The sequence below is a fragment of the Bidens hawaiensis genome, unplaced genomic scaffold, assembly GCF_021521415.1.
Source record: "Bidens hawaiensis isolate Kalapana, Puna unplaced genomic scaffold, B.hawaiensis_p1.1 tig00036355_1, whole genome shotgun sequence".
In the NCBI taxonomy this organism is placed as follows: Eukaryota; Viridiplantae; Streptophyta; class Magnoliopsida; order Asterales; family Asteraceae; genus Bidens; species Bidens hawaiensis.
Window position 1 is genome coordinate 85,021 of NW_027496341.1, and position 52,092 is coordinate 137,112.

The window sequence follows — 52,092 nt, forward strand, 5'->3', positions numbered from 1 at the left end:
TAGCTTAACTGTGAAAGTCACCGTTCGAAAAAAAAATTTAGAAATACCCTAGGTAAAATAGGTACGTAACGTATATATCAGACAAGTTTGTGATAATGAGCTAATTCCACTTTTTTAAGTAACGTGAAACTCATGGGAGTAACTTTATATAAACATTAAGTTGAGAATTCTATCCATTATAATATTCCAAACTGATTGGTGGTAACCTATAATGCGTTGTATATATCATGATTCTTAACTTCAGATAAGGTTAAAGTAGTAAAGTTTCAAGAATCTCTAGGAGCTGGTATTAGACACACACATGAACACATGTATATATAACATTCTTGCACCAATACAAAAACTTAGCACCTACTAATTATGATCCATTACTAACCACCAATCCTAAACCCTGAAATCCAAAAATTAATGTTGGCGCAACAAGACCAAACCCAAGGCCGCATCGAGGTCACTAATGACTCGATTATTGACTCGATAGTTGACTCTGGTATCAATGCCACTGCCACTTCTTCACCATCATTAGACGTGAAAATCCCCAGAGTTCCAATAATGGTGAGAGAGAAAGACGACTACGAGAAATACTATGTTCCAAAGGTTGTTTCCATTGGTCCATACCATTTTGGGAAACCGAAACTCCAGTCGGTAGAGAAACTCAAGCCTGTTTTCGCAATGAAGCTCCTTGAAAACAACAAGGAGACCCTAAGAAGGTTGTACAATAAGCTTGGTGAGCCACAAATGGTGCAAGATTTAAGAAGCTATTATGAAAAAGACTCGACAACAATGTTTTGCAATAAGGAGTCCACTAAGATGATGTTGGATGGATGTTTTATTTTGAAGAAAATTACCTAAATAACCCTTTTAAAGAGAGAGAAAATGCAATTTAGCCGGTGAGATTTCTATTTCCAAAAATAGCCCACCAAATCCAATGTTCATGTTACTTTTTGATATTCCCCGTGAGTTTTCGTGGACGAATCAAAGTCCGCTATGTGTTTTCCATTCCCACCTACCACGCTAGTTTGCATCCCAAATCTGTATGAAACGTTAATTTTGACATCAGATATATCCTGACGAAAACCAACTTTAACGTGATGTTTCAAGCTGTTTTCATCGGCAACGTGAGTTTTCAAATAATATGATTTTTGAGTTTTTTTGAAATTCATCTCCAAAAATAAATTTCAAATGAATTTCGTCTTTTGAAAAAGACAATCATCTTCTTCATCTTCTTCTTCATATTCATCTTCATCATCATCATCATCATCATCTTCTTCTTCTTCTTCTTCTTCTTCTTCTTCTTCTTCTTCTTCTTCTTCTTCTTCTTCTTCTTCTTCTTCTTCTTCTTCACCTTTATAATAATCTCACAACCACCTCCTCCAACCATATAACACCACCTTCTACACCCACCACCCACCAACACAACACCAACATCCTTATTATCATCATCCATCCAAGACCCCCGCTGGACCCAAACCATCCCAACCACCTTCACCCGCCAAAACCCTACTACTAAAACTAGTGAATCCGATCATCAGATTTGAAAAACCATCATATTCTTAGTTCTTTTTATAATAATTATTATTTCAGTTTTTGAATATGTCGCAAGGCAAGTGGGTCTTTGAGGGTGCGGGACCCTCAGGTGGCCTAGGAGAAAATGTTGCAAGGAGATATTTGCGTGATATAGTTTCTGGATTGATATATCTCCATTCTCATGTACAAAACTTTATTCTAAAGTTATTTTGAAATTCATTTGAAATATATCTTAAGAGATGAATTTCAAAATACCTTTAAAAATCATAAATTTAAAAACTCACGTTGTCGATAAAAACAGCTTGAAACATCACGTTAAAGTTGGTTTTCATCATTATAGATTTGATGTCAAGGGTAACGTTTCAGATAGATTTGAGATGAATAATAGCGTGATTGGTGGGAATGAAAAACACATGGCAGACTTTGATTCGTCCACGAAAACTCACGGGGAATATCAAAAAGTAACGTGGATATTGGATTTGGTGGGCTATTTTTGGAAATTCAAATCTCACGGGCTAGATTGCATTTTCTCTCTCTTTAAAAGGGCTATTTAGGTAATTTTCTCTTTATTTTGTGTTACATCAAATTCAATTATTGGGGTGAGAGTATGTGGGCGAATGATTGCCTAAAGTTAAAAGGTTGTCAGACTAACTTAGTTATTCAAGATTTGTTCTTGTTGGAAAACCAAATTCCTCTCAAAGTTCTAAGGGAGGTGGCATGGAAGGCGTGAATTGATCTTAATCAACATATTATAGTGCTCATCTGTCGTCACAATATTATTGCACGGATCAAAAATCAAGCAAGATATTATCATTATGTTCTTCTAGGAGCACCAGAATTCGTACCATGTTATTATCTTCTCCAAATTCTTCATAGACTTATTACCAAAAAAGATGAAAAACTCACCGGTAATTCACACATTTTAATCCCTGAGCTGAATCTTAGCAATGTCAGCGAGCTTGTGGATGTAGGGATTCATTTCAAGCCAAGTGACAACATCTTGTTGTCTAGCGTTGAGTTCTCTCGAGGCTGGGTGAGGTGTTTAGCGAATGTAAAACTCCCTAGAATAATCGTGAATGGTTCCACCAGGCATATGCTGTTAAACATGATAGCCTATGAAACATGCTTGTGCTCAGTTGAAGATGCATGGGTTACATCATACGTATGTCTTCTTGATTCTCTGATTGATCATGCTGAGGACATTAAGATTCTTAGAAAATCTTGGGTGCTTGACACCTCTTTAGGCAGCGATGAAGAAGTTGCAAAAATGTTCAATGAAATGGCCACTGATATAGCTCCAAATAATTGGGCATATTGGGAAACCAAGTTCAAGATACAAGAGCATTATGAAAGTTGGAGTAACACACTTTTCCCCCAACTGAAGAATGAATATTTCAAGAGCCCATGGGCAATTTTTGTACTTCTTGGAGCTTTGTTAGGTCTTCTTCTTACTGCTGTTCAAACTTACTCAAGTCTCACAGGCGAATGCGATGATCTCTGCAAGTTTTTGAAGAAAAACCATCACTTATAAGAGTCTGCAAGTATATCGTTTTTTATTGTATGATCTTTTGGTGTGTTCGTGTTTGTTTGATTTGAGTGTTGCAAGACCTAGTTATGTTTGTTTTTTTTCAAATAAGTGACCATATAATCAACTGTATATGCTGCTAGTACCCGTACCTAAAATCAGTAAATCTTGGTAACCATATCCGCACCCAAATTTTATGGTATGGGTATGGGTACATGTACTTTGGGTACGGTACTCGCTTTGGTACCCCTTTGTTCTTTTTTTTAAAAAAATCTCCACTAAACTTGATATCGGTAACGGTACGGTACCGACAATCAATTATCTACAATACCAAAATCGTAATACCGCAACCAAAACTAAAAATGAAAGAAATCAACCATAATATAAAATCCATTCAAAACCGAGTAATGAATACCAAATGCAAAGTATAAAAAAAATTATCAAATTGTTTAAAACAAAATTAACTTATACAAAGAAAGTCAACATTTATTCAATCTTCGCTAGACATCTTTTTATTTTCCTTTTTATAGAACAACAAGAGAGAAAGCTAATACATGTTATTTAATAATATACACAATTATACATACATGAAATAAAAATATATGAATACACAATCTATATCTATATCTATATCTATATCTATCTAACTATACTATTAAACCAATAGACTTTAACTCAATTCCCCTCTTTTTGTTGGTTGTTGCTTAGACTTTCCATCTATATCTATCACTTGTCTAATTTTCATGCTAATAAAATAAATCAAAAAGAAATTAAATAAGATATAATCAATTCTCTTTAATGATTATGTTTCATCTTTCATTTAATCTTTAATCTTTAATGTTTAATAATTATAATCTTTAATAATTATAATTAATTACGATTTCTATTATAACATACTAAAACTAATTTATTTTTTTTAATTATTATTGATTTCATTCACGAATTTAGGTTTCCCACCGGGTTTGATGTATTTTATATAATAGATAATTAATTGATATTTCATCGATAGGATTCGATATACATATATTACGGATTTCACTTTAGTGTAATCGGTTCAAATCTTATATTTATGAAAATTTATGAAATTGACCGATTTAGTATAATTGGTTCTAATATTATAATTTTGAATATTTATGAATTTCACCGTTTGATTCATTTAAATTTGAACCATTAGAGTATAAATTCAAATCCTAATCAATTTCTGTTAATTAGGAATGAATCCTCCATTTCATTAAGGAATTCTTTAATTACGGAATTTCTATAATTCACTTAATTATCATGTATCATTTGACTAAGGATTGATTAAGCATTGCAATTGATAATATTGTAATTCATTGTAATTTCTATAATTCACTTAATTATTGTAATTTCTATAAATACGGATTTTACCATTGACTGCTTCCAAATTGAGCGACTAATGATTTAAATATATGAGGTTGATTCTAATTTTAAATACATTAAATATATTGTAAGTATTGTAATTGATAATAGTGTAATTCATAATTACTGCTCAACTATATTAAAATTGTCTTAATGTTAATAAATAAATAAATAAGAATTAGTAACTTATTTTTCCACAACTAATATCAATTACTTAATTATTTAAATGTTTATTAGTTATATTATGTTGAGTTTTTTTTTAAATTTCAATCATATGATTTAGTATTTAAATATATCCTAATTTATTATAATTTTATATATTGTATATACAGTATTTTTATACATACGGTAATATAATTGATGATTTATTATATTAATGTAAATACATAAATTACTAACTTATATTTCTATATTAATAAGTTACATTCTTTATGATTAAATATAGTCTAGATTTAAAGATTTAAAGATATGAATTTAATTTATTTGTATATATAATAATATAAATCTAATTTGACCACATTACATTTGAGTAATTCAAATTTTTGAAAAACCAATTAATCCTCATTCCCTAAATTTCGTCCATACTTTAAGTTTAATGAAATTCCCTAATTTTTTGTTTTAAATTAAATCCCTATATACATTCCTTCTATATTCCATTCTCTCAAAATTCAATCTGTATAAATACTTCACTTTCACACCACAATTCTTACATTATCACACCATCTTAGAAAAAACGACTGTCTTTGTTTCTAAGGTTTCTACTTTGTCTTGTGTTTATATCGTCCATTTTGTTATTTAGTATTTGGCTTAAAACTGTTATTTTTAATACATTAATTTTTTTGTTTATTTTTAATTTTTACCACTAGGAACATAGAGCCAACAAACATCACCATGTTGAACCAATTAGATGTTCTTAACAATGAGTGTATCCTGAGGGTGCGTATTTTGAAACTTTGGCGTCTGAAGGACAATTCAAAGCCCGAGGAGGATTGGTCGATCAAAATGATTGTGTAAGACGAAATGGTATTCTTACACACTCATTAATTTTTCTATGTTATTTGTACAATTTTTTACTAATGTTAATACAAATGTTTCAGGGTAATAGAATTCAAACCTGTGTTCGGAAGTCTTGCATTCCCAAGCATGATGTTTTATATCAATTACAATTATATTTGTTTTATGTTTTTGTTTGTATTTATATTAATAACTATACGATTTTTTCTTATGATCTCTTTAGGTTATATATCAAAATCGAAGATTCAATGGAGATCTTCACTATTTCGTTTTTCCGGTAACGCGATTCAAATTTTCCCGTTGTAAATTCTAACATCAATTTTACATTTTTTCACATAATTCAAATCTTCCATAATTTGTAATTTATTAATTATGTGATATTAATATTTAATTTTATCATTTCGGGTTATTGTCCCCAACTTGATATAGCTAATTAATTTCACGAATTGCGGATTGTTTGATAAGATGCATTTTATTTTTGTTTAATATTAATGTATATTTCTGTTAGTATTCATGTATTTATTTATTTTTCACAATTTATATAATTCAATTTATTATTATATAATCCGTAAATGAAATTTAGTTGATTATTCTATAAGACATTAAATTATCTATAGTAAGATAATCAATCTTATATTGTTGTTGGTCAAAGTCCAATTAATTTACCAATGTCAATGCAATTTAAAACGTTATTATGCTTTCAAATATTATCTTACGTTACATTTTTAGATTTACACACATTTAATATGGCATTTTAGAAACCGATTCCCCCCCTTCAAATGTCATATATATATCAAAATTCAATTCTTATCATTTATATGAAATTTACAAAAATATGTTATAGAGTTTGAATTTCACCATTTGTTAACAAATATCTTTGTCAAATCCAATTTAATATATTTTCATGATTTTCATTACTGGTCAAATTTTATTTAATATATTTTCATGATTTTAATTACGTAAATACAATAATAAAGTTTCCATGATTTTCATTTATTTTCACATTTCCATGATTTTTATTTTTGTCAAATTCTACTTAAAAGTTTCCTGTATTAAGTGAAGTTCCTATGGTGTTTTAAAATTTTATATTATCTACATACTATTTCCTATTAATATTCAATGTATTTTATTAATATAACCGTCTATTAAGCATAACAAATTTATACCATATTAAATACGCAATTTGAAAAATTTAAAAGATGTTTATTGTTTTCAATCTCATCAAACGTTACCTTTACCTTATATTTATTTTAACTATATATTATTTAGTTAGTCAACTTAAAAAAATGGAAAGGTTTTTGAATTTTGAATTCTATAAATATATTTAATGCAGTTGATTATGGAAATTAATTCAGATTCCTTAATAAGTTACGAAATTTGACCATCAATTTAGTCTTAAGTATAACAAATTTAGATCCTATTAAATATGGAAATTGACAAATTTAAAATACTTTTTATAGTTTCTAATCCCAACTATCAATATTAATGTCTTCAATCTCAACAAACTTTTAATCTTATATATTTGACAAATTGTTAATTAGACATAAATGTCAAAATTAATGTCTAAAATTAAAAAAATAAATATATAATGAAATTGATTGTTAAAGAAGGTATTAATTATCATAATTTATTTTTAATATTAGCAAACATTATTTCACCAATCTCAACAAAAGTTAAAAGATATTATACTTTATAAATCAGTTGTTGTCATTTTCCATACTATTTGTTCGATATATTTTCAAAAACCGTTTATTATTAACACAATTAACATTATATTATGATCATATTACCAAAAATCAAATTATTTAAATATTAATGATTTCCAAAATAGTTATAAATCTAATGGTTTTGACTATTAACGCTTTCCAAAACATCCGGGTAATTATGGAAGTCTAATTAAATTATTTAAACTCTAATTTATTTTAATTCACACTATTAATATTATTACAAAGATTTTTGTATTTTAATAATGATTTCAAATATAATAACAACTAACTACCATTTGACCAAAATGATATAATCACAATTAATGATACTATATATTGCCAACTTCAAAACCATTTATACTTTCTATATATGTAAATCGTTTGATTTTAAGCTTTTACAGTATATGTTGAACAATAATTAATTTATTAGTTATTAGTTATGACGTTTCTTTAAAATCAATTTTGGAGGGCATTTATGACACAATTAGACGTTTTACTTTTTCAATAATTCTTAAAATGGCTTTTCAGATTTTTCAAAGGTTTACGTACTACATATAATAATTTTTTAACTTTTATTATATTTTTCATTCGTATAGAAAGTTTATGTCTCAAATTTCTATGGATCAGCTGTCAGTCGTGTGCTTATCTATGATTATTTGTTTGAAATTGAATATTACAAAAACTGGTATCATAAAAAACTATGATACTCATTAAATACACACACACACACATATTGTTTATATTTGTTGTCAAATTATTTATGCAAAATGTGTATAAGACAATACATTTTTATGTTGATTTCATTAGAGTATTGTGTTTTAATTAACATGTGTTATTTGTACTCATGGTATAATTTATAAACATGTTTTAATTTTCATTTATCTCTGATTGTCTTTGTATGTTTTTATATTTGAATTAAAATAACAATGCTACGTCTTGTAATTAATGTAAAATGATCTATTTTTTAATTTGACATCTACATTTCTTTAAAATTATAATAGATACATATATATGATTTTATAGTTTCCAATATCATCAATCGTTACATTTTATTTACGTGTAAATGTAAATAATGTCTAAATTTCAAGATTTATGCCTTAAATAAAACCCGGATATTTCCGATAACCAATTCTAAATATATATATTTGAATTCACATTGCAAATTATTATCATTATTATTTTTGGTTTGAATTAGCAAGTAACTAATGTAACCACAAAACTTCTTTGTTTCTATTCGTTTGCATTCTATGGTAATAATGAAGTTATTTTCCGTCCGGTAACTATTTTCCGTTAAATATTGCAGTATGACCGGGTAATATTATCATTTGTTTATAAATGCAACATTTTCATGGTAACTATTTGTTAGTCTTTGTATTTTTTTGTATTTGATTCAAATAAGTTATGATGTCTTATAATTCATGTAAAATTATCATTTATTTATAGATACATTGCATTTCATTAAATTTATATGATATTATGTATATATATGTTCCACCCGTGTGTAACACATGTATTATCCTATTATTAAATATGTTATGATTTTAACTATATGTGTATATTTAATTAGGATGCTATTGCTTTTTTATTTTTTTTATTTTCAGGTGGTGAAACAAAATTAGTTTCTTTTGATAGAATGTCGAAGAACTTAATGGTGGGTTAATATGAAAGAACAAGGTTAGTCTTTGTGAATGTTTTTTTTGGTTCGGTGTACATTAAGTTATTTTAACTTTAAACTTTTAATATCTAGACAATCTAAATATTTAACTTTTTGGTCAAAAACTTCTGTATCATATTTGTGTTGCTTGAATATGTTATGTATATTTATTAGGTTTGTTGATATGTTTTTCCACCCGTGTATATTAAACATCGAAGAAGTTGATGGTGAGCTACTATGATGATAACATGTTCATGTCTTCGTTTGGTTTTTTAATTTAGGTGTATAGTAAGTTTGTGTAAGTATTAAGTGTATATGTAAACAATCTAAATGTTTAATATTTTGGTTACAAACTTATGTTAAATATATGTGTTGGTTTAATATGTTAGTTATGAAATTTTATGGTTGTCTATATTTATATGGTTGTTTCTATGTTTTCAACCCATGTGTAACATGAGTTACTATTATAGAAATATATTGGTGGGTTAGATACTTTTACATAAATGAATTTCTGATCATCTATGTCGATTCAAGTTAGCCGATATTCTTCATATCCAGTTGAGTAAGTTTGTTATTGTTGTTTCCTGTGTAATATTTCTAATTTTCATGTCTTTAATATATCTGTAAACACCAAATATAAAGAACCTACAATAACAACTTATGTTGTCCTTTCAAATGACATGTATTTGTTCGAAAATTTAAATATTTCCACCCGTGTCATACACGGGTTAATAACCAAGTACTCTTTAATAAAAGACTACAAGTTTTGCCACTTGTCACTCCTACATTAAACTTCACCCTTTTAACAAATTTATATTAATAAAATAATAGTTACCATTTTTAGAAATTTTGCTTCAAAATTTTTAATTTAATATTTACTTCATATTTTTTTTCAAGTATTTGATATTTATAATTGTCTATTACTTTAAAATTGTTTTAAAGACTATTGTACAACAATTGTGTTAATAGTGTTTGACGGGTTTATTGTTTCTTGTATACTGATTATTTATTAAATATTGTATTTTTAAGAACTACCCGTGTAGTACACGGGCCTCAAACTAGTATATATATGAATATACAAACATATATTGAGAATGAACTTATTCAACTAATATATATTATGTTTTGAGAATCCTGCTTGAAAGTTAAGTCATGAGTGTTGGAAACCTAATAAAAGCCCCTACATATTCTAAACGGGTACCAGTACCCGTAATATCCGTACTTGTACCCGTACCTGAAAGTACTTGTACCTATAATTAGTAAATTTGAGTACCCATACCCGTACCCGTACCCAATAGACAAGTACGGATATAGGTACTGAACAGGTGCAGGTACGAGTATTCGGGAAAAAAATCTAATCCCTAATGGCAAAGTATCAGATATCATTTTTAGAGGCATACTCAAAATCAAGTTACTTTTATTAATCTTTCTTTGATCTGTTCTTTATTAGTTTATTGTCAATGTATTTTTCCCAAACACTATATATACTCCCTCCGTCCCATTATAAGTGTCATGGTTTGATTTTTCAAGTCTTTCTTGTTTAACTTTGACCGACAATATTTTTGTTTGTGTTATAATACTTGATGTAAAATATATGAATGGATTGGGTTTTAAATGTATTTTACATTAATATAATTTTCATCAAGTATTATATGACACGAACAAAAATATTTACGGTCAAGTTTGTAAAAGAAAGACTTGAAAAGTCACACTAGGACATTTATAATGGGACGGAGGGAGTATTTAAATTGTGTAATGATGATTTTAAACTTAAAAAAGATATAGAAACACCCCCCCCCCCCCAAAAAAAAAACAAAAACAAAAAAAAACAAAAAACAACACCTAACTTTTTTAAGACATGTGAAACTCAATGGCTCATGGCAGTAACTTTATATATACAAGTTTGGAATATTGTTCACTGTGATATTCCAAATTGATTGGCAGTAATTAAGCCATGTATCATGATTCTTAACTTCATTTGTAGACAAGAGTAAAGTAGTAAAGTTTCAAGGTTAGTACTTAATATCTATTTATCATCCTTGTACACAATAGCATAACCATAAGTCCATAACCAACACCTGATTATAATCCAATAACCACCAATCCTAAAATCCTAAAATGTCTGCACAACAAGACCAAACCCAAGGCAACATCGAGGTCACTAAAGACTCGATTATTGACTCGATTTGTAACTCGGTTATCGATGCCATTGCCACTTCCCTACCATTAATATCAGCCAAAGGCTCGATTTCTAACTCGGGTATCAATGCCACTTCCACTTCTCCACCATCATCAGGCGCGCAAATGATCCAAATCCGAATTCCTAGAGTGTCAACAATGGCGAGAAAGCATACAAGCGACTACGAGAGTACTATGTTCCGAGGGTCGTCTCCATTGGTCCATACCATTTTGGGACCAAGAAACTCAAGTTGGTTGAGAAACTCAAGCCGGTCTATGCAATGAAGCTCCTTTAGAACAAGGAGACCGTAACAACTTTGTACAATACGCTTTGTGAACCAGAAACAATAAAAGAATTAAGAAGCTGCTATGAATAAGACTCGACAACCAAGTTTAGCGATATGGACTTCGCTAAGATGATGTTGCTAGATGGATGTTTTATTTTGTATTACATTTATTTTATTTTCGGCGGAAAACATAAATATTGTCCAGAGTTAAAATACGGCTCGATTATTAAGTTTGCTCATCAAGATTTGTTCTTGTTGGAAAACCAGATTCCTTTCAAAGTTCTAAAAGAGGTGGTGCAATTGACGAACGTTTCTCCTAAAATTAAAAGCTCTGTTGAATCGTTCATCCATGGTAGCAGTATTGTGAAGTCATTTTGGTGGCCGGAGATAAAGGGGCATACATTTGAGTTCGATAACTGTGATCACCTTCTCCATGCTCTTCATCTTTGTCTTACTAGCAAAGTCAAAGCTCCTAGGGATATTGAATCATTTTAAAAGCTGACCGGTTCCCTTCATGTCCCCATGCAAGTGAGCTTGCGGACGTAGGGATTCATTTCAAACCAAATAATAGCATGTCGTTGACTAGCGTCGAGTTCTCTAAAGGCTGGATGAGGTTTACAGCGAATGTAAAACTACCTCGAACAATAGTGAATGGTTCCACCAAACATATATTGTTGAATTTGATAGCCTATGAAACGTGCTTGTGCACAATTGATGATGCAAGGGTTACATCGTACGTATGTCTTCTTGATTCTCTGATTGATCAACCAGAGGACGTTAAGATTCTTAGAAAATCTTGGGTGCTAGAAACCTCTTTAGGCAGCGATAAATAAGTTGCGAAGTTGTTCAATGAAATAGCCAGTGATTTAATTCCAAATAATTATGCATATTTGGAAACTATGTACGAGATGCTAACGCATTATGGAAGTAGTAGTAACATTGTAAGGCCCCGAACCCGGTGGCCCTACTTTCGTGTCGGATTTACTCATAAACACAGTTCTTCAAATCAGAGTTTATTAAAACTTTATATTTATATAAAACGTCAATCATTTGTTACAAAACATTAAATCTTTTCTTTGATACCATAACACAAAACTTTATATTTAAAACATCTTTACTTCTTTCTTCAGATGCCAGCCGTTCAATCCATGCCGTGTGTCATCCTCATGCTAACTCTATAATCAGCTCACCTGCGTGCATACTAAAAGTCAGCTACGCTGAGTGAGTTCTAGTTAATCGAACGCCATACAATACATACACATACATACATATCCGTAGATACATATCCATACTTCACTAGTTACCCTTCTATTCTACATACATACTTGCTACCATACATACATATCTACAATCACTAACCTCAGTCTACCGAGAGTACGTTCATAGTTCACCGTCTATACCTGTACTCAAGGTCGTGAACACGTACAAGGTTCGCAGTCCTTACCTATGTTCACCATTTATGGTACGTACAAGGTTCGCAGTCCTTCCCTATACCGTAATACATCCACAACACGTACAAGGTTCGCAGTCCTTCCCTATGTTGCAACCTAACTCATAGCGCGTACGAGGTTCGCAGTCCTCCCCTATGCTACAAAACCAGCACGTATAAGGTTCACAGCCCTTTCCTATGCTGACATACATCCACAACACGTACAAGGTTCGCAGTCCTTCCCTATGTTGCAACCTAATTCATAGCACGTACGAGGTTCGCAGTCCTCCCCTATGCTACAAATACAGCACGTATAAGGTTCACAGTCCTTTCCTATGCTGACGCCTATCTACATTACGTATAAGGTTCGCAGTCCTTATCTACGTTTACATATATCATCTACTTCACGTATAAGGCTCGCAGTCCTTAACTACGCCATTACCAGCCGAGTCTATGTCCGACAGAAGCTAGAGGGATTTGCCATCCTAACTTACTATGTCGAACGTAGAACTCACATGCCATTCGTGTACCTATATACACATACTTACATTATAACATAAGAACACTCTAGGCGTTCTTTACCTCATTCATTTAACAACCATACCCCTTGTCGTTACGTGCAATATCCGAAGATCGTTCACGCCCCGACAAGTATTCATTTGAAATATTCATACATCTTCGATATATAATATTCGTACCTTTATTTTTAACCTGACAGTACGCGCAATATCCGAAGATCGTTCGCGTACCGACAAACAATCATTCATACCTATCACATATATCACATATGACATACACTTATCACTTAGGATAAATGTATTAACAACACATCGAGTATGCACACAGCCCCGAAAACATAACAAGGAATGGGGCTAGAAACTCACCTGGATCCTGTTACGCTCGCCGTTGATCGTAATTCCTTTCTTTAACTGGGCTCGGCTAACTGTATAATATTTACACATATCAATTAACTACTACTACTCGTTTTGTATTTCTATCTATATATGACCCACAATGAACGGGGGTCCGGGGGCAGCGCCCCTGGCAGCGGGGTTCTAGGGGCGGCAGCCCCTAGCGGGGTCCAAGGGGCAGAGCCCCTGGCTGGGGTTAAGCTGCCAGGTCAGCTTGGAAAAATTTTATTTTCGATAACTGCCTTAGCACATTTTCCATTAGGTTTTTAATTTATTTTCTAAGCGAACTTCACTTTAGGCGAAGTTAAACCTTAGGCGAACTTGGCTTCAGGCGAAGTTATCCTTAGGCGAACTTGGCTTCAGGCAAAGTTAAACCTTAGGCGAACTTGGCTTCAGGCGAAGTTATCCTTAGGCGAACTTGGCTTCAGGCGAAGTTATCCTTAGGCGAACTTGGCTTCAGGCGAAGTTAAACCTTAGGCGAACTTGGCTTCAGGCGAAGTTATCCTTAGGCGAACTTACGCTTGAAGGCGAAGTTACGCTTGAAGGCGAAGTTCATCAGGCGAACTTAATCTTGCAGGCGAAGTTGTCGCGCTGCAGATCTGTTTGCCCATAGATCCTTCGTTTCTTAGCCAAATAACTCGATTTTGGTACCCACGGAATCGTATGATCAGCGCCTACAAACCCCAACCATCAAATCGGCCTAAAATCGACGCTTTAGGGGTCCGATTTGGGCAGTAAGGTTTCGGGTCCGATTAACCCGTCAAATCCTAACCATTTTCAGTAATATTAGCTTTGATGGATTAGTTCTTACCTTACCAACTCAGATCTACCAACAAAATCTCGGGTCTCGACTTCGGATCTCGGTCGGTTATGTGTGTGTTTTTGAGTGTGTAAAAGAGAAAGATGGAAATAAATGATATTTTGGGCTTGGGATGGGTATTTATATCTCTCAAGCCCACGGACCCAAGGCCCATTCTCATTTAACCCATCTTACGTAATCTAAGCCCATGACCCACATCCATTACCCAACACTAGCCCGACTCATACCAACTCCTATTCTGTTATTTATTTCCTGATAACCCGAGTAAACTTTCCATCTATTAATAAGTAATATAATTAATATTACCTTTGAAATTTCGGGATGTTACAAACATACTTCTCTCCCAACTGAAGAATGAATATTTCAAGAGCCCATGGGCAATTTTTGTACTTCTTGGAGCTTTGTTAGGCCTTTTTCTGACTGCTGTTCAAACTTACTCAAGTCTCACAGGCGAATGTGATGATCTTTGCAAGTTTTTGAAGAAGAACCATCATTTATAAGAGTCTGAAAGTGTATCATTCTTATTGTATGATCTTTTGGTATGTTTTGTTTGATTTGAGTGTTGCAAGTCCTATTTATGTTTGTTTTTTTAAATAAATGACCATGAAGTCAACTATGTTGCTACTATGAAAAAAAAGAGTGTGTTATATATGTATGTGTGTAGCCAGTGATTGGTGAAATAATGAAGATATGTTATTATTCAATGGTAATTTAATATTTTTAATTGCGTATACTTTTGGTAAAACAAAATGTAAAGTTATGTTTTTATAAGATCTTCTCTTTACTAGACCGGCTAACTTATAATGCACTTCGTGTGTGTTCAAGGGTCTCAAAGTCCAACGTCAGATCAAAGCTAAAGTATTTAATATACAAAGACATTGGTGAAAGCAAAACAGGCAGCAACTGAATCATTCGGTTGGTCACATGTTTGAAACATCAACCGAAGCCTAAGGGAAGAGGTCGGTTAATCCCTGAGTAGGAATGGCGGTTCAGTTACGGTGAAAACGTTAAAAATAAGTAGTGTGTTCACAATGAACCAATATGCCTTAAAAGCCGTTTCATGCTAAATGATCAACTAAGAGAAAACGTGCAGTGAAAACCCAAACATGCTTATTCCTTTTGAATTTGATATTTTTAGATTCTTTGCTTATGAAATTGTGGAGCTACTTGGCTGAGTTCAATGGGTTTATGTGTAATAATTTTGTGACTCAAATATCAATCAATGTAATTTTTCAAACGACTTGATTTTACAATCTAAAAAGGCTAGCGGCTTCTATTTTTTGACTCCAAGATCAGTCAATGCAATTCGAGTTCTTGATGTTGTAAACAATTAACAATTATAAAACTTGATTATTAATTAATGAATTTATTTTTACTATTAATTTTAGTTTCATTCGTCCCGCTAATTAATTTAAAAAAAATAACTCACATAAAAAAAGATAAGTTTAGTTTTATTTATGTATACTAAAAATATGTAAACATCGATTTCAAAAGATAAAAATCAAATACCGTAGTTTTTGTCATGTAAAACATGTGGGGGTATAACTTTATATTTATTTAAGTTAGGAATATTCTTAACTTTATATCCATTATTATAGTATTCTTAACTTCATTTGTAGACAAGGCTAAAGTACTAAATTTTCAGATTCTTTACTAAGTCCCTATATATGTATCATCCTTGTACCAATGCCATAATCGAGAACTAGTTCATGATCCCATAATCATCAATCCTAAGCCTTAAAATCCAAAAATGTTTGTGTCAAGGGAAAACCGGACCCCAGTCAATGAAGACAACACTCTTGACAATCATATTGACTTGATATTCAAACCCAATATTGTCAATGTCACTCCCTGAAGAGGTAGGTCCCAGCAGAGGCCGGTTGGACCCGCAAGACTTACCTTGAAAATGGACGTCTGCGCAGTTGAACCCGCAAGACTCCTTAACGGACGTCTGCGCGGTTGAACCCGCAAGACTTAACTTTAGGGACGTCTGCGCCGAGACCAACCGGACCCGCAGGACCCACCACGCTCAGAGATGTGACGTCCTCACATGCGGTACGCTAGCTGGTCCCGCAGGAAATGCCTCCCAATGGTTTCCAAGTACTCCGCCTGTTCCCGCAGTTACGGATACCAGCCATCAGGGAAGGCCACCCGCGCAGCAAGGCTACACGCATAAGGCTTAACTCTCATAATAATTCAGTAGTCACCTGAAGGAATGAGCAAGCCGGGAACATTCCCGCACAAAGGCGGGAGGGGGAAAACTCCCGCCCAAAGGAGCCAGTCCGTACGATAATGGAGGATCTTTTGTACTGTACCTGACGAGGTATGGACAAAAGATCTGACCAAAGATACGACAGCTCATTGACAGCAGTATGGCAGGCAGCACGCTATTGCACTGTCACTATTAGCCGCCACCTACTCACCAACTCCTGCCATACCACGTGCTTAGCCTGTAGTTGGTGGAAAAGGAACAGTGCACAGCAGGCCTGGTCACTATCAGCCGCTACCTACCTACCAACCACCAGCAGGGCACGTGCGTAGGCCACAGTTGGCAGAGTATTAGGCCGGCTATACCTCCTTGGAAACCTACCTTCGGCTATAAATACCCCAATGGTATGATCATCTCATCTCATCATATACTATCTTGTATTATATATCTTATACCTGATATCTGCTCTAGCAATCTCTTAATATATACATTTATATTCAAGAGCAATCTAGTCTGATTCTCACGCCGGAGGGTGGTCACAAGGAGGAACCCCCCCCCTTCTCAGTGACGAGCTCACGGTGTCTGTTTTGCAGGTTATCAGAAGAACCATCTTTGCCGGATCTAACCCCTCGTGGGAAACATCCATCTAACCCCCAGGTTACCCGTAATCTGCTAGGGGTAGGTTAGTGTTTCTTCATTAGCACCATCCGTGCATAAAAGCTAGAACTTCATTTTTTTACAGTTTTTTCAAACTTCTGGAAAGATGGTTAAAGAAACTCCGGTAACCACAACCCCAGCTACTGGGGGAAATACCGGCTACACAGTCTTTACAAACACTACCCCGGTTACCCAAGCCGGGGCAAGTGAAGTAAATTTTACGAACACTACCCCACTTACCCAAGCTGGGGCAAGTGCAGTAAATAATCGCTCACTGGGATTCACCGATACCCAGTTAGAGAAACGAACAAGGCTTCCCCGCCAGACACTCGATGAAGTTAAGGCATGGGCGGAGGCACGTCAGAAGGAATTCCAAGCTGAGTTGGACGAACGCTTGCGTTCCGTCCAACAGGCTGACGAACGCTTGCGTTCCGTCCAACAGGCTGACGAATTCGAAGAATACTTGGACGATGATTCGGAGGAATCCGATAGAGACGCAAACCCTCGTCATAAGGCGAAAGGGAAGTGTAAAGAAACTGACTCCCAACCGAGAAGGCGTTTTGGGGAAGCTTTCAAACCAAAAGACACAGGTGGAAGCCCACGAGACTTCTCCAAAACATTTAGACCAACTGTTGCAAATGCGGGAATGTCCAAATTTGCAAGGGACATTGCGGAAGCAATTGCCCCAAAAATTGCCAAACAAATGTCCAACATAGGCACATATGATGGTATATCTGATCCAGACGATCATTTGAACAGATTCATAGCGGGGGCAACCGTCAGCAATTGGACGGAACCCACGTGGTGTTACATGTTCCAAATGACGCTTGTTGGGCCAGCTAGAGCGTGGTTCGATCGTCTACCGGTCAACCACATCTACGACTGGGCAGACTTCCAGCAGAAGTTTAGCCAACACTTCAGCCAACAAAGAAAGTATACCGAAGAGCAATGGACAATCCTCAAATGCATTCAAGAGGAAGATGAATCTTTGCCAGACTTCATCACTCGCTTCAATTCAAAGAAGCTAAGTCTGGGTAATATCAGCGAAGATCTTGTTCGCGCTGCTTTCATCTAGGGCGCGAACGACCCAGAGCTCATCCGCACCTTAACGGGTAAAGATGGCATGCCATCCACATGGGATGCCATCATGACAGCAGCAAAACGCTTTGCGGAAACGGAGAAGCAACTGGGTAGAGATCTTCCACAGAGCACAAACCTCTACACCCAGAAAACAAGAGAAGACAATGTCCTTACCGCCCGACTAAACAAAAAGCGGAAGCTAGGCATTTGGCAGTCAAGGGTAAACTTCGACACCTCATCCGGCTTGCAACTTCGGTTGGGCGGAAGGGATAACGTACAGTCAAACCAAAATTCCAGATGGACGCCACTCACCAAAAGCGTCACCGAGATATTCGCCACTGAGGAGCTCCCATGGCCAAAGGCTCCAATTATCCGACATCGTCACAATGCTGATCGGAGCAAATACTGTGATTTTCACAGAACAAAAGGCCACAACACTGAAGAATGCATAGACGTAAAGGACATGGTGGAAGCATTTGTCAGAGATGGGACGCTCGCGCACCTCGTGGCGCAATGAACGCTGAGCAGGCTGATGCGTGTAGAACCCCAGCTGGGAAAAACACGAATAAAATTGCAGCTTCAATGTTGGAGACTACATACTGCGTAAACAACGAGATCCCGAACCAGGTGTATAGCGGCTCGATGGCACTCCTATCCCAACATGGAAGGGAGCTCAATTACACAGTGCATGTAGATCAATTCCAAATTTGTAAAGAAAAGGCCCAGAGCCACTTCCAATGGAAATGATTCTCCTTAGAACATCGACGCTGATGATTTTACATTTATACTTATGAACTTTCCACACGGATATGCCGGTATTCACCGCATACATAAGTGTGAAAGTCGTTGCGTGGGGAAGGCGGCAAAACCCGCATAAACCCAAAAATTGGCAAACCTTCACGCAGGTCAGTTAAAGGTAAAGTTATCCTACTAAATGAAAGTGCCGGTCTATCCGCACGAATCATGATAGAGGAAACTGCACTAACCTATTAACAACCGTGCGTCGAACGGTTTATTCAACACTGATGCCGGTATTCACCGCATTACGTAAAAAGTCGTTGCGTGGGGAAGGCGGCAAAACCCGCATAAACCCAAAAAAAAAAAAAAAAAAAAAACCTTCACGCAGGTCAGTCATAGTTAAACTTCGGTCATCCCACTAAATGAAAATGCAGGTTCTAACCGCACAAATCATGAGAGGAACCCGAACCTATTGACAACCGCGCGTTGAACGGTTAACTTATTCAAAACATTGGGAAAATTGCTAGAATAAACTACAAAATGCATACGCAAGTCATGTAACGTTTGTAACGCAAGTCCCAAAGATTCAAAAGTAAGCGGGAAAATACCCCTTACCTCGGCAACCAAGTAACTATAAGACGGGTGCGGGTACAGTGTTAAGGCAAAACCCTTCACATACTTAGCACCCGCAGGGAATTGAAGCCAGGAATACCCAACTATAAGACGGGTGCGGGTACAGTGTTAAGGCAAAACCCTTCACATACTTAGCACCCGCAGGGAATTGAAGTCAAGAATACCTCGGCAACCAAGTAACTATAAGACGGGTGCGGGTACAGTGTTAAGGCAAAACCCTTCACATACTTAGCACCCGCAGGTAATTGAAGCCAGGAATACCTCGGCAACTATAAGACGGGTGCGGGTACAGTGTTAAGGCAAAACCCTTCACATACCTAGCACCTGCAAGGAATTGACGCCAGGGATACCTTGGAAGTAAAGTAACTATAAGACGAGTGCGGGTACAGTGTCAAGGCAAAACCCTTCACATACCTAGCACTCCGCAGGGAATTGAAACCAAGAAGGATCTTCTGGGCCATGCTTGCGGAAACGGGAATAACATCCCCGCATAGCGGGAACGTCGAGAACTAGATTGTTTGAAGCTTCAGGATGGAATTGTTGGTTATAACATAATTGATCACTATGTTCAAAACTACCAAAACCTCATGGAGAATCTACACAAGAGGTTCTCAACGCTCCTGACTTGCGAGGAGGTCACAGACCTATCCGCATCATCCCAAAGATCAAGCAGAACAGTGGGAAATTCTGCGTGACATTGGGAAACCCGCGGGAAGACTCCCCGCGGAAAACCTAAAAACTAAACCCTTTTCAAAACCCCTTGCTTAAGTCCAAAAGTTCACCTCACTTTATTAAACATTCATGAGAAGAACATTGGACTGGGGGGACTTGAAGAGGTAGGTCCCAGCAGAGGCCGGTTGGACCCGCAAGACTTACCTTGAAAAGGGACGTCTGCGCAGTTGAACCCGCAAGACTCCTTAACGGACGTCTGCGCGGTTGAACCCGCAAGACTTAACTTTAGGGACGTCTGCGCCGAGACCAACCGGACCCGCAGGACCCACCACGCTCAGAGATGTGACGTCCTCACATGCGGTACGCTAGCTGGTCCCGCAGGAAATGCCTCCCAATGGTTTCCAAGTACTCCGCCTGTTCCCGCAGTTACGGATACCAGCCATCAGGGAAGGCCACCCGCGCAGCAAGGCTACACGCATAAGGCTTAACTCTCATAATAATTCAGTAGTCACCTGAAGGAATGAGTAAGCCGGGAACATTCCCGCACAAAGGCGGGAGGGGGAAAACTCCCGCCCAAAGGAGCCAGTCCGTACGATAATGGAGGATCTTTTGTACTGTACCTGACGAGGTATGGACAAAAGATCTGACCAAAGATACGACAGCTCACTGACAGCAGTATGGCAGGCAGCACGCTATTGCACTGTCACTATTAGCCGCCACCTACTCACCAACTCCTGCCATACCACGTGCTTAGCCTGTAGTTGGTGGAAAAGGAACAGTGCACAGCAGGCCTGGTCACTATCAGCCGCTACCTACCTACCAACCACCAGCAGGGCACGTGCGTAGGCCACAGTTGGCAGAGTATTAGGCCGGCTATACCTCCTTGGAAACCTACCTTCGGCTATAAATACCCCAATGGTATGATCATCTCATCTCATCATATACTATCTTGTATTATATATCTTATACCTGATATCTGCTCTAGCAATCTCTTAATATATACATTTATATTCAAGAGCAATCTAGTCTGATTCTCACGCCGGAGGGTGGTCACAAGGAGGAACCCCCCCCCCCTTCTCAGTGACGAGCTCACGGTGTCTGTTTTGCAGGTTATCAGAAGAACCATCTTTGCCGGATCTAACCCCTCGTGGGAAACATCTATTTAACCCCCAGGTTACCCGTAACCTGCCCCGGGTCACTTAGTGTTTCTTCACTCCCCAACCGATTTCAACCGCACGAATCCCTAGAGTCACGGAGATGTTGAAAGAGAGACACGACTGCAAGAAATACTATGTTCTGAAGGTTGTCTCCATCGGTCCATACCATTCTGGGAATCCAAGACTCAAGCCGGTCGAGAAACTCAAGCCTGGTTTCACAATGAAGCTCCTTAAAGACAACAAGGAGACCATTAAAGCTTTGTACAATAAGCTTGGTGAACCAAGTATGCTACGAGATTTAAGAAGCTTTTATGAAGAAGACTCAACAAGAAAGTTTAGTGATATGGAATTCACTAAGATGATGGTGTTGGATTCTTGTTTTATTTTGTATTACGCTAAATACATTTTTGGCGACGAGCCTGAAGATTGTACAGAGTTAAAAAGACACGAGATTGTCTTTGTTCATCAAAATTTGTTCTTGTTGGAAAACCAAATTCCTTTCAAAGTTCTAGCGGAGGTGATGAGCTTGATGGGAGACAAACTTTTCTATAAGTTTAAACAATTCATCGAAGGCACCATTTTGGCACCCGTGAAGCCGAAAATAAAATGGTTAGAATCACTACTTAATTGTTTTCTGAATGATGGGAAATCATCAATGTCAAGAACGGACACCGGGTTAGATGAATCACCCGATCATCTTCTCAATCTTCTTCATAAGAATCTTACCAAAATACCCCAAGATCCCACTCCCACAAATATTAATTCAACTGTTCCAAAAAAAATTGACATGTACAATGTTACTGACCTTGTGAATGCAGGGATTGATTTTGGGCCAAGTGACACCATGTCTTTGGCTCACATTAAGTTCGCTGAACGTCGGTGGTGGTTTTCAGCGACTCTAGATCTTCCTCCAATAACTGTCAATAGTTGCACCAAACCTATGTTATTAAACTTGACAGCCTATGAAATGTTCTCGCGCTTAAATGATGCATGGATTGCCTCGTACGTATATCTTCTTGATTCTCTGATTGATCACCCTGATGACGTTAAGCATCTTCGAAAAGTTGAGGTGCTCGAAAACTCATTAGGGAGTGATAAGGAAGTGGTAAAATTGTTCAGAGAACTAGCCATTGACTTGGTTCCAAATAATAATGCATATTCGGAAGCTAAAAGAAAGACACAAGTGCATTGTAAAAGTTGGAGGAACACAGTTATATACGAACTTAAGACGGAATATCTCAAGAGCCCTTGGGCAATTCTTGCACTTGTTGGAGCTTTGATAGCTCTTTTTCTTAGTGCTGTTCAGACTTATTACACCGCATGGAGTCCAAAAGCACATGCGACGATCTTTGCATGTTTCTAAAGATGAATCATCACTTATAAGCGTCTACGAGTTGATGGTTTCTATTGTATCTGTTGGTGTGTTGTGTTTGATTTGAGTGTTGCAAGTCCTATTGTGCTTGGTTTATTCTTAAATAAGATCATATTAGTACATGGTGTAACCATTAGGTCAACTATGCTGCTACTATGAAACAAAAGTGTGCTGTATATATATGTATTTTATTATGATCGGAAGTATTTTATTATTTCAGGATTGTTTCTAAATCACGCAGCTATTATTGACAAATTGTTGTGTAGTATCTATAAACTAGATTGAGGCACGTGTATTACACGTGTAATTAATAAAAACTTTAAACTTTAGCCATTTAGTGAATTACAGTTAACAAAATGATCATATACTGTTAATACAATTACAATTTATATGAAAATTACAAAAATTACATAACTAAGATAACACAAATGTGTTACATATAAGTAGTCACTCCGTCCCATTAGTAGTATTAAGGTTTGAAAAACACAAAGTTTAAGGTAGATTGAATGATTACTTTTTTTGCTTACCAAATGACAAAAATGCCCTTAGAAATTGGGTCCATCAATATTGGTTATTAATTTTAATTATGTGTGTATAAGGATAAATTTGGAAATTGACTAATAATTTTGAAAGTGGACATTTGTAATGGGACAAACAAAAAAATAAACGTTGGCACTACTTCGTCCTTGTACACTACATTTGTGATTGTATTAGTTGGTATACATTGTTTATCAAAAATCAAAATCTTTAGACCATTTATAGTTGTCTGTGTGACAAATAATGTTATTCAAGTACATACCGCTACTCTAGATAAATTATATTATATATCCATGAAACTAACAAAAAAATATCCATACACATAAAATAACATACCTTTTGATCAATTAATATATATGATGTCATTTGTGATCATTTGCTCATGTTTATAAAAAAACATGATTATCCCAAAAAGCAGATTACCTTAACTTTAATTATATAATCATCATTAGAATCTGAAATTGATTGATCATGATAAATTATTTGTAGTTATTAATATTCTGCATATGACAAATTTTAATTAATTTTATATATTAAAATTAACAACTGTATAATCAGGAAACATATAAAACCCAAAATTTAAATATAACAAAATGATTTGTTTCATTTCATATGAATGGAAAATGACAAAGACATACTAACCTTAAAGCCATGTTCAAATAACAGTAAATTCTTTTTTTTTAAAACAATTTGTGTATAGCTTTATTATTTTGAATATAAACTATAATAGATATTTTAATTATGTACTACCCAACAGGTAACACGAACATAACCTCAAATCATTGTATTTTTTTCTAAAATTAAAATTACTAAGTAATATAATTGAAATGATTTGAATGAATAACCGATGAAAACGGTATTCTAGGTTTTCATATCCTAAATAATTTTTGGAAAGCGAAAATAGTGGAAAGGGATTGAAACAAATTTTTTTTGTTTAAAAATTTCAATGCTTTTAGTTAAGTAACTTGTCTTATAATGTGTATTAAATTTAATATATTTGAATGTATAAAAAAAGTATAAATCAAGTTATAAAATATATGTTTCTGGAGCATTTTTGTCTTGAGTTATAAAAGAAAATATTGAAAACTAAATATTGGTATTCTTATTGCTAACCTTTTATACTACATAAAAAAGACATATAAATAAATGATAGATAGTTCATATAGTAAATCGTTTTTTCATATGGATTGTAATTATAATATTCAACTTCAATGATTAATGCTAAACACCGAGATATATATAAAATGTATTCTTCATGTTTGTAATATTTATATAAAATGGTTGGAGAAAATAAAGAAAATACACATTTTCCTGAGTTCAAATACATATGAGAAAATTTTAAATCCAAATCTGAAACAAATCTTATATAAAAAATTATGAATTGCTGCTTAAATCCCAGTTTAAAAACAAGTTATAGTTTACCTTGATTTTAATTACCTATGATTTTAAAATTTTATTCTAATAGATCTGTAACTTTAATTTTGATATTTTCTTATTTTATTATCTTTCACCATTAATGTTAATGAATGAATCAAATAGGATTTTCATTCAAGAAAAATAAACTTCAATTCATATATAAAAATGACTTAGAATATAAGGATCAATATTGAAATGTTGAAAAAAAAGGAAGAGAGCTATGAGAGTGACAAGTGACAAAAATATGTAGTTATTTATTAGAATAGATAGATTGTTGTGTAGGAACAAAAAGTAGAATGCTTATGGTTTTTATTTATTACTTTGAAGATTTGAATTAGGATGGGGATATAAAAACACTCTTGGTGTTTTTTTAATTTAATTAAAAATATAAAAAATTAAAGATACGAGAATGTTGTATACGATTAAAAATATTCCAAATATAATAACTTTAAAATATGATAATTTCAAACATTTAATAGTTACCAAATATAATATTTTTAATTCTTACCATAATGCCCCTAGATTTAATTAAAAGAAAAAAATAGAAGAAAATTTTTGATTAGTTGAAATGATTTCTCGCACTTTTCGCAATAACTTTATTTCTCTCCTGAACTTAAACATATATATATATATATATATATATATATATATATACTTTTGAATGATAAAAATAGCACTAATGAAGACAATAGAAAAAAGTAGTTATGTTCCAAAATTGAATTGTCATAGAACTTATATTCGTGATTTCGATATAGAAAAGCTCATTATCGATAATTTATTTATATCAATACGATTTCACAAATGCATAAATAAATTTAGATGGAGGGAAAGGGATAAAAAAATTAGGGTTACAATTGAAACAACGGTTACAAAAGTTGATAATCATTTTATTGGTAAGAAATTTTAAACAACTCAGGTAAAACAACTAAATTACTTTTTTAAGATTTACAATATAAGAAAACTATATTTGTTTATTAAAATGATGTTTACTAAAGACGAGATAATATAACAGTAATAACATTCCTATATAATATAAGATAATAATAGACAAAGAGAAATATAAGATTTTTAGTTTAAGATATACAATATATTTTATTATGTTGTACCATATTTTGAATCTCCGAATATTTGATTTAATAGACAATTCAGGTAATTAAGCATATATATTAAAATAATGTTTACCAATGTCAATTAAACTAAAATACTTACGTTATAATTAATGAATGCATAATAATATAAATTAATTAATAGAAATTAATAATCATTTAATAGAATTGATTGTATAGTATTTTAATTTAGTTTAGAATTATTTTATTCATATGAAAATTAGAGAAGTGCTAGATATACATGAAAATGTTAAGAATATACCAATAGAAAGATGTCATGTTGAATTAAACTCTATTGTTTTAATAGTATATATAGATGATGATTTGCAAGTGAAGATAAAAAACATACCTTCCTTTTTTAAGTCATGTGAAACTCGTAAGAGTAACTTTATATATACATATAAGTTAGGTATATTATCCATTAAAATATTCCAAATTGACAGGAGTAACTTATGTATTGTACTATGATTCTTTACTTTACTTCATTTGTAGACAAGCATAATATCATATATCCTTGTATCGAAACTAAAATCATAACCATAACCGATCACCTGCATATGATCCCCATAATCACAATTCTAACCCTGAAATCGAAAAATGCCAATGCAACAAGATCAAACCCAAGGCCGCAATGAGGTCATTGACTCGATTACTAACTCGGTCACTGACGCTTCCCCACGGTTAGCAACCGCACGAATCTCCAAAATTCCTCCCATGACGAGAGAGACACACGACTATGAGAAATACTTTGTTCCGAAGGTTGTCTCCATCGGTCCATACCATTATGGGAATCCGAAATTTGAGTCGGTCGAGAAACTAAAGCCTGTTTTCGCAATGAAGCTCGTTGAAAACAACAAGGAGATCCTAGAAAGTTTGCACACTAAGCTTTGTGAACCAGATATGGTGCGTGATTTAAGAAGCTATTACGAAGATAACCCGACAACCAAGTTTAGCGATATGGACTTGGCTAAGATGATGTTGCTGGATTGTTGTTTTATCTTGTATTACATTAAATGCATTTTTCGCAGGAAACGTGAAGATTGGGAAGGGCTAGACGACCACCAGATTGTCTTTATTCAAGAAGATTTGTTCTTGTTGGAAAACCAAATTCCTTTCAAAGTTCTAATGGAAGGGATGAAGAAGTTAACAGAATTCAATTGGTTGGAAATGATTAAATTCATCTATGAGAATATTATTCTGGCATCAAGAAAACCGGAAAGGAAGTGGTGGGAAGCAATACTTTATATCCGAATTGGTCGAAGACGCTATCATGAGGAACACGTAATAAAGTTAGTGACAAAAAACGAACCAAATCATCTTCTCCATCTTCTTCTTTGTTCTCTTACCCATAGTATGCCACTTGATCCCATGGATAATTTGGGTCCAAAAGACCAGAGCACTTTTGGCAATGTTAGGGAGCTTGTGGATGTAGGGATCCGTTTCAGGCCAAGTGACGCTATGTGTTATGTCAAGTTTTATAAGGGCCGGTGGTGGTTCACAGCGAATGTAGAACTCCCTTCAATAACAGTGGATGATTCCACTAAGCTTATGTTGTTAAACTTGATAGCCTACGAAAAACGCTCAAGTACTGAAGCACGTGGTGCATGGGTTACATCCTACGTATGTTTTCTTCATTCTCTTATTGAAGACCAAGAGGACGTTAAGGTTCTTAGAAAAGCTGGGGTGCTACAAAACTCGTTACGAAGCGATAAAGAAGTTGCGGAATTGTTTAATGAAATACGCACTGATTTAGTACCAAATAACTTAGCATATTCTGGCGCTAAGTACAAGATACAAAAGCATTATGAAAATTGGAATGACACACTAATGTCCCAACTCAATCATGAATGTGTCACCAACCCATGTGCATTTTTTTTTCACTTTTTGGAGTGATCTCTCTTTTTCTTAGTGCTGTTCAAACTTACTTCACTGTTTGGAGTCCCAAAGGCGATGCGATGATCTTTGCGTGTTTTTGAAGAAGAACCATCACTTATAAGCAGCGAGTGAGTCGTTAAAGTTGTTATTGTATCTTTAATTCCGGTGTGTCGTGTTTGATTGTCAAGTATCACTATATATGTTTGTTTTTTTCCCCTTAAATAAGATAGTAGTTGTGTTCTGAGAATGCAACCAGGTCAAGTATATATGTTTTATGTGTATGTGTAACTATGATTGTTTGAAATAAATAAAGAGATTAGTTTGTGATTTATATTGTGTGTGCATGCAGAGTCATATCCATTGGTTGAAATGGTTTCTAGAAATCTCGCATCACTTTCATTTGCTTTGTAGGAACCATTTCCTACAGAGATACACATTTACACACCAAGATAATAAGATGAATGTATTTGACTCATATAGTTGGCAATTGGAACTCAGTAATCAAATTAGTACTCATCAATTAAATGGAAGTAGTCATGGGCTATGGCGGAGGCACGGAGTGGTTTCCGACATGAAGACTTTGACTGAGGTGTGACGGGAGGTGGGCTAGCTGATGAAGTGGACGGTTGGGCTGAACGTGTGACAGGAGATGGGCCGACGAAAGTAGTGGGGGAGGACCGAGCCGGATTGGGAAAACCATCCGGGAAGGACGTGCTAGTTAGTAATGAGTTCGGCACATACTATGGCTAACAAAAATACTATATTAGTAACAAGTGAGGAATTCAACATAAATACGTGACACACTATGGCTAAGATCTAATGTCTTTTTAGTCACCTAGAAATAAAGTTAATTTTATTTTTTTCATTTTCAAGATTTTATAATTCCATAAAAAGATGGAAATGCAGTTTATTTGTTTCGAAGTACGTAAATAATGATTCAAAAATATAATTTAATAAGAAATACCTTAGGTAAAATACGTAACATATATATCAGACAAGTTTGTGATAATGAGCTAATTCCACTTTTTTAAGTAATGTGAAACTCATGGGAGTAACTTTATATAAACATTAAGTTAAGAATTTGATCCATTATAATATTCCAAACTGATTGGTGCTAACTTATGCGTCTTATCATGATTCTTACCTTCAGACAAGGTTAAAGTAATAAAGTTTCAAGATTCTCTAGGAGGTATTAGAGACACACATGAACACATGTATATATAACATTCTTGTACCAATACAAAAACTTAGCACCTACTAATTATGATCCATTACTAACCACCAATCCTAAACCCTGAAATCCAAAAATTAATGTTGGCGCAACAAGACCAAACCCAAGGCCGCATCGAGGTCACTAATGACTCGATTATTGACTCGATAGCTGCCTCTTGTATCAATGCCACTGCCACTTCTTCACCATCATCAGACGTGAAAATCCCCAGAGTTCCAATAATGGTGAGAGAGAAAGACGACTACGAGAAATACTATGTTCCAAAGGTTGTTTCCATTGGTCCATACCATTTTGGGAAACCGAAACTCCAGTCGGTAGAGAAACTCAAGCCTGTTTTCGCAATGAAGCTCCTTGAAAACAAGGAGACCCTAAGAAGGTTGTACAATAAGCTTGGTGAGCCACAAATGGTGCAAGATTTAAGAAGCTATTATGAAGAAGACTCGACAACAATGTTTTGCAATAAGGAGTTCACTAAGATGATGTTGTTGGATGTTTGTTTTATTTTGTATTACATTCAATTCGTTTATTTGGGCAACCCTGAAGATTGTGGAGGGCTAAGCAACCACCAGATTGTCTTTGTTCATCAAGATTTGTTCTTGTTGGAAAACCAAATTCCATACAAAGTTCTAATAGAGGTGGCTAAATTGTTGGATTTGGATAAACAAAATTCGATTTCATTGTTTTTCTATACTAGCAGTTTTGTGAAGCATTGGTGGCCAAAAAGAAATTGGTTAACATCAATAATCTCACATATCCGGTACCCAAAGAAACCAAAGTTCGAATCTGGTAATCATCTTCTCGAAGTCCTTCATCGTGGTCTTACCGAATACTCCAAAGCTCCCAAGCATCGATCAGCTTTTCGAAATAACTTCATGCTTAATTTTCGCAACGTTAACGAGCTTGTGGATGTGGGGATTCAGTTTAAGCCAAGCGGCAGCCTGTCTTTGTCAAGCGTTGAGTTTTCTAAAGGCTGGTTGAGGTTTTCAGCGCATGTAAAACTCCCTCGAATAACGGTGGATGATTCCACCAAGCATATGTTGTTTAACATGATGGCTTATGAAATGTGCTTGAACTCGGTTGATCATGCATGGGTTACATCGTACGTATGTCTTCTTGATTCTCTGATTGATCGCCCTGAGGACGTTAAGATTCTTAGAAAAGCGTGGGTGCTTGAAACTTCTTTAGGCAGCGATGAAGAAGTCGCGAAATTGTTCAATGAAATAGCCATTGATTTAGTTCCAAATAATTGGACATATTTAGAAACCAAGTTCAAGATACAAGAGCATTATGAAAGTTGGAGTAACACACTTTTCTCTGAACTGAAGAATGAATATTTCAAAAGCCCATGGGCAATTTTTGCACTTCTTGGAGCTTTGATAGCTCTTTTTCTTAGTGGTGCTCAAACTTACTACACTCGTTGGAGTCCCAAAGGCGAATGTGACGATCTCTGCATGATGCTGAAGAAAAACCCTCACTTGTAAAAGTCCATGAGTTATATTGTATCTTTTGGTGTGTTGTGTTTGATTTGAGTGTTGCAAGTCCTATATATTTATGCTTGGTTCTTTTCTTAAATAAGTGCAACCATGAGGTCAATTATGTTGTTACTATGAGAAAAGAAAAAGGGTGTGCTATATGTGTGTGTATCCATGATTGTGAAATAGTGAAATTATGTTATTATCCTATGATGGTTTCTAATTATGTTCTTATTTTATTGAATTTTTTCTTAACTATAACTATTAACTTATAATGCACCTCTAAAATTCTACTCACTACCACAAAAATGTAGTATTTCCTTCTTAATGTAAGAAGCCTTACCTCCCCACAACAATCATTTGTTAGTACGCAACCGGGTTCTATATATATCATTAAACGTAACCCGTTTTATTTACAACTAAGTTTTAGTTGTTTCTCGATAAGTTAAGGATTGATCACCCTGTGGACATTAAAATGAGACGTGTAGAAACAAACAAAAAACTTGTTAAAGAGGAAAATAATGTTGAAACCAACTCGTTTTACGTAGAAGGGTATTCCATCTACATGGTAATGTATGATAAAAATTAAAACTATAAATATCGATTCATCTAAATCTTTGTCACGTTAATATAAATCAATTATACATTGTTACATGACGCGCCATGCGCACTATTTTTCTTGTCGCGCATCACATTTTGTTGCACACTACACACAATGACTAGTGCCATAAGTATGGTTCTACACTTCTTGCAACAAACACATATTGAGATAATAAAAATAGATGGGAACTTCACAAACAAACACATTATCATACATCATGCACACATAAAGGCAGACAGTTTTATCATGTACTAGCAGAAGATTCTCTTAATCACATAAAGTTTACTTTTGACAAAAGAGAATGCAACTCTAAACTTTTAAGGAATCTTGGATAGATGCATACAACAAGAAAACAAAATGGTCAAAAAAAACATCATCTTCTTATTACTTGAAGATCAACAAATTTCAAGAAATCAAATACCAATTGCACCACTATACCACCATCATAATCACCATAGTTGAAATCATAACCCTAAAACAATTAGTATAACAAAACAAAGCAAACAAACGTGTCCTAGTATAATCTCACTCGTAACAAAGCTATCAACATAAAACAATTAGTGTATTAAATCAAATATTTATATACTCGTGTTCATGTAACCAGTCAAGAACAACAACTTACACACCTGATCAACCCATTTTCATTGCAATGTGGGCATCTAACCGACCGCCCTTCATCTTCCTCAAACACCTTCCTACTTCCATTACAATTCGGGCACGGCACAAATCTTACATCCCCGCAACAATCACAAACAAACCCATGATCGATTTCACGAAACCCCTTCATATAACAAACCAATTTTCCTTCTTCATGAAGTCGTTTAATCTCATCCGCACCACCAATATGTTTCCCCCTTATAAACACTTGTGGAAGAGTAAACACTCTACCTTCAAACACCCTTTGCAACTCATATTTGTAACTCGAATCCATAGATATATCGCGTTCATCAACAAACACACGAAAACCCTTTAATATTAACCGAATTTCACAACATTCTTCATAAGTCTTTCTAATTCCTCTCAAACTTGTATAATACAAAACAACTCTATCTTCGCAACCCGATAACCAACAATCCCCTTTCGACTCAACGATTTCATCATCTACACGAGTTATCAACTCTTTATTATACCTATAACTCAAATTAGAACTCGTTTTCGAAAACAAACCCTCTTCATATAAATGCTTCCATAATGGCTTAACTTCTGAATTCTCCATTACTATTCCATTAATCACATCAAACTCATCATCTAATCCTTCCATTAGCTCCCAAGTATTAATTACGCTATCGGGCGATGAAACAGGGGATTCTTGCATGGTTTTGAAGCTGTCGGTGGCTGCGGTGGTGGTGGTAATGGTTGTGGTGATTAAGGATCCATAAGTGGTGGAAGTAAGCGATACGAAGTGATTCGAATCGCCTTTACGGACGGGCGGGTGGTGGAGTAAGGGTGTGGGCATAGACATGGTTCTTGAAACAGGGGTTTGAGCAGCAGAGGAGTTGTAATAGTGATCTGAGAATGGTGAGCAACAATTGTGTAATGTAGGTGATGAATTGGATGAATTGGAAGGTGGGTTTACGGTGGTAGTGATGGTGGTGGTGAATTCGAATGGCGGCGAAGACCGAGAAACAGAGTACCCCATTACTTGAGTGAAATTGAGTAAAATTGGTTGGAATTGGTTAAATTGAAGATGATGGGGTTGTAAATTGTGATGAATTGGTTGTTGATTTGATGAATTTGAGGTTGATTTTGGGATTGAAGCTGTGGTGGTTTGAGAATTGAGAGATTGAAGGATGAAGATGATGAAGAACAGAGGAAACAGAGTGTGGGAATTTAATGAGAGATGACATATGTTAGTTGGGATAAGTAATTGATTGATTAAAAATAATGGAATTGTCCCACTTATATACACATTTGATATGACATATGTTATTAATTTCGTCTAGTCTTTCAAAGGTGTTAGTTTTTTTTTCCTTTTTAACTAAATGTTGGTTAATGTGTACGTTTCTTTTAATAGTAACCTGTGATGAAAGGAATTCGGTCGTTATTGATTATGTTCGTTAAGAGATTAGAATTTAACTCCAAAACAATCATTAAGTTAACATATAATTTTTTTTTATTTAAAATGATGTTTATTTGGTTAGAAAACCAAAACGTTAAGCATAGAAAAAGAGTGATTAGGAACATAAGCGTGAAGCACCTCCCCCAAATATATCAGGTCGTAACGGAAAAAAAACAAGCGTAAAAAAGGAAATAAAGTAAAACTAAAAACGCTTTAATGTCATGATCGTCTATCCAATTAAGACTTGTATATTTTCACGTGCACTACGTTTTATACAAAAATTATATCGAAATATTGATAAAAATAAGCATATCGTATGGTATATTCAGGATTTTATAAAACTTCATATTATGAAAGTAATACATAAAAAAACACTAAAAACAATTTAGACGTTACATGGTAAATTTAACTAAATTGTAGGGAGTATAACGTGATTTCCAAACTCTTACATTAAATGCTTGTACAATTTGCATGCCCACTTGTAAACAAGAAACACACATAGAATTTGTGGTAAATTACATATAGGTAAATAACAAATTAATTCAAAGTTAAAGAAAACATTTGAAACCTTGGACCCCCAATGACAACCTTTTCAACACTTTGAGCAAAAAGAAAGACCAATCCCTTTCATGCCAGCTTCACATGTATATGCTTCTTCATGTCTAAATTAATGTCTCAAAAAGTTGTTTTTTTTGTATTTCCTTTTGTTTTTTGTCTTCTAAAATCAACTTATTTATTTTTTTCTCCTAAAGTTTATTTGATTCTCTTTCAAAAAGGGAAGTGTCGATTTAAAAACTGATGGCAGAACATACGTGTCGAGATTTTGAACCGAATTGATTGTTGAATCGGTAGTTTTAACAGTTTACGAGTTAAAATGACGAGTATAGCCTTGAAAACATTTCTTTCAACCAAAAGAGGAGTCATCCATTTCACTGATGTTGTTTTGTTCGCTCAAAGTGACTAATTCATTTGTGTCCGGTCTATTAGCACGTAAAACAAGTCGCTAAACAACTATTTGTATTTTATTGAGTGAACTAACCAATACATTCTGATTTTCAAAATACTTTATAACCAACTACCAACCATTCTTAAATCATGTCATCTTTCTAGTGTGTGATGGTCATTTTGGGATACTTCTTTTACCATTAGCAATAACTTTTTCTACCTACCATCAAAACACAATTTAATCACCACCTTCAACATATTACAATATTACTAGTCATACTAACCAACATCAATCTTAATTGGATCGGATTAAACTATTCATCCAAATAACACATGTAAATGTTCAAGGAGTTTAGGGATGGCAAACCTGGCGCAAACTGAAACATCCCACACAAGTATACTCAAAACGCAAACTAACAACCCAACACTACATACTTGTTGACCAAACTATATACCCGAATTACACATCCAAAAACTTTTTATCTTTTTATTTTCTATTAACCCTTGTCAATTAATGTTTCATTTAAATAGATTCGTTATACGGAAATTTATATATATATATATATATATATATATATATATATTGAACATGTATTCAATTATATTAGTTGTATTATGTATGCCGTGAAATATATGTACATAAAACTATATAAAAATTATAATAATTTTAAATTAACATTTATTGTATGTAATGTTTCATATTTTATAGAGAAAAGTAATTAAAAAAATCATGAGTCAATTTTAACAAACTACCATGTATACACGGTATCTGTAGGTATATCCAATACTTGACGGGTAATTACCTGACATTTATTAGGCCTTGTGTTATGGTTTTACAACATGTACAAGACTGGAATATCAATATCCAACCTAAACAAATCAACGAGTCAAAGATTGTTTGTTATGACTTGTGATTACAAGAATCCATAAACACAGATTCAAAACTAAAAAATTACAAATTATTAAGCTTTCTCCTTCATCACTCTCATATCCCTCTAAATATAAATGGACGTAAATAAACGAACGAAAAAAACATGTGTTACTACTCGTTCATTTAACTAAATAAATAAACAAAATTTATCGTTCATGTTACTTCGTTTATTGAACCGCCGAACGGTTCATTAACATTCGGTTTGTTTACAGGCGTACCTATAATTTCATTCGTCTTTCTCCTTAACTTCATCACTCTCATATCCCTCCAAACGAACCATGACATAATTCACCGTAAAACCGAACAACATAACCAGCAAGTACTGACCCGAGAACCCGTACAGATCAATGCTCCGACTAACAACCGCCATAAACACCGAATTCACAATCCACCGATCAATCTCCGGCCTTATAATCCTACCGATCGCAATCGCGTCAATCCAAACACAAATCACGAATACCAAACCGGTTTCGGACCGGTCCAGGACGAAATGGAGCATGTACCCGATTCTCATTGCCGTGATCCGGATCGCCCATTGGATAGCGGACCCGGGAAAGAATGGGGCGAATTGGTGTTTTAGGGTGTTAGGGTTTGAGAAGAAGATTATTAAGTGGAAGATTATTATTAATATTATTATTATTATGATGGACGTGGAGTTAGTGAAGTTGGTGGTGTGGAAGGATGAGAGGGCGGCGGCGGCGGCGACGGCGGCGGTGGAGAGGAGTGGCCAGAATTTGGTGGAGGTGAGGAGGTGGTTCTCGGCGGTGGTGACGTGGCGGAGGACGGTGGCAGCCATTGATGAGAGTGTGTTGGTTATAGATTTGAAGGTTAAATATGGAGGGAATGCTGTGAGTCAACTGTTAGTCAACCGTTAAGCAAATCTAAAGGCCGTTAGTCAACTGTTTAGCTTCGAGTTCGAGATATATGATTGGTTGGTTAATAAAATATTTATGGTTGGTTTATTGAATTTCATATTGAATACTATTTATCAATAATAATTCATATTCATTTTATCACCACTGGCGGTTCCAAATTAAAAAAGTCGTCTCTCAATGATCTCACGTTAAAAATGATATCTTTTTCCGAATTTCAAACTAACATTTTAGGGTTTTAGATCGGAAGAATATGAGCTGATTGATGTAAACTTAGTTTGAAACGGTGCTCCAAAACGACGAAATAATGCTTCAATTCGAGTGTTCGAATTTACAATTAACAAAAAACAAGTGATTTGGATTCAATAAACCAACAAATAAAAAGAAAGAAAATATTTACTAGTCGTTTTACTGTTCATTGTTAAGAAGACAGCAACTACTAAATTTAATAATGCTTTTAAACATTCTTAGTGATGATTTTAGGATCAACAACTATAACTGCTCTTAAATGAAGATAAATACACACTATTTATGGCACATTTTGTTATAATACAAGAAAATCAAGAAAAAGAAAAACCCCAAACCAATTTCATACCTAATCAATAATCATTCACATCTAGAATTTATACCAAACCCAAAATAAAATTAAACAAAAATCCTAGAAATAGCAAATCACCAAACTATATAAACAAACAAGCTTAAAAAAGATTGCAATCTAAACAACCATCCATCATTGTATCGTTATTCTATAGTTCATCTGCAGGAATTATTTACCAAAAGCTCGGTGTACAAGGGTTGAATGTCGACCTGCAATACAAAAGCAGTCGGGTCAGGTCAGATTGGTTATTTTATAAAAATGCACATATTTAATAATTTTTTCATGATTCCTGATAATAAATATATCAAGAAATTTAGGATTGTCAAACGGGCGTAAAGTTAAGTATGTCACATACTTGTGTGAATATACTTGTCATAACTAACTAAAAAGTTATAATGAAATAAAAACCTTTAATGACCAAACATAAATTTACAAACATGAATGAACATTCACGTAAGAACATAAACGAATGTTCACGTACACGAATGAACATACGCGGCATGTGTTCATGTTCATTAAAATAATCGAACGGAATTCCTTATTCATGCTCTTTCATTTAATTAATTGAACGCCTTATTTATGCTCGTTCATTGATTAAATAAATGAACATAAACGAACTTCCCACCGAATTCGGTTCCTTTACAACCCTAAAAATAATGTATGTTACTTGAAAAAGAAACTTAAATAAATTTTGCATACAAATAACTGAAAACGAGTGAACTTAGACCGACTGAAAAACAACTTTTGATGTTTTCTTTTCTTGTGTTGTATAAATAATTAATGTCTTAAAAAACAAATCAATGTTGAATGTTTTACGAGGTTGTATGCATGTTAAACACCCTTTGGTGACTTTTGACCCGTTTGACTCATTCATTTTTTTTTCCATTTAAGCTACTTTTTTAAATATCCCATTTTCTTAATAGCCACTCAATTATTTTTTATTTATTTAAAAAAAATCAAGTTTTGAGTTAAAAAATCATACCTTGAATGTCTCCATTACCATGAATATTCAAAAAGTCTGTATCTGCTGCCAAATAAGGTGACCTGGAATAGTTGTCCAATATATCTGAAACAAAATGAATATTAATCAATAATGGGTCTGTGTCAGCCAGGTACCTGGTTAAAACTACACCCGGAAAACCGGGCGGATTCGGGTCAGAATGGGTTCAAGTAAAAACGGGTTCTAAGCAAAATGAGTTCGGGCCAAAAACGGGTTTCGAAGCAAAATGGAACCAAGTAACCAACATGTATCCTAAAAAACCAAACCCAAAATAATAACCGATGGTTTGGTTTTATGTTTTCGTAGAAACCGAATTTTCGGTTTGATTACGGTTATGCATGCAACTAAAACTGAAAAAACGAATTAAATGATTGTTATTTTTCATTTTGAAAGTTAATTAAATTATAACTAAATAGATAACTTAACATAAAAACTTAGCCCAGATGTATAACAATCAATTAATCATTAATATACAAAAATACTTGGTCCCAAATTCATTACTTTGGGCCAATTTTTTTCGGCCCAAAAATTTAAAGCCCAAAGGGTAAAACCAACGCGTAAACGAAAATCCAAACCCAATATAATTGACGGTTTGGTTTTATGTTTTCGTAAAAACTGAATTTCAGTTTGGTTTAGGTTTTGCATGTAACTAAAAGCGAACAGAATTAATGGATTTTCATATCATTATTTTGAATGTTAATTCATTTATAATAACTTAATAAATAATTTAACCCAAATAATTACTCATAATGTATAATAATCAATCAATTATTAATTTATTTTACAAAAAACTTGGGCCCCAAATTCATAATTAAGGGGCTAACTTTTTTCGGCCCGAAAATTTTTAGCCCAAATGTTAAAACTGAACTCAAACCAAAACCGAATGGCTTTTAAAAACTCAAAAACGAACCTGAACTAACTGAGAAATCGGCTGTTAAATCCGACAGGCTAAAGTTTCTTGGAATCTGGCCCAAAAAGCCAAATGATGATGCATTGGGATCTACAACCGCTTCGTTAACGGGCTTCACGTTCGATTCTTGAGCAATAAAATTTACATTATTTGCAGGATTGAACATAAAAGAGGGGTCTTCTACATAACCAGATTCGGATTTAATAATCCCTTCATTATTCATTCCATGCATAATTCCCATATTTGAATTCTGATTCATTAGCATGTTTGGTGCCACATCATCTATCTGCATGCACGGGTGGAGTCCACCTGGCAATTTGGCAGCAGCTGATTTGTGCATGTTTTCAAGCTTCATAGGTTGTGTGTTGTTATCTAGTGTATAGCACGAAGAGTTTTGAATTTGATGCACTGTAATAAAAAGAAAATTATAAACTTATGAACAATTAATTGCAAATTATGTGTCTAAATGAACAAACAATCGAAAACGAACATTTAAACGAACGAGGTTATTTTTGGTTCGTGTTCGTTTGTTACCAAAATGATTGTGTTCGTGTTCGTTAACAATATAAACAGCTGGTTCACGACTGGAGCATGTTTGTGTTCGTTCATTTCACTTTAACTGAATTGATCAAACACAAACAATTAAACAAACAAGGTTTTCTTTTTCATTAACAAAATGAACGTGTTTGTGTTCGTTTGTTAAGAAAATGAACGTGATCTTGTTCATTCATGTCCGTTCGTTTTAAACAAACTTCCTGGCAAACGGTTCACTGAAAGCTTGATTCGTTTACAGGCCACCTAACAATGACGGTTCACTTACTTAGAGGAGCATGAGATCCATTCAGAATAGAAGCTGAAGCTGCTGACGAGGCAGAGGCTATCTGACTCATCAGCTCGGCTTGTGTTTGAAGCAACTTATTAAATTTCAATATTTGATCCTTCAAAATCAATCTCAAATGATAACCTTTGAAAAAATCTTGATTTTCTTCTTCAAGCTTCTGCCAGACTGAAAATAATAAAAATGTTACACTATCAAATTATTAAATTCAATTATATATTAACATTATAATTTTTTGTGTATATAGTACCAAGTTCAGTAAAACTAGGTTCTATTTTCGCTTGATGTAGTAGAGTACTAACAACTTCCTTTTGACTCATATAAAGCTGAAGACACCTTTCTATAAGATTTTGTACCTGAATAAAAACATTATAAAATAATTAAACTCAGTTAACTACTAACAAGTAACAAATAACACGTATAAGTAATATAATGAACACATAATGAAAGCACACCAGTTGTAAATCTTGTGGTGAAACCTTTTTAACCTCTCCATTAGACATCTTTCTTCAAAACCGACAACTGATAACAACTTTATCTGAAAATAACATTTAAACCAATTTCATTAGTATACAAATCTTGAAACTTAAAACAAGTCAATGATGACAAGTTCAATGCAATTGTTTCAAGTACTCCCACAATTTGCTTAAAAATTCAGATCGAGTGATGCTGTTGATGATAACATGTTGAGGAAGTCACAAAATCATATCAAGTTTTGGTGTGAAATGTGTGTTTGGTTTGTGGAGGCTTGGGCTAGCCGGCTCGGTTTGGGTCTGGTTATGTTGAAAACATGTTTAGACTTAATGAAGATTGAAGAGATGAGAAGTCTTTGAGCTGGCACTATCTATTGTGTTTTCTTGTTCCTTAAGCAAAAAACCCTACACTAGTCTAAAAATCGGTCTAGGTGGCGAGTACTCGGTAGGGTCCCGAGACGATTTTCTTCAAATCGGTTAACATTAAATCGGTCAAACTCGGAGCTAATCAATCCAATTCGGACAACCCGGTCAAGTCCGATTTTCGATATTTTTCACCGAGTCTTATTTAGTTTTCGCTTTTTTTTTTCAAGGAGATACCTTGGAAGACGAGGATTAAATGATTACTACGTCTATAATATTAAAAAATGAATATAAACTTTTTAAAATACTTTAGTATTTGAACATGTATCCTTTTGATTTATATTGATATTCATGTATTTTGTTATATATATTAGTAAACTTATGACATGTCTAAATACTCTCCGCTTAGGCCAATCACTCATAGCTTCCTAGTCAATTGGCCTCGCACCGTCTAACGACTTCCATAACAATAAATTCCAGCCCATGGACGTAGGGCAGCTTAGACCGAACTAGAGGTGGGCAAATAAACCGGTTAACCCTACCGACCCAAAAATCAAACCAAAAACGAACCGGTTTGAAACTGGCTATGTAAAAACCGGTTGGAACCGATTGAAACCGTGGGCTGGGAACCGGTTCGCAATTTTCTCCACCAAAACCAGTTCCAAACCGGTTAACCGAAACAAAACCGGGCAAAAACCAGTCAAAACCGAACCAAAACCGATCGTAACCAGGTCAAGAAACCGGTTTCAACCCTAACCGAAACCGATCATAAACTGGTTTTAAGTTTTGTTGACCAAACCGGTTTGTGCAGTTTGATTGTGTGTGTGTGTGTGTTTTGCATATCCGAGATCCTAACAGCGTGTTAGTTTGATACTTATCATATCAAACTTCCACCTAATTTCATATCAATCTCACACAAATCAAAAAACATGAAACTATAAGCATCTAATTACACCGCCACCGTAATTCAAAAGATCAAACTCTACACAAACCGATAACTTATAACCGTACCAGAGCACGAACACGTAAACCGAATACTTAAAACTAAAACATCAAGTTCTAGGGTTTCAACATCAACCACAACAATTCAACACAAACTAAACTCCTACAGCGATCACATCACTCAAATCAATAACAATAACAAACAGCGTTGCACTTATCATTTGCATGCGATCAATACAATACAATACAAAAAGCATCAAATCCGTTCAAATTTAAGCATCAAATCGATTAAATTACCTCAATAGAGTGACTATATACAGTTGAATTTGATATTCGTTGCTGTGATCTTATCCAATTAAGCCTTTGTAAATCGAATTGAACAAGTTGTGCGATAAATATATTATTATTAATTAAGAGGGTTTTACGGTTGGTTTGATTTGGCGAATCGGTTGACAGTAATAATATATGATGATCATTGACTGTTTTAATTTTATAAAACCAGTCCTTTGCTTATTGCTTACTCTCATGTTTTTCCTAATTACAACATATTCTTTTCATTTTAGTCTTGTAAGTTGTAACACTAGGGATGTAAACGAAACGAGCTGAGCTGAGCTGAGCTGAGCTGAACTACGCCGCCTCCTGTTTTTTTGTGCACTAGTGTAAATTTACCTGCTTTTGCCCGGAAATTTCTATATGTAGTGTAAATTTACCCGTTTTGACTGAAATTTTGAACCCGCCCCCTCCTCGTTTATGAATTTTTTTAAAATACATTTTGAGTCTCGCCCCCTCTACAAACTCGTCCAAGCTTCACCACTGCTCGAGCTAGGCTTGATTTAACTTATGAGGGTTCGAGCTCGAGCTTGGCTTGTTTCAAGGTCTTTTCTAAAGCTCGAGCTCGGCTCGCGAGTTGTTTTCACAAGCTTTGGCTCGGCTCGTTTACTGTTTGTTAATTAATTTATAGACATTTTTTTTAATTTCTTTTTTATATTTTGAGAAGAAACCTTAAGAAAAAAACGAGTCAAAACTTGGTTGTGAAGTGTTAATTTAATACATAAAAAGTCGAAAAGAGCTAAAACTTAAAAATATACAAGGCTCTTTAAGGCTAGATGAGTCTAAACAAGCTTCCATACAAGGTTTGAACTCGATTTCGATCACTAAACAAGCTTTATTGAGGCTTGGGCTCGGATCGAGCTTGAAAATTTCAGCTTGTTATGAGTAAATTATCGATTGTAGCTAAAGTAGCTTGCCAGCAGCTTGGCCCGGTTGCACACCTATGTAATATGCATTGAAGTTTTAGTTTGGCCCGGTTACACACCTAGGTAATATGCATTGAAGTTTTAGTTTGGCCCGTTTGCACCCTTATGTAATACGTGTTGAAGTTTTAAGTTTGGATTTTATAAACATCGTATTATAAAAGCTGTAGATATAGAGAAAAGGAAACTGTAAAAAAACTCAAATTAGCTTCAACTGTATGTACGTTTGTGATTTGATGATTGTATATTCTGTTTTGAATAAATTTTACATTGAAACGTGGATAGAAGCAAGAGTGTTACAAGGGTGTATTAGAAACTTTATAAAACATTAAGTTGGGAGTGTGAAAAAAAATAAGTATAGGTGTAAAGCGTATATATACCTAACCTTGAGGAGACTAAAAATTAACTTTTGAGGGGTTTAAACTAAAGTACATAATCGGTGCGAGAGACACGTGGAATGAAAGTGGATTGTCATGCATAATTTTGTTGTATCATATGCTCTCCACGTGTAAGGCGTGAATAGCGATTTGTGTGAGACATCGACAAAGTCTTGTAAGGTTACATATACCGGTGAAAACAGAATGGGACCACAAGAGGTGGTTGTTGTAGGGTGATAGTAAATATTGTAATAATGACGGCGACGACGATGATGGTAATGACAGTAGCGGTTATGAGTGGGAAGATCTTGACTCTTTACTTTTAATTATTTAACTCCCATGCTATCTGGATGAAACATTGAATTCCTTTACTTAAAATGGAATTTGAGGAGATTGGTTACAATTTCTAGGGTAACCAATAACTATCTATGACAATATCTTTGATAATTATGTGATTTCTAACTATTTGAAGTCATTTAAACGTTTAGGCCTTATACTATTAACCTCAACTTGTACTTGGATGATTCATCTTTTCACTTTTATAGTTATTATATGTGAACTCCCTATTTCGAAGGGTCAAATTGGTGCTAAGTTCATTTGAAAATATCATGGGCCTTCAAGCTTAACTATGGCCTATAAATTAATAGATTGGGCCAACATAGTTTTTCTTAGCTATGCGTCCATGCTTAAGTTATGAATAGGATCCAAATATAGAAGACTGTGTTATTAAACCCGCAAGTTGCGACAGAGACGTAGTAGGAATTTAGTCGGTATCGCCTCAGTTTGTTATGGTATAGCGGTAGGGTACCTACATACGCAACACCAGCCGAAAAAGAAAACTAAAAAATAATTTCGTAATATGATCAAAAAGATATCTAAAAACTCGAGATATAAAACCTTGCCAAGCATGTTCATTGTCGTCTGCATTATAATTGGAACATATAGTATTATAGTATTTAGAGTCGTCTTCAAGATTTTGAGCGCAGGCGAGCAATAAAAAAGGACCCTTATACGTATAAAACAAATTCTTAAAAAACAACGATACTTATAATACCAATAAACAAAACAAAGTTATTGTTACGCCCAAGCCCTGTTATTAGGTTATTTACAAGTCCATTAATGATATACTTCATTACTAGACCTAGACCCAATAAGGTTTTTTTAGATATATTTAGGCCCTTGTTGATTTCTTATTAGTCATTTCCAGCCGAGTTCACTAATTAAGGTTAAAAGAAGTAGGACCCTAGTTACCGAGATCGTATCCTAAATGGAAACCGAGGCCTGTATGCAATCGATCGTCGGCCTTGGGATTTTGAGTTTATATATATCATGCCCACGGTTCCGGTTCATCATATGTTGTAATCAGTTATCTGTAAGGCCCCGTTACCGGTGTCTCACTTTAACGTTGGATTTACTCATAAACGCGGATCTAAATATCAGAATTAATAAAAACTTTCGCGGAATAACATAAAAGTCAACCATTCATTACAACATCCATAACGTGTCTTTCAAAAACATAACATCAAACATAGCATTTCAAACATCACGACGATCTCCAGATGCCAGCCTCTTCGGATCCTGCCATGTGTCTTCCCCAAGCCAACTGCCTCAGTCGATTAGCCTGCGTGCATACTTAAAGTCAGCTACGCTGAGTGGGTTCTAGTTAATCATACAACGTACAAAACATTCACATACTAGCATATGCACCCGGAGGTACATACCTTCATATTTTCTTACACACTTACTTACATACGCACTTTCATTCTTTCTTTCATACTTACTTACATACTTTCATTCATACATATACGTTTTAAAGAGCATTCCGCCCTGTAACCTTCGCCGATATTATTAGGGTCGGTCCCCTACGTTGGCCGATATTATTAGGGTTGGTTCCCTACATTCGCCGATACTATTAGGGTCGGTTCCCTTCATTCGCCGACATTATTAGGATCGGTTCCCTTCATTCGCCGACATTATTAGGATCGGTTCCCTTCATTCGTGCTACTATAACATACCTGTCGTTTACATACTTACCTTGACAATACGTGCAATCTCCGAAGAGCGTTCACGTACCATCAACATATCATACATACATTATTCATACATCATATATATTCATACATACATCATTCATACATCATACATATCAATCATGCCTATAACTACCACTTGACGGCACATACAATATCCGAAGATCGTTCACACACCGTCAAGCAATCATCACACATAAATCATACAAGGCATACACTTATCACTTAGGGTAAGTGTATTAACTATCACATCGAGTATGCACACATCCCCGAAAACATAACAAGGAAGTGGGGCTAGAAACTCACCTCAATGCGGTTGCGTTCACCGTTTACGGTTATTCCCTTCTTGAGCTGTGCACGACTAACTGTATAATAATTACTCGTATCAATTATTTATCACTAGCCATATCACTAGCTTATTTGTAATTAATTCATTTTAATTCTAAGTTCAGGGACCATTCTGTCCTTCTGTTAAACTTCTAATTCGTTACTTTGGTCTTAGCGAATTGGACTTTCTAATTCGTTATCTCTGCTAACGAATGGACTTAACGAATCAAGGGTAAATCGTTACCCTTTTCCCTTAACGAATCGGATAAAGAATCAAGCCTAGTTCGTTAGGCTTCCTTATGCGAATCAGCTAAAGAATCACCCTCTGATTCGCTAAGTTCCCATAGCGAATCAGCTAAAGAATCACCCTCCGATTCGCTAAGTTCCCATAGCGAACTAGGTTAGGTCAGGGAATGTCAGAACATTCCCTGACACCTCTATCCTCATATTAACTTTTCCGGCGCCGCCTTTCCGGCGCCGTCATTGCCGGAAAGCCGCCGGAAATACGCAAACTCACCGGAAAAACGAGTTTTAACTCGTTTTTCGCCCCGTTCGATCCAGATCTGAGCTAGGGTGATCCCTAAGCTCATCATAGGTTCGGTTTATACCCGATTCCACCCGGATCTCATGATATAAACGGTTTAACGGTGTCGGCTCGTCGTTTTGCAACTATATCTAACGGGTTAAGCTCATACAATATTAAACTATCGTTACCTCGGGTCGGTGCTCGGTTTCCTTCTTGATTTCGGCTAGAGATAAGGAAGAACTAGAGAGAAATTAAGTGTGTGTTTTGGTGGTGTATGGAATATGTGAGAATGAGGATTAAATGGTGATTAATGGTATTTATATTTAGGGATCATGGGCTCAAGCCCATGGATTCTCCTTCCTTCTTTCATAACCCAAGTCCATAACCCATACCCATTTACCCAACACTAGCCCAACTCATAACAGCTCATTTTTCGTTTATTAACTGAAATCAGGAAACGGGATGTTACATTATCGATCCAATAGATATTTTTTTCAAACATATTAAAAAATATAACTATAGATATGTTGATCAGTTTTTCATGTTAATAATGGAAAAGCATGATAATATGATAAACCTATAACATACGAACCTGTTAAAACAAAGAGGGTAGCCACAATAGAGGAGTATGATCCATACGACATGATTGTCAGATTCGTCAAGTTCCCCTTTAGGATGTATAGTTAAGAATGAGGATTAGAGTTCTTGAGAGGAACTAATTTCAGGAGAGATCGAGGAGACACACAAAATTGATGTTAGTGTGATCAGGTTATGAAGTTATGCTTAATCTCTCCCTTATATGCACAAAAAGGAAAAACTTCATTAACTATAAAAATAATATGTTTCATCAATAATTACAATGGTAAAGTTAAAATACAAATGACAACAAAAATGAGAATGATGAGAAAGAATTCAGTCCATTGATCTTAAATTTGAATGATTGAGATTAATTTAATAAATAAAAATTGATGGAAATGGCATGAAGGTAATAACCCACCTTTGTTGACTTTCTCTCTCCACATGTAAGGCACATGTCAATTCCACATCATTTTAAAATGTCCATAACTTTTTCATACAACATTATTTTTCAAAAAAAAATCACTATAATAATAAGCGTTTTTTATCTTTAATATGAGTATCATATTGTCATATAAAAATAAAAAAAATAATGGGTTTTTTAATTGTGTTTTTTTGTTGTTCATTGTGTCATTGTGTAATATGTTGTTTTCATTGTGTTTTACGTTTCAAGTCATTGTGTTATATATATTCACCATTGTGTCTTACGTTTTAGGTCATTGTGTTATACGTATTCACCATTGTGTCTTACGTTTTAGGTCATTGTGTTATACGTATTCACCATTGTGTCTTACGTTTTAGATCATTGTGTTATACGTATTCACCATTGTGTTTTACATTTCAAGTTATTGTGTAACATGTATTAATCATTGTGTTTTATGTATTAGATAATTTGTTGTTATTTTATCATTATTTTTACATATTAATATTACACAACGGTGTTATTAGTATTTAAAAAACATAATGATGAGTTAAAAGAAACAATGACGAAAAAAACACAGTGACGAAAAAAGACACTATGATAAGCGAAAAGACACAATGGTGTGCGAAAAGACACAATGGCGAAAAAAGACACAATGGTGTGCAAAAAGACACAATGACGAAAAAAGACACAATGATAAGCGAAAAGACACAATGGTATGCGAAAAAAGACACAATGACGAAAAAAGACACATGATAAGCGAAAAGACACAATGGTGTGCGAAATGACATAATGACGAAAAAGACACAATGATAAGCGAAAAGACACAATTGTGTGCGAAATAACACAATGACGAAAAAAGACACAATGGTGTGCGAAAAGACACAATGACGTAAAAAGACACAATGATAAGCGAAAAGACACAATGGTGTGCGAAAAGACACAATGATGAAAAAAGACACAATGATAAGCGAAAAGACACAATGGTGTGCGTAAAGACACAATGACGAAAAAAGACACAATGATAAGCGAAAATACACAATGACGAAAAAAGACACAATGATAAGCGAAAGACACAATAGTTTGCGAAAAGACACAGTGGTGTATGAAAAGACACAATGATAAGCGAAAAGACACAATGGTGTGTGAAAAGACACGATGACGTGATTTTTGTTTTAAATTTTATATAACAAAAATCATACTCATATTTAAGATAAAAAAACGCATAACAAAAATCATAGTCATATTAAAGATAAAAAAACGCTTGTTATTATGATGAATTTTTTTTTTTAAAAATATCACACGAAAAAGTTATAAACGTTCTAAAATGATGGAGTATTAACATGTGCCTTGCATGTGAGGAGATAAAATGTGTACAATTACCTTTATACCATTTTTTCTTTGGTCCCCACTTGACACATGTCAATTATTTATGGTTTTTCACACTTTTCATTTTTATTACCATTTGTAGAATAACTTGACCCTAATTACCAAACTAAAATATAATAGGATATAATTAATTATTTTAATATATTATAATATAAATAATAACGATGCTCAATAATAAATATACATAACATATATTTATTATATTGTCATACATGACATGAACATGGTCTTGTACTTCAATTCTTAAATATAATATTGCTTTACAATTAAATAAAATAAATAAATAAATAAAGTATGGACACCACGAGCAAATTTACGCTTGCAATGTAGACATGAAACAAAAGCTTGTGTTTGGCACGAGCTCCACACGAATACATCCTTCCAGATGTTTGCCAATTTTTATAATAATGAATTAAACTAACCAATTAAATAAACTTACATTAGAAGGTATGTGATGTGATTTGTCTTTTCTTAATTACAGGTAAGCATTGTATGTGTTTATTAAAAAACACATAAACCGGTTTATAAAAGCGTGTATAGCTTAGACCATGTGTTATACCTGTGCATGCCTCGCGTGGCCCTAAGTGGCATCAATGATGCAACGGGCAACAACACGCCAACCCCCATTCCGTGATATATATTTAAAAATAAATTAAGAACCATGAAAATAACTAAATGTTGGGTAATTGGCCTATTACAATATTAATGCTACAAATATTTACACTCCTAAAAGATATAATAATATTTATAGAAAATATAATAGTATTAAACAACATAGATCATGATATATCTAAAATGTCTTTCCTTTCCACCTAGTGTAAGCACGAATACAAGAAAAGGACGTTTACATAGATTCTTCCATCCAAATTCCAAAAATATAAATAAAAAATTTGCTAGTTTTTTTTTAATTTCTAAAAACCAAAATAAAGTTAGTGACTACAGGTTAATTAAGAAGCATCTTTGTTTTAACTAATCCACAATGCATCAATTGTTGTTTGTCATCATAAATTAATCTATTTTGACCCCCCTATCAAATTTAACTTTGATGGTATTAATATAACTGTCTAGACCCCGGATACTTCTTCCCGGCCGACGAAAAGGTCATACTATAGCTATACCCTAGTCTGACTTCACATCATTAAACGGTCGTCAACAAAACACGAAGACGGCTGTTTTGATAAAAAGAAAAGTCAAACTTTGAAAATTATTGGTCAGAACGTGCGCCCGACCAATATCCAGACAACCATTATAAGTTCTAACCATAGATGGTCAAACTTTGAAGACAGTTCTATCCATAAACTGTTGTGTGTTTGTATAGCTGGCGCCTTGACGAAAATATGCGCATAGATTCATGGATCTTAATAGTTGATTATAGTTATTTTGTCTTAATTAAACTGAAAATTAATTAAATCATTTTTTTTGTCATCATTTAATATTTTAGTGATTAACACAGTTTTATAATACTAGTGGGTATGTGATTAAATTAACTAATTATGCTAGGTTGTACCATTTATAAATACACCACCTTATCCTCACTTTGTTATCAAACCACCAGCAATAAGAATCATTAATTCCTCAAATAACATAGAAAGAAATTAATATAGATAAGATGCTAGCAATATCCCCTCCATTGTTTTCAACAACCCATGGATGGGCTTTGGAGGATCTCATTACACAAAATCTTCCACAAGATTGTCATGAAGCAAACTCATATAATCATGTTCTTGACTTTCAAACATATGATCAACTCAAGTATTATGTAACACCAGAACAGTCCATTTCCTCTCTCAAGTATTATGTAACACCAGAACAGTCCATTTCCTCTGGGGAAACCGCAAATGGTGGTACTGGAGACGACGAGATGATGGTGGTTAAGAAGCTTAATCATAACGCAAGTGAAAGGGATCGTCGTAAGAGGGTTAATGAGTTGTATGCGTTTCTTCGGTCATTGTTACCAGTTTCAAGTGATCAAAAGGTACTTTTATCTTATTTTTACCGTGATCAAAAGGTACTTTTATCTTATTTTTACCGTATTATAAAGCATTCAAATCTTTACTTTTACACCGAGGGGAGACTCAAATCTAAAAAAGCATTAGGGTTTGACTATGTTCGATTCACATCTGATTCTACTATGCGGCTACATTTGTTTCGTTTGCACAAATTGGATATGAATATGTGATTTATGTTTTAACTTTATTTAATAGACTTCCATGATATTAAAACTCAGTCCAACTCGAAGATGTGTGATTGTGTGTCTTTTAAAAGCTGATATAAAAAGATATATGTCAATATGTGTCATTATACTACAATGTATTAGGATCTTTATAAAAACACATATTTCTTTTAAGAAATGGGCCCGATCTTAGAATTCGCTTTAGGACCCCCAAAAAGGTTGTATCGACGTGATAAACTTCATAAGTTACATGAGTTAATTTTAACCTAAATTTCTTTTTGCAACAGAAAAGGCTAAGTATTTCTAGAACGGTATCGCGTGTGCTAAAATACATACCCGAATTGCAAAAGGAAGTGGAGACATTAAGAAGTAAAAAGGAAAAACTATTGTCATATTCATCATCAACTACTAATACAAGGATAAGCATCCCGGCATCAGGAAACAAAGTGCCGAAGACGCAATAATCAAAACACAATCATTTGTTGTTTCTTCTGTGAGCATATTAGGTGACAATTCAGAAGTTGTGATCCAGCTAATATCCTCAGAAGATCATATGGCCAATAATAAGAAGATTAACAACTTATTATCTAAGGTTTTGGAATACTTAGAGCAGGAGAAAACGGACTTGTTTTGATAAACGCAACGACCTTCAAATCTTCGGTGAAGGGGTGTTATTAATTACTTTGCATCTTGAGGTACATATTTTGTTTTGTCTGTCAAAACTATTTCAGTAATGTTATAGTTAAATTAGCATATATTTTTTGTTGATTATAATTCTTTTTTCGTGTTTAACAGGCGCAAAGGGATCATAAAATAGAGGCCGAAACGCTGAAGGAGAAGCTTAGCACTTTCCACCAACTATGATTTGAAGAACTTATACTAAATTGTCATTGGTAACAATGATTAGATGTAAAGTATGTGGTAAATGCAAATTTTTCTAACATCTTTAGCAAGTTACAAATATATAGCTTTAGCATGTAACCAATGGACATACTTTACATTTACGATGGCCTATTTATTTGTCGCTTTTTTGCCCCCCCCCTTCTGACGAAAAATCCTGGATCCGCCAGTGACCTTCCTTAAGTGTTAGTTTCATCTCAATGTACAAACAAATTCGTTTTTTCTTAAACCATTGAATGTATATTAACTTTATCCTTGATGCATAAATATGATTGTTATAGAATATAATTAGAGATTGATTACATTCTATGAATACATCAAACTGGCCGGTGAAATCAGCATAATTAAGTAGGATTGTAATGCGATAAGTAAAGAACTTGATTATATGTTGTGAAGATAAAGCTCTCAGGAAAGAACACGAAAAATCACATCTCGAACTTTTGCATTATTAGACAATGCTAGTACACTTAACATGTAACATTTATGTTTCTAATATTATAAACAATTTTCACATCGTGTATATTATAAGAAATTATTTTGGGACCATTTTCCACATTGAAACTTACATTCGAGTCTAAATATTTTTTGGTGTTACACTAAATATAAACAAAATCAGAGTTTAACTTAGACTACACACACACTACCAATTACTATTTTCATTCACCAAACAGCCAAAACAATGTAGCATATATATTACGGAGTATTGTCTTTCTTACAAATTACAATATTGTGGTATATATTACAATATAACTTCCATTTCTAAAAAACGTTACAATAAAGTGACAGACAAACGGGTAACAAACTGCGCCGCTACCCATCTTTCTTTTAACACGTAGCCTATGCAATAAGCAGATATCATTTGTTTTTCTTTTAATATATATCATGAAAAATAACTAACTACTGGTATGATATAATATTTTTGTTACAAATAATATAAAAATAATATTATTAAAAAACATAGATTCTAAAATTTCTAAGATATATATCTAAAACTTTTCGTCCTTC

The 52,092-nt window shown here is 34.3% G+C and overlaps 5 protein-coding genes and 3 pseudogenes across 5 annotated transcripts; 6 read left to right on the forward strand and 2 right to left on the reverse strand.

Moving 5' to 3' along the window:
• Window positions 1-325: 325 nt before the first annotated feature.
• On the forward strand, window positions 326-3,135 carry LOC143588399 (UPF0481 protein At3g47200-like). Its single transcript, XM_077069414.1, has 3 exons — window positions 326-840; window positions 2,105-2,250; window positions 2,401-3,135. Exons 1-3 carry the CDS (start codon window positions 409-411, stop codon window positions 3,053-3,055), a joined length of 1,233 nt encoding a protein of 410 aa, XP_076925529.1. The 5' UTR covers window positions 326-408; the 3' UTR covers window positions 3,056-3,135.
• Window positions 3,136-10,921: 7,786 nt separating this feature from the next.
• LOC143588406 (uncharacterized) lies at window positions 10,922-14,928 on the forward strand. Its single transcript, XM_077069418.1, has 4 exons — window positions 10,922-11,063; window positions 11,153-11,249; window positions 11,798-12,068; window positions 14,773-14,928. The coding sequence occupies exons 1-4, from the start codon at window positions 10,922-10,924 to the stop codon at window positions 14,926-14,928; spliced, it is 666 nt and encodes a 221-aa protein (XP_076925533.1).
• A 1,341-nt stretch (window positions 14,929-16,269) lies between these two features.
• Window positions 16,270-22,957, forward strand: LOC143588407 (UPF0481 protein At3g47200-like; annotated as a pseudogene).
• A 3,645-nt stretch (window positions 22,958-26,602) lies between these two features.
• LOC143588408 (UPF0481 protein At3g47200-like) lies at window positions 26,603-28,001 on the forward strand (annotated as a pseudogene).
• An 869-nt stretch (window positions 28,002-28,870) lies between these two features.
• Window positions 28,871-30,740, forward strand: LOC143588403 (UPF0481 protein At3g47200-like). The gene has a single exon (XM_077069416.1). The coding sequence runs from the start codon at window positions 29,192-29,194 to the stop codon at window positions 30,590-30,592; it is 1,401 nt and encodes a 466-aa protein (XP_076925531.1). The 5' UTR covers window positions 28,871-29,191; the 3' UTR covers window positions 30,593-30,740.
• An 888-nt stretch (window positions 30,741-31,628) lies between these two features.
• On the reverse strand, window positions 31,629-33,169 carry LOC143588404 (uncharacterized protein At5g39865-like). The gene has a single exon (XM_077069417.1). It carries the CDS (start codon window positions 32,821-32,823, stop codon window positions 31,789-31,791), a length of 1,035 nt encoding a protein of 344 aa, XP_076925532.1. The 5' UTR covers window positions 32,824-33,169; the 3' UTR covers window positions 31,629-31,788.
• Window positions 33,170-36,502: 3,333 nt separating this feature from the next.
• Window positions 36,503-41,566, reverse strand: LOC143588398 (uncharacterized). Its single transcript, XM_077069413.1, has 7 exons — window positions 41,413-41,566; window positions 39,793-39,875; window positions 39,588-39,693; window positions 39,320-39,505; window positions 38,500-38,907; window positions 37,572-37,655; window positions 36,503-36,798 (listed from the first exon to the last, which is right to left on the reverse strand). The coding sequence occupies exons 2-7, from the start codon at window positions 39,838-39,840 to the stop codon at window positions 36,758-36,760; spliced, it is 873 nt and encodes a 290-aa protein (XP_076925528.1). The 5' UTR covers window positions 39,841-39,875; window positions 41,413-41,566; the 3' UTR covers window positions 36,503-36,757.
• Window positions 41,567-49,459: 7,893 nt separating this feature from the next.
• LOC143588409 (transcription factor ORG3-like) lies at window positions 49,460-51,051 on the forward strand (annotated as a pseudogene).
• The last annotated feature ends 1,041 nt before the right edge of the window (window positions 51,052-52,092 follow it).

What these genes read in the sequence shown, in the direction of transcription:
- LOC143588399 (XM_077069414.1), top strand. Translation starts at nt 409, where the DNA reads ATGTTGGCGCAACAAGACCAAACCCAAGGCCGCATCGAGGTCACTAAT. An exon ending in GATGTTTTATTTTGAAGAAA is followed by an intron (nt 841 to 2,104) that starts ATTACCTAAATA and finishes ATTTTGTGTTAC; the next exon opens with ATCAAATTCAATTATTGGGG. An exon ending in AGGGAGGTGGCATGGAAGGC is followed by an intron (nt 2,251 to 2,400) that starts GTGAATTGATCT and finishes AATTCTTCATAG; the next exon opens with ACTTATTACCAAAAAAGATG.
- LOC143588406 (XM_077069418.1), top strand. Translation starts at nt 10,922, where the DNA reads ATGTCTGCACAACAAGACCAAACCCAAGGCAACATCGAGGTCACTAAA. An exon ending in AGGCTCGATTTCTAACTCGG is followed by an intron (nt 11,064 to 11,152) that starts GTATCAATGCCA and finishes ATGGCGAGAAAG; the next exon opens with CATACAAGCGACTACGAGAG. An exon ending in AAGTTGGTTGAGAAACTCAA is followed by an intron (nt 11,250 to 11,797) that starts GCCGGTCTATGC and finishes TCCCCATGCAAG; the next exon opens with TGAGCTTGCGGACGTAGGGA.
- LOC143588403 (XM_077069416.1), top strand. Translation starts at nt 29,192, where the DNA reads ATGTTGGCGCAACAAGACCAAACCCAAGGCCGCATCGAGGTCACTAAT.
- LOC143588404 (XM_077069417.1), bottom strand. Translation starts at nt 32,823, where the DNA reads ATGGGGTACTCTGTTTCTCGGTCTTCGCCGCCATTCGAATTCACCACC.
- LOC143588398 (XM_077069413.1), bottom strand. Translation starts at nt 39,840, where the DNA reads ATGTCTAATGGAGAGGTTAAAAAGGTTTCACCACAAGATTTACAACTG. An exon ending in CACCACAAGATTTACAACTG is followed by an intron (nt 39,694 to 39,792) that starts GTGTGCTTTCAT and finishes GTTTTTATTCAG; the next exon opens with GTACAAAATCTTATAGAAAG. An exon ending in CGATTTCTCAGTTAGTTCAG is followed by an intron (nt 37,656 to 38,499) that starts GTTCGTTTTTGA and finishes ATTTTGTTTCAG; the next exon opens with ATATATTGGACAACTATTCC.